Here is a 62,650-nt window from a genome sequence, read left to right as displayed (position 1 = left end):
GAAATGTATATGTAATATTACAAATAGGTGAGGAAAAAAATGATTTATTTCAGAATTTTGTGTTGCTAAAGCAAAGCTTAAATTTATGTATCAATTAAAACTAATGTGAAATCTTTATAAGTCAAAGCTATATTTGTTTGGTACATTTTATCTTTCATACTGTAACTATAAACACTCATTTAATTTCGTTCTGTACCTGATGCGTTACGTAACCCAATGCTGAGTTTATACATTATTCCATCTGTCAACCTGAAATCCGGAAAGGTCTCATAGCCTGTCACGTTGTTGTAATTTGTCATGTCAATGCGAAGTTCTGAATGACTTTGGTCAGCTAGTTCTTGTATGTACTTCAGGCCTATGGTAAGTAAACCAGAAACATAAATTACTATAAATACAACCTCTGCGGAACTATCGCGAAAATTTCGACAGTTCCAAAGTGTCAACATGAAATTTAAAACTAAAACGAAAGAAAAAAAAAGTTAAAAAGAAACAAAACAATCATATTTTGACACACACAAAAACCCTTACAGATATGCAAGATACATGGCGATCTTATTATATAAATAAATTGACCTGTTTATCAATGATACCAAATGAGTATTAACAAAGGAAAAATGAAATAAGAAACATGCTTACAATCTGTATTAAAATATGAGCCGTATTATTTTGCATTGTCATGAAATCTGGACGTATTGTTTTCTATTTTATCTTCTTTTATATCAATATCTTCTACAAACATATAATAAAGACATAAAACCAAGACAGTGTATCGCTTCGTACCTTAATTAAATGTCAAAATTACCAAATCGTCACAACTGATTAAAAATAAAACTGAAACATTAGGAAACAAGGATATCTTGACACGCAAGATGATTTCAAGATTACTTTGAAAACGTGAAGCCTCTATACGTATTTTAGTAGATGAATTACTTAACAAAACAAAAATGCTGGCCAATGATATTGTAAAATGCGTAAACGATCAAATAATAATTGTATTACACTTATTCATATCATAAATGTACAAGCTATTGGAAAAAAATACATTGTTTGTTTATAATAACATACATCGTTTACTTTAGCAAATAATTTCACTTATCTTAACTGTATATACTAAAGTGAACCATAAATCAAACCTAGCCACAGTTCTTCTTCCTGCGCTTTTTCCAAACCCCATTTTCTTTTAACTCTGTAAAAGTTTCGAAAAAAATTCATAGCCCCTCTAACCCGCCTAATAAAATATCTACAAAAAAGGTTCAACGACATTAAAAACAACGTATTTTAAAATTGAAAAAAATGATTCAAGTGAATTCAAATTTAAATAAAAATTAAAAGTAAAAAAAAGTCACATTAAAAAGTTTTTTTATTTTTATACCCCTATATATGAGAAAAAAACCCCGGGGTCTTTCATAGAACTAAAATTAAAACCCCTTAGTAATATTTTTATGTTTCCAAAATTTTCACGTATTTAAAACATTGACTTGTCTTGCATCGAGAGATTTGGGAAAAATTTTTTTTCTTTTTAAAAACTATTTGGTTAAAAAGAAAGTTTAAATTATTTTCTTATATGCAAAGAAGGGGCATGTGATGTATTAATATCTTTGTTATTTTTTCAAAATTTGGAAAAGATAGGACTAAACTTAAAAACTTTAAGAACTTAAAAATTAAAGCAATTTATGTTGTTTTTAGTTTTGCGCCTATTCGTGAAATATGCTTGTTGCGTTTTTTAACTTTTCTGTTGAAAAAAAATTGAAGTCTACAGCGATGTACCATCTTTAAACAAATACATTTATTTATCTATATACATGTTATTCTAGTTAGCATGATCGGAAAGTCGGAATTTTCGGTTCAATTATTTATTTACAAGGGATGTTTTAAAATTCGAAAAAAAGATTAGGAATTTCAACCTGAAAACACTTTTTTATAGACCTGAGCATCAAAGTTTACGCAAAACAGAAAAACAAAAGAAAAATAACTATAAACCCTCGATATTTGCTGGTTACAAAGTTTAATTAATTCGAACACATTACATACCGTTCCAGCCCGCCACCCCGCAGTTTCCATGTCACCCTCAATTCACAATCATGATTCTTGTTAGAACTGCCATAGTTTTATCTCATAAAAACCACTTTCTGCTTCCGGGTATTCATCAAGAATTTCTTTACAGTCGCTCACTAAGCAATAATGATATAAAAATAAACAAATCTTATTTCTAATGAATTAATCGGGTTATCAATAATAAATTAAGCAACGAACATTGAATAAGTGACAAATCCCTTGCGTTCATTCGGCTGCTAAGCAGCCGAGTCTTTTATGATTTTGACAAAGTCGCATGATTTACTGCGGAATGAAACGATTAATTTTGCGAGTATTAAATATTATTGCAATAAACACATTCATATGCATACGCTAAACATTTTGGTTCCTATTTTCTGTTTTTCAATTTATTGCAAAACATTGGTTATTTACATTTTTGTCCATTCGACTAATAATATTTGTTTGATCTCATAACATCTTTAACAATATTAGTTAATAAAGAAATAACTTTACCATAATTTGCCGATTAATTTTGGGGCCTAAGATATTTAAGATAATTGAACGGATGTAAAAATACTACTATCGCAGTTAGCTTCCTTTATGATAAATCATTTCACATTCATCACAATTTTCTTCAGGTAAAATTTGACTTTTTCCCTTTTCCCTTTTAACCCAAATTTTCCCCTTCGAAAAACCAAATTTTCCCGCTTCCCGAAAAAACCTAAATTTGGGTATTCCTTTTACATATTTATAAATTTTTTTGGGGACGTTTTTCTTTTTTAAATTTTGTTTTTTGTTTTTTAAAACCATTTTTTTGTAAATTTGGTGTGCCCCAACGAAATCATAACAAAAACCTTTTTATTAGAGCTTGAGTGTTTTTTTTTGGTTTTTTTAAAAATTTCTGTTTTTTTATTTTTTATCGAAAAATGTATCCCTTTTTTGCTTAACCACCCCAAAAAAAGGAAAAAAAAAAAATTTTAAATTAAAAAATAGGGAAAACAAGAAAAGCTTTTTTGGGATGCAAAGCATAAAAGGGGGCGCCCAAAGCAAAAATTTCAAAAAATTTGAGATAAAACTAGAAAGAAACTATGATGACAAGATATTTTTTTATAAACTTTTAAAAGGTTTAAATTTTGGGTTTTTCCCAAAGAAGGGAAGGGAAACGAAAGGGACATTGTTCTTTTATGAATTTTGGGTTTTGGCATGCAAAAAAATTAGAAAAATTCCCTTGTTATTTTTTTAAATGATGGGTGATTTTTTAAATAGGAAGGGGATATACATGTTTTAAAATAAATTTATAATCCAATGTGAAAACGCATGAAAAACCACCAAAACTTGCGGAATTTTTCTCTTATTATGTTATCGCTTTAGCGAAGCCCCCCTTTTTAAGGGTATTTTTGTTAAACACTTATTTAAAAAATAAAACTGGTTATATGGCCATGTTGATCATGTTGAGCATAATTGTTTATTATACAATAATTGGGTAATATTCTCATTTTAATATAAAAAAATACAGATTTTATGGATATTTTGTTTTCCTCTCCTTTTTTCGTGTTTTATGTGCTATTTTAATACTTGAGTTTTTCCACGTTTACTACTTCTTTTTTATTAAAATTGTAAAATAAATTTTAAGAAATTTAATAAAGTCATATTGACCGGGACGAATTATAAGTCAAAACTTAACTGGAAATCAGTTAAATTATGCTTAACCTTCAATATATAATATTGCTTATTCTTAAAAACCATTGTACATGTACATTTTTGTACTTTTCTTTATCATTTTGTTTTTAAATTATCAATCAATTGAATAAATTCATAAAATTCTAATTTTGTAACTTTTGGAATAATTCCTGGGCATCTTTTAACTAAACACGCAATAACAACATAAATAAAATGTTTTCAAAGTTTGATAGTGTCATATTTATACCATAAAAAATGTACCTTTTTCTCAATTATTGTACATATTTATTGTTTTTATCTCATATAGATAAAATGAAACATGCTATTGTTGTTGTTGTTGGTTTTTTTTCGAATTGTATGTTTATGTATAATAATAATCAATAAATTTGAGAGTTGATCTATGTTTATTAATTATTGTAATCAAACTAAGTGACAAACATTCATTTTGGAAAAAAGCTTTATTTATCTGTAAAATATCTGTTCTGTCTGTAACGATATCAATCATCTACTCCAAAACCGGGAGAGACCGGACAATAAATGTGTGGTACTATTCGCCGGTCACTAGTAAATCCCGGTCAAAATAGACCGGAGGAGACCGGGAATTACCGATAGCAGTACATCCCTTCTATAAAATAGATTTTCGGAATGTTTAGGCCATCAACTCATCATTCTATTTTAACATACCATAATAAAACCCACTGTGTACTACAAAATGATAAATACAAAAAAAAAGCTAAGAGACGGAAAAGGTTATTTCATGCATTGCGAAATTCTCCAGTTCGCTGTTCATTGTACATATTCGAGACATTTTTTTTAATCAAGCACCCTCATACCGATCGGAACGATCGGCTTTTATTATGACCGACTATAAGGCTCGAGAAGTTTGCTGTCGCCCCTTTCACAAAATCTGATTTCATTCCATAAGGGCGCCGCGCTTCGGCGCGGAGGCCAAAAAATAATGTTAAACGTTTCGATATTTATCTTCATATTTACAGTCAATTATACACTTTTATATATGAACAGTATAGAAAATGCCTCGAGAGCATTGAAACAAAAAAGCAAATACAATAGCACAAAATCGGTTATATTTCGTCTTTTTGGTATAGATAATGAAATTTATTGTACATTAATAAATGAAATATCAAGAAATATTCATTGAAAAATGCGTATTTTCATTTTCCGTATTTCTACTGTTAAAATTCTTTCTGTATATAAAACAACAACAAAAACAACAACAAAAACACAAACAAATCAAAGCACAGAAGGCGCTGAATTTGTTTGTGTCACAGAATGCCAGAAAGATGTAGGTTGTAAGACTATAAACCAATTTGTTTGTAAAGTGTCACCAAATTCTGTTTTCAGTGTTATAATTATAGTGGCTATAAGACTAATTGTAACACTGATATTCAATTCAATGTTTATTTGACTTAATCAATTAAAAAAACAACAAAAAAAAACAACAAAAAAAAAAACAAAAAAGACATGATTAGCCTGACCTGGGATTTGAACTCATCACTTCTCGCTTCTAAAGCGAGCGTGTAAACCCCTAGACCACGGAGAGTTATAAGATAACAGCCTGAAGAATACCATATTATTCTTAATTAGAGTTTGTAAGCCTTATGAATTTCGATGTATTTTGTTCACGGTAAACCTGTTGCTTAACACTGAAGTAAATAATCATGGAGCTGAATATAAGCATGTATATCTATAAGAATAACACAATATTAGAAATCTTCGACCAATCGGGAACTATTTTTTCGTTACGAAAATTAATGCGCCTGTCATTTGACAATCTTTACGCAGTGATCTCCCCTTAATTTTTCGGCGTTAATGTACATATGAAGGGAAGTAACCGCTTCAAAAAAGCGGACTTCTTTCGGCATTTGCAATTAACAGCATCAGGGTCTAAAATTTCGCTACGATTATTTGTTTGGTCTGACGACCCAAACAAATAAAAACACAGCACATTCTCGAGCAAATCGTTAAAAACACCAATTGATTCCGTTGCGGATTCGATTTTCTTCAAGTTTGGAGATCTTCTTTGCACAATCTGGGGACCAAAGCCCTAACCCAATCAATATGTCCGGAGAATACCGAGTGGAATGATCAATTTGGACTGGCGATTTGTTCTGACTGTACGAGGTATGATTAAAAAGTTCTCGGCCCGATATACTTCTAGCCACTACACTGATATTTACATACGATTAGTCGATACCGATATCTTATTGAAGATTACTGACCGAGTGACACGCGGTTTTACACAGATTAAGTAAACATAAAACACACTTTTGTCAGTAGAGGGATGTGTCATTTAAATCAGATGGAGAAAGTTGAAATCAGAGCCGTCATTAAGTACCTCTGTAAGAAAGGGATGTCCCCCAAGGAAATCCATGAAAACTTCATGGATACACTTGGGAAGGAGTCCCCTTCCTATAGCACTGAGAACAAAATGGGCTGCTGAATTTAAGAGGGGCAGGGAGAGTATTAAAGATGATGAGCGGCCTGTGCGGCCAAAAGAGGCCATCAACGGCTGTGCACGATCTGGTCATGCGAAACAGAAGGCGAGACAGACCTGCGAAGCATTGCTAGGGAAGTGGGTTAACGCTATGGTTCAGTTCATGCAAATCTGACTGATGTCTATGACTTGTCAAAGGTTTCTGCTAGATGGGTCCCTTAGAAAGTTGACCATGCTTGACATTTGAAGATATCTTTTGTCTCGCTACGAGGATGAACCTAATTTTATCTACCGGATCGTAACTCAGAATGATACATGGGTCCATCACTTTGATCCAGAATAAAAAACAGAGCATGCAGTGGAAGCACCCTGGCTCACCCCTCCGAAGAAATTGAAGAGGGTGCCATCAGCAGGGAAGATGGTGGCTTCAATTTTTTGGAATATTCAGAAAATAATCATGATTGACTTGCTTGTGGTATTTTTAGTTTCAACTTTTCGGCATTTTCTATATGGGTGGTTCCAATATTCCTACTTGAATAATGTTGAATTACCCTTAGGATATGTTGCCTGCTTTTTTAAATTTGTCTAATGACGTCTTATCTGTGATACGCAGGCTTCATAACCTCTGATCCCCTTTCAAAATTCCATTTTATTTAGTTCTGCCCATTGTTTTCTCGTTTAGGGCACACGCTTTTTATTACTTGGGGACCATACGCCGCTTTTCATGGAATGGCACGGAAGTGTCACATTGAAGGTTCCATGATAACCGCCGTATGAACACATCTGCGGATGTTTCTAAATTCAAATTTTACTATTTCACGTTTAAATGTTGAATTCTGCTTAAGCCGGTGCTAAGGGGCGTGGACGGTAATTTGCATTTTCCAGTACCGTCCATGAACTGGCTCAATCAAACCGAGCCTGCAACATTTTCAATTTTGCCGTGTTGGGCTTTCTTTAGGGATTCTGTATTTATCTATTTTTTGAGCAAGGTCGTACCATAAACGGTACATACTATGCAGACGAATTGAGACGTCTGCGTCAAGAAATCGCGCTTAAAAGGAGGGACAAACTGACCCAAGACGTTCTGCTCCTGCAGGACAATGCGCCAGCTCACACATCCCAAGTTGCGATGGCTGCTGCAACAGACTGCGGCTTTGAAATTCTTCCGAATCCCTCATATTCTCCGAACTTGGTCCCATCTGACCTCTACCTGTTTCCGAAACTGTAAACCAAGCTTCATGGTAGACGTTTTGGAAGCAATGAAGGTGTCATGGAGGCGGTCAATTAGTTCTTTGATGACCAAAATAGAGAGTTCTATTTTGAAGGGTTAATCAATTTGGGGCACAGGTAGGCAAAGTGCATGTAGAGGGCGATTATATTGAAAAGTTAGACCATTAGTTGCGTTATCTGACTACCGGAAGTACATCGGGCCAAGAACTTTTTGATCAATCCTCGTATGTAAAATGCAGTTATACAGTTGAAAACATTTGACTTATTCCGTTGCAGATTCGTTGTTTTACTAGTTTGGATGGTCATCTTTACCGATATAAGGCCCAAAGCTGTAACCTAGGCAATATGTCCGAGAGATTTCCGCATGTCTTGTTTTCGGACCGGCGATTTTCTTTTTTCTGTATAACCGTAGATCGGCTAAAATTACAAAAGACACATCGTGGATAGAGAAAAAAGAAAACGCTTCTGATACTGAGATTTACGTTATTTTGATCGATCACAGTGCAGGATATAATATTCAGGAATTAAAGGCTGTACAGTTAGCCATTGTAAAATGAACGCTACGTACTTAAAAAGTAATTATTTAGTAGATTGTATTAGTTTAGAGGATATTGTTCACAGCAATATAAGGCTCAAAGCTCTAATGCAAGGAAACTGATAGCAAGAGGCACGCGCAAAATGGTCGCTGGACCGGCGATTAGTTCTTTAATTAATAAAGTCTATGAAATTTCGTAAAAACAAATCCAAAATTTCCTTTAACCAACCGTTAATAGACCATTTGTCTGATTCAGTTGCAGATTCGATTTCCATAAGTTTTGAGCGTCTATCTTACATAATATAAGTCCCAAAGCCTTTACCCATGCAAAATATCCGGGCTTGGTCGTTTTTGAAACCGGCTATTTGTTCTTTCTACATAAAAAGAGTAACTATATATTTGTGCAAAATTGAACAACAACAAAAACAACAACAACAACCAAGAGTTAACTTGCATGGCATGGTCGTTTTTTTTTTGCTTTGTTTTTTTGACCGGCGATTTGTTCTTTTTTTATAAAAAGTGTATAATTTTTCGGTAATAATACCATAGTATCGAGCTATCAGTTAAACCACCATTTGTCTGATTCCGTTGCGGATTCAAAATTGTATTAGATTTGATTGGATTGGGTGGTTTTCTTTGCACACTACGATTAAACCCCAATTTGTATAATTCCGTTGCAGATTCGATTTTGTACTTGTTTGGAGGATCTTCCTTACACAATATGAGTACATCGCCCTAACCCAAATATTATACCCGGAAGATTTCTGCACTCATGGTCGTTTTTCGCAACGGCTGTTTGTTCTTTCTATATAAAATGTGTATATATTTTCGTAAAAACCCCTAGATATTCTCGAGCGAACTGTTAATACACCATTTGTCTGATTACGTTGCGATTTCGTTTTTGTATTTATTTTGAAGGTTTTCTTTGCACCCTATGAGGACCAAACCCCTATCCAAAACAATATATCCGTGGGAGTCTTTCTTCGTACAAGATATTTTTTTTTTATAATATCTCTATATTTTCTCTAAAAACACCATATTCTTGAGCCAGACGTTAAACCACCATTTGTCTGATTCCGTGGCAGATCCGATTTTGTACAAGTTTGGAGGGTCTTCAGTGCACCAAAGGAAGAACGAAGCCCTATCCAAAACGATATCGGGAAATTTTTGCGTGGCATGGTCGGTTTTCATGCTATCTTTCTGTATATAAAGTGTAGACAATAATTATTTTTGAAGGAAACATAATTTTTCGAGCCAATATTAAAAATAAAGCATTTGAATATAAACTTTATAAAGTATATAAATGTTAAAAAAATCATATTTTTGAATCAACCGTTAAAACACCATTTCAGATTTGATTTTGTACTAGTTTGGAGGGTCTTCCTTGCACAATATGAGGACAAAACCTCTATAACTAACAAAAGAATTCCGCATTGTTTGGTTGTTGTTGTTTTTGTACCGGCCAATTGTTCTTTCTTTATATAAACTGAAAATTTGTTTAACAAATAAAATAAAAAAAATAATCATCAATTTCTGATTAAAAAAAACAACAACAACATTTGACCGGTTCCTACCGATTCCATTTTGTACTAGTTTCGAAGGTCTTCCTTACACAATATGAAGACCAAATACTTAACACAAACAATTTTTCCGGGAGATTTCTGGGTGGCATGGTCGTTTTTATGTATATAAAGTGTATATTTTTTGTTAAAAAAAATCCATATTCTTGAGCCAACTGTTAAAACACCATTTGTCTGATTCCGTTGCGGATTCGATTTTGTACATGTTTGGAGAGTTTTCTGTGAATATGTGGACCAAAGACCTAACTCAAACAACCATGTCCGGGCGATTTCCGCGTTGCGTGTTTTTAATTTTCTTTTTCCTTTTTTTAAATACAATTGACAAACGAAGCTGTACAAAAACAACAGATAAACAGAAGAAAATCAATTCAATCAAACTTCACCTACCTACACGTTTGTGTGGTCCGATGGCATGCTTTATTGTTGGTGCAGTCTCAACATACCAAATCCTAAACTCCTGGCATCCAATACATTCATGAATGTCCGGTTTGAATAAGCTAACGAGACAGCTGTGTTGCGTGAAACAAATCTTGCTGCATTCCATCGGATGATGAACGGTAGCAGAGAAAAGAATCATGTTTGACTTGCAGCTAAGTGGTAAACCTGGACGTATAAAGTCGTATTTCTTCCAGTGAACTATAGTCGACGATATTATCTGAAGTACAAACAATAAAGTCGAGATTAATATCACAATCTTTGATTTAAATTTCATTTTATCCAATTATTTTGTGGACAAAATATAACTGTTATAACAGAAGAATCATAGTGTGTCTAGACACATATGTTCAGCGACATTTCAGCAACTGAACTAATGATGAGTAAATTATCTCTTTTTATGGTTTAATTAATTTCAAAGACAAAAAATGTAAATAATATATTAAATTATGTCTTTGAGGGTTTTATTTCAAAGACAAATATTGTATAATTTATAATACACTTAACGGGCTTTCGTTTTAAGTGTGTACATTGATTTAATACAGTGGAAGCTTTTTCATGCCTGGTTTCTGAGAGAAGATTTGTTCTCCATTCTAAATTCCCAGGGAGTTTCCATTTTAGCTAATGTACTAGTATATACATTGGTCCCAGCTAGTCAGAAAGTTATGTTTATACTCAAATTAATGACAAAAAATATTAAAATGGTCTTATGTACTCAAATCACGCTAAATGACATTTTTTAAAGTCACAGCATGATTTTTTGTATAAATTTTATATATTTTGCGTTTTAAGCGTAAATATATCTGTATATGTTGGACAAAATGAAGACTCCGACAGTATCACCAAGTAGTTTTAAGACAAGTTATGTAACTTGAACAAACTCTGTGAGCTACAATAACAGATATTGTGGATATAATGTATCATTAAAACAAGTCTAAGTCATTCATTTGACATGCCCTTTAACGTTTCTAGAGTTCACTGTGACATCTATTGTGAAATCTTAACGCTCTAACCTGACCCGCGTTGGTCAAGTTAGGAAACCGCCATTTTATTCTTAATAAGAAGGAAAGTTTTGTTCCTGTGACTGCTTGGTGCATTTATTTTGAGGACATTTACAGAATAATGAATAAATAAATCAAAACGAAGAAATAAATTTTTTGCCTGTGTCTCCCTTTAAGCGTTCTACAAACATGGCGAATATAGACGTTACAGAAAATGTTTGTGTTACAGACTTCAAAACACGTCGATAGAAAACAAAAGTTTTTGACTGCGAACTGTGTTTAGTTTGGATTGTCATATTGAATATCATATTCATAACGATTTAATACTATATTTATTACAACATATGCTCGTCAGAGGCTCGCATAATAAAATTGCATTCAACTCGTTCAATTAATTCGGTACGGAACCTACACTTACTCGGTATCTTCAATATATGGCACATGTTTGTCACTTTAATTTGATTATCTTAGTAAAAAATCCACATAATGTAATGTTGTATTTTAAAAAATCTTCCCGCTACCCATGTCATGTTTGAAATATTCAAGATTTTAATTACAACATAATGTAGTTGACGAAATATAAAAATATGCCAACGAATTTTAACTATTTGACGTATGTTTTCATTTGATAATTCTCGACAGAATAAATTATTTTTGCGCATGTGCAAGACTGTCTGCGTTGCTTGGTATGCACGCGCCAGATGGCGTATAATTTGTTAAGCTGCCCTAAGCGATTTCAAGCTTCCCTTGCTATTTCTAACAAACGTTTAAAAGCTTAAAGAGTTTAGTAGATTTGAGAGAAAAATAAATAAAATTAAAAATGTTAGCTTCAAATTTGTAGTATGGAACATAAACGTTATGTTAAAAAAATGAATAGCACATAAATATGAAAATACTTCTTTATAAAAACGACTCGTATGTTCATACGTATTGTATTCGACAAAAGAATAACGGTTATACAGTAAGTTGCAGGCTCTTGGCTCGTTTCTATTCCCCCGGGTAAGACCAAAACTTGCTGGGTGCTGGGGTGCTTTTTTAATTTGCTAAAAGAAAGTCAAAGCCTCTTCTCCTACGCTCTACATTTCTATTTAAACTGTAATACCAAGATTTTATACAAAAGTTTCATCTTTTAATCAGCCCACTCAACGTCGTTTAACGTTTACGAAATGTTTTTATGATAAGTATTATATATTTGTGTGAAGATTGCGACATTATTATTTAAAAAACGCGTTCACAAAAAAAAAACATATAAATCCTTGTTAGAAATATTAGAATATCATGTCTTTTTTGTCATTATCATTTTTTATTTATTTCCTTTCATAGCGTATGCAAGAATTTTTTATAACGCGCTCTTAGTTTTAATAAATGCATTTTAATGATAGAAATACGTTAAAAAGTTTGTAGACAAACTTAAATATTTTGAAAAATAAGATAAATGTGTATTAACACACAGATCTGTTTATATGCAACTTGAACAGACACTATTAAGGCCATATGTCGACTTTTAACCATAACTGTTAAGACCCCGGGTGCCCCTTCGAGCATAATTTCAGGCAAAAGGTGCAACCGACCCTCCGTCAAATAGCAGAATAGCTTCTAAGTTAACCACAGCGGCATCAAGCCTGGTTTTGACTTAAGCATAAAAACAGCGAGCTGGTATCAAAAATACAACCAATTTACTATTTTTGTTCGTGTGTGGCACGGCAGTTGAAAAGTGGAGCGCATCATGATATTTCATGCCGTATAATAAACCTCAAATATTACAGTTATAAACACTAAACAATTCATTGTCCCTGTATTTCCACGTGATGTTTCACAGACCGTACATCTTTCTCTTAGTCAACAGATAGTTCTTTAATCTCAAGAAAATTTCTAATTAACTTGTTTACATCAAATATAGCCGTGAGTGTTTTATAAACTATTTTACCTTCTTTCAGAGTTTGTGATTATAATGGCATAGTTATAAAGCCAAAGGATTGATTAGGCTTCAAGCTTAATAATCAAACTCAACCAATGACAAGACCATTATGAAAACCCTCAATTATTGACAATTTTATAAATAACAAAAAAAGCATAGGATTTTTCAATGGGTAGCGTTAGCTTCAAAATGGCCGTATGTCTGAATCTTATAAACGTTTTTTAATAATGATCCATAGTGTCATGGTGAAAAAGTATCAGCTTTGAATTGGAAGTAGAAATGCGCCCAATATTACACAGTTAATTTAAAATGCATATAAAAGATTCATTTTGAAATATGAACCTCCGAACCCTAGGCCAGACTAAGAAAGACATTACTCGTAGTTTTTCATTGGCAGAAACCTTTATCGCCCTGTAACTTTGTCATCAAATGAGATGCCATGGTCATGACTACAAATTCTACTTAATGGTTGTTTTATTTACTGTACAGGAAACCCCTAGCCCTTGCAATTTCTAAATAATTAACATAAAAAACAAGAAAATTATTGATTGTACAGATTAAAAAATAACATTTTTTCTAGATAAGGAATGTTATGGAGACTGATTTGTGCCATGTTGTACTTTGCATCTGGGGTCACCGGACGAAAACATGAACATACAACAAACGAAGCACTTTCTGTAAACAACCCTGATAATCTCGCTCACATCCGGGAGCTACCATTTCGATCATATTCACGTTGTGAACCTTAAAATGCCTTCAAAACTACAGCCTGGATTTTCTTCCAGATTTCCATTGCAAAAGGAGCGACACTTTCATGGTTAGTAAGAATACATCTACCCTTCGCATTCTCATTTTCAAGAACTGACCAATTTTTCTTTTGATACATAACCTCCGTATCCAACGGAGCTAGCGTCGGTTGCCATACCCAAACTAGATATAAAACATTTTTTCATCTGCTTACCCTATTCAAATACGTGCATTATCTAGCCAAAAATGCAGTTCATTTGAAGCTTTATTGCTTACCTTAACAAAAGCATTCCAACTTGCGCGTGCTATAATACACGTGTATAAATACCTGGTTCTCCGACAGACTATCTTTCCTACAACGCTTTGAAGAGAAATTATTTGCCCTACAACGGCAGCTAAACACTTAACAAGTAAAAAATCTAAATTATCTCTTGATAATGGAAAAGGCTACTTTTAATTACAATTCTAAACGAGCATTTCTATCTTCTGCAATAAACTTACAATTTATGTTATAACCAATTATATGATCTAACTAAGATACTAATCTAGATGGAGACCAACAAAACATGTTATCAGCAAGCAAAAACCCGAATTCGAGCAAAGAACTTAGCATAAAACTACTAGATATTTTGCCTTATCGTATTCAGAGTTACCACCTACTCCATCATCTAAAAACATGATTACTTTATGACCCAAATATCTCCAAGATAAAATGATAACCCGAAGTGTTTTTGTAAATATATGCCCGGCGGTGGATATTCCGAATGGCAATGAGTTATATACATAATAATTTTAGATCCCATTTACAATATATCAAAAACCTAAATATTTAGTATGTTCTGGAAAAATATGTGATGGTCAGCACTCTTAAAATCGAAAGAGTTAACAAATGTATTGAGGTCAAGCGTATTTTTTGCAGTGTTTATGTCCTTAAATTTTATCTTAAATTTATGTAAGCAAGGATTAATATGTCTGCAATCTAACACTTACGTAGTTTTACCTACTTTATTGTAAGCAACAGTTAATGGGTTTATTACATAGGGCCTCTCTGTCACCTCAGAAATCACACTATTTTCTAAAGGAGATTTTCCCTTGTCGATTTGTTGTTTTTCAGATACACTTTTTGCGACACATAACTAAACGGTAATTTGTAGCCATTTTTAACAACGTCCAAAATAAATATATTTCTAGACACATTTTCCCCTAACCAAAATTCAGCTTTAACCTTCCAACTGGGGAAATAGGCTTATCTTTACCTTTTGACCCCGAGAGAAGAATTAGGATTGTAAGAATCTCAATAAACAAAGAAGACGATATTCAAACAAGAGAAGCTTTAGGATTGTAAGAATTTTGGTAATCAAAGTAGACGGTATTCGAACAAGGGTAGCTCTTTAGGATTATAAGAACCTCAAAAAACAAAGAAGCCGATAATCAAACAAGAGTAGCTTTAGGATTGTAAGGATCTCGATAAACAAAGAAGACGATTGCAATGTTACAGTGCGTAATTAACATAGATTAGTCTGACCCGTCAGTCAATAAATTAAGAGATTAGTCTGACCTGTCAGTCAATAAATTTAGTAGCTTCATACCTGATGATATTTCATGATAACTAAATTTAATAAACACTATCCTTTTTGTGAAAGGTCAAAATTAACAAGTTTCATTGGCTAACAAAAAAATAACATCTCATTTTTTCACGTTTGGTGAGATTTGCAAAAGATAATTACTTCGATCAGGGAAATTGTTGAAGAAGGGTGGTCTTCAGCCGTCTTTAACATAATTTGAACTCATCTATATTTACAGTCAGGTAAATCCCAGGTTGTCCCTGTCCTGTCCCTTGTCCTTTTTAATTGGTTATGTAAAATTATGGTTAAATTCATTTTAATATACCATTCTGAATCAGCTGTTTTTCAGCTGACTTTGACTTTTTATATTTTGAATTAAAGAATTCTTGCCATAGCTTCATAAGTAAACATTTATCTAAGTATCAAATTGATTACAATTTATTTGCTTTTGTTTGCTTATGTTTGCTTTTATTTTTCTTTTATTTTGCTTTTATTATTTTTCTTTTTTATGATTTTTGTGTATTTGTGGGACACCCTTTTTGTAACAACAATTGAAATGAAGCGAACCTACAAACAATAGAATATATATCTTGTGACACCCTCAGAATTATTTGTTATTGAAAACAACCAACTGTCACAGTAAGAATATCGATAAACAAAGAAGCCGTTATTAAAACAAGAGAAGCTTTAGGATTGTAACAATCTTGGTAAACATATAAGCCGATATTCGAACAAGAGTAGCTTTAGGATAATAAGAATTGCAAAAGACAAGGTAGCTGGTATTCGAACAAGAGTAGCTTTAGGATAATAAGAATCGCAATAAACAAAGTAGCCGGTATTCGAACAAGAGTAGCGTTAGGATAATAAGAATCGCAATAAACAAAGTAGCCGGTATTCGAACAAGAGTAGCTTTAGGATAATAAGAATCTCGATAAACAATGAAGACGATATCCGAACAAATCACGTTAATGTGCATTCTGTACGTGCAATCTTCTGCATGGTACCGCACACATTTTACATTTGACATCGTGAGAATCATACAAGCTCATAGATGTCACGCGTTTATCATACAGTAACACATACAAATAACTTTGTATAATGGATTTACATTCAAGACAGTTAACGCTTGGATCTGGAATAATTCCATCTGTTGGCCTCGGAACTTACACATTCTTCGAAAAACATGTATGTAAAACTATGTAATTAGTTAATATATTGGTTTCTGTTTTTCTATATTGTTAGAAATTAGAACAATGTAAAAAAAGAAACTGCGTCTAAGATATCCCATAGTCTTCACAGCAAATGTGAAGAATATGTTTGTGTCGCGTGACTTGTGGTCCCAATTGCCACAACTCTGAAAATTGCGGTTGTGTTTAAAGTGTATAGGTCTACAATCGGCACATTTTTCATATGCATTTTAAGTATTCAGAAAAACAATAGAAAAGTATCATTTAGATATCCTTATTGCTTAAAAAGTAAATTATTATATAGTTTTAAGAATGAACATCTATCTGATAAATAATACTATATTTTCGAGAGCATTGTATTATATATGTAATATCGGATAATGTATCTCACACTTGCCAACAACTTCCGTTAATTTTTGATGTGTTGTTATGCCTAATACAAAATACTATCAACGTAATAATTCATTGTATTACAGACCTTCCATTATTAAAAATGTTATCCGGGTACCAAATACGCACCTACAAGGCACGGGTCAATATGAAAATGTTGCATCGTAGTTAAGAGATTTTTTTAAATTTCAAATGTGATCGGTATTAAGCGTATGTCAATCAAAGGACTTCGCGCTGACCTGTGAATGTTGATATAGCTTACCTGCCAAGTTACCGCACTGTCTTTAGAGTTTAGGGGGTAAAAAGGTAAAGAGTTGAACCGCTATATACAGAAATTCAAGTCACTTAAAGGCTCATCTAACACCTGGGTAGATATAGCAGACACATCATTTTGAAAGCTAACATAATTAATAAATTACTATGCATCAGAAAATTTTTAATTTTATTTCTCAAAACCTTTGTAATTTTGGTATACTTTTGTAGTATTCAAGGGGTTACTTATTGGCCAATTACCGGGACCATCATTTTCATATGTTGCTTTTTGGAAATAAGTACAATCATAGTGAATAAGTATTTGGTATGGAAGTCAAAATACTACTTTGTTCACATTTTGCTACTTTTATGACAAATTATTTCACATTTATTTATACATTGTACAATGTATTGTATTTTGTCAGGTAACAAGCATCTAATATTTCTCTAAAACCATTATTCAAACATTACAAAATTCATGTTTGCCATATCTAAAGAAGCATTTTTTTTTGTTTCTGAAGCATAATATGCCTTAACTCTTTATTAGAAGTATCCCTTTCGTCATTATTTCTTCAATTTAAAACCACATGATATTTTAACAGTCAATTTTGCACTTTCTCTCTTTCCTTTCCCTCATAATATTTCATACATATAAAAGTTTTCTTGCATATTTTATCAGTTAAAATAAAATCCAACTTTAAGAATTTACCTTTTCTGTTCTACCTTAAGTGTCCTTTAGTATGTTACTGAGTGAATGGAGTACATACCATATGTATTTAATAACGTTGGAAATTTGCAATATTCAAAGATACACAAAATTTAAAGCTATAGAAAATAATGTTTGAAATGTCTTTGCATCATTTTATCAAATATGTCTCAAAATGCAGTTATATTATCACTTTTATAAAATAAGTATTTTCAATGTAAAATAGGAAAACAAAAAGGCCTGATGGCCCTGACTCGCTCACCTGATATATAGTGCCAGAAAAGGTCACAATTTAAATGTTTCAGTGTTGATTTAAAGTCAGTAATAAGGTCACATTGGGTTTGTTATTTTTTACCCCAGCTGATTTTTAGAAAATATTTGTAGAATGCCCAATGATGAATATCTATCTAAGCTTTTAGAATTGTAGTTTCATTAGACTTAAATGTATTTTCCTATACATGTATTCCATTTTTGAACCCACAGCCATGGTTTATATTACTTTTGTAGAGTCCCTTTCAAAAGAAACATAAGACATGACCTTGGAGTCAAAAGTCAACTCTTATAAAGGTCATTTAGTTTTAGTACAGTTACATAGTAAAATATATTTTAAGTTTCTTTTGTAAAATTACAATGCCCAAGACTTTGATATTTAGCATGTAGTATTGCTTAGCGGACAAAATTTTACCTCTTAAAAATTCACAACTTAATGTGACCTTTTCCAGTAATATATCTCAAGTAAGTGTTACATTGCCATAATGGGCCTCTTTTTAAAACTTATAAGCAGCTTGAACGTAGTGGAGCGGTCATGAAAAATTTTGCAAACAGATTTCTATAACAATTTCTCTAAGCGGAGTAATAAATATGTCACGTCAAAAATTGTAGCCTGCATGCTGAACAAAACTGATCTGAAGACATTTTAGAAACTTCGATATAAAATAATTTCAAATAAAGCAAACTATAGGAAAATGGATTAACAAACAAACAAACAAATCATCAGTAGACACTGTACAATATAGTCGAAATGGTTAATATATTAACCAAAAGTTCCCTTCATTATTCATTAATTAAGAATTAACTCTATGGATATTAATCTAATTATCCACTAAAATTTGTATCCCTTTATGAATGTCTGGTATATGTTATCATATGTGAGCATAGAGCGAATTCTGTTTTTAAAATTAGTAGTATTATTTTTTTCATATTTCGACAATGACAAACAATTGTTATATGAGAACAGTAAGTGCATTTCAGAATGATGACATCTGTAACATGCAGTAGCTTGGGCTGTAATATCCGTCCTATAAGGTTACCTAACGAAATCCACCGAGTTCCTGAGTAGCCCATTGGCGGTACTGAGAGGCAGATATTCCGATCTGAACAGTAAACACGATCTTTCTTCTATAAATAAAATATATTCTATCATATTTTAAATTGTTAAACTATAGACAACTGACATTCTAATAATATCATCGGTCATTTTTTTCTAATAAATACTATAGGCAAACTGCTTGACTCATTAAGAAATATTCAAATTACAATGTACTCATACCAAATTATGTTAAACTTGAGACCGATGCGAAAGTATTTAAATGAAAATTTCAGTTCCGATTGTAATGAATCTATTAACAAAAAATATCAATAAAAAAGATCCTCGGACGAGGTTTGTTTGTTTGGGTTTTACGTCACACCGACACAGTATAGGTCATTTGGCGAGGTTCCAGCTTTACTGGTGGAGGAAGACCTCAGGTGCATTAATTCAGGCACGAACGGGCACCCGAGTAGAACCATCGACGTTCCGTAAGCTAGCTGGATAGCTTCCTCACATGAAAGAATCCAAAGTCCCTGTCGGGATTCGAACCAACAGCGGTGAGGGGCAAGTGGTTTGAAGTCAACGACCTTAATCGGACGAGGTAAAAATGCTTTAACGTGCATGGTGTCTTTCGGTATGCACATGCTTTTCCCGGGATCATGGACGTTATCACACGAATAAGACGCTTTGATATTATATTATTCCTCCAGTCCCTGTTACAATCCCCCACCCCCCACAAAAAATGATCTATAGTCAATGTCTACATTTAGTATTCGTAACATCAATAATATGACACTATTACGCAATTTTCATTATACCTCTATAGTATTAGTTATACATGGGTAGCAACTATTTCGCCCCTCCAGTGCTTTGACTGTACCCAAGTTTACATTCAGTGTCATAACTCTGTAGGATAACGGTAATTAAATGGTAATTAGTCCTAAGAATTCAACTAAACATTGCTAGTTAATGGGCGGATATTAATTATGATAAGTAAACTGTCACCGGACACGTGAGTAAGATATGTCTAATTTAGGTAATTGATGCTCATGTGATCAATAAGCGGGGATTGTACCGATAGGCGACAAACATAATTGTTAACTGTCCGGAAATGAATATTTGCAGTTATGAATTATAGGTTAATAAAAATTAAGGCGTAAGTAAGATCTCGATATAAAATAAGCCAACTATTACTTTCTTAGTGTTGTTTTTGATTTAGGTACACGCACTCACTCAGGTTGAATAAGCTTTTCAACCATTTTTGGCGAAGTTGCAGTTTTCGGACAACGTGCATGAAGTGGATCTTTTACTGAATCCACACAACTTATAAATTTCTTACACCAAGGTGTGACAGATTAAAAAGAAAGTTCATTGTTCCCATAATCACGACATATTCCATTAAATGTCATTCGTTTGTATACCAAGAAAACAGCGGTTCTTGATTTAGGCCAGATTTTGGTCAGTGAAAGGAGAATTTTTCCCAACCATTTTAGCTTTAGTATACAAAAGTAGATAGCGTTTATCGAGCTTTTGTCAAAACTAGACTAAAATGATTTACACAAGTACTTTATACACAACCATCTATGCGATACATGTACATAGATCGTGCAACATGGTCAAAAGCGAGATATTGTCCTATGAACACGCCTGGTAGTTACCCCAACTCCAGTGCATGCGCATTGATTGACTTAATATGACGACAGGGAAAGAGATAACGACAGAAATGTCATATTCAGATGCTCGTTCTTTCTGGGGTTGCATTATGTTTTTATTTTTTGCCTATGATACAAAATAGGAAGAACATCAAAACACTCGGCAATCTGATTAATACTTGGCTATGTCAGAAAGCCTGTGTTTCGATGCTCTTTCTATAACTTCAGGGCTGGGAATCAAAACTGCGTCGTATCCTACAAAATGTAAACAAACGCCGCCACCTTGGATAGAAAAAGGTGTTTATAACTCTTTTTGTTGGAAATGACTGAAAACCAGATATATGTATTAACATGCTCCACAATTTTCCACTTGTGACAGTTATCACAATAACTCCTTAACAAGTTATTATAAGAACTCCATCCCTCGTGTAACACTTCCTCCCCCGTGAAATAAACATTTCTTTTTAATGAAATTTTAAGTAAATGATACAAAATTATATGTTGAAGTTTATGGTGAACTCTGAAACGAGTCTATGATTAATTTGCGAAATGGGCGAAATGCGTGCTCCAAAATAAATAATGTATCTTTTTAATCAAGGTTGAACCTATTGGTTTCTGGCAAAATTCAACGTACTACGAGAGTGGGTCAATATGTAATGCAATAAAAAGTATATTTTTCTAATTTAGCTCTTAGTTCTTATTTTTGTGTAAACAATACTATCCTAAAGGCACCCGCTTTCAAATGATACCAAAATGGCGGAAATTAATATTTTTTGAAAATAATACATAAGTCATCAGTTAAAATGACCTGTCCTGTTTTGTTTTGGGTCCTCCAAGGCTCCTGACCGATGGTCCTTGTTGCTGGGTCTTGTGGGGGTTGCGTTCATTGAACGCCGGCTTCCTTGTCGATCTTGTTTACCATATTTCAATTATTAGTGAAAACAAATTATTATGGGCATTATGAATATAATTTGATGTTGTATTAACAAGACACATGTATTGTTTACGCTATTTAGCTTTTTTCTGTTTTGTTATGTTCATTATATGATAATGTGTGTTGTCAATTGATAAAGAATTTTATGTCAGTTTTCTTTCTTTTTAGATATTTCTTCCTTTCCGTTACATGCATAGTTCAATCCGTTCAGTCGTAAGTTTATTTACCATATGGTCTATTTAAAGGTAAAAATGCCCAGTCAGTAAAGTCAAAGCAAACAACGTACTTTATCTATTTCATTGGTAAACAGTTTTGACTGCACATTTCCCATTATTAATCTGTTAAAACCAATCTCTCCAAAGTCGACATGTTTTATCTTAAAATCTCTGTTGGATATTAGGAATGAATGACGACTTAACCGCCGTATGAACACATCTGCGAATGCTTCTAAATTAAAGTTATACCATTTCATGTTTAAATGTTGAACTCTGCTTAAGCCGGTGCTAGAGAGCGTGGATGGTAATTTGCACTTGACAGTACCGTCCATGAACAGACTCAATCAAACCGAGCCTGCAACATTTTCATTTTTGCCGTGTTGGGCTTTCTGTAGGGGTTCTTATTTTCTCTATTTTGACAGTAGCGGGTTTAATGCTTTTTCTGAGAACTCCTCTTAAAAAACTGTTATCAATAAATATCTTAAAGATATATCGGCTCCAGTATACGGCTCCTCCACTTGGACTGCTGTTTAAGAAATAATATTGGTTGCATCGCTGTTCATCGCTATTTAACACCACTAGGAGTTTTGATGCGTAGGAATATACCATGAATGGTTTTTAATTTTTTCGATAAATACCGCTCAGATCATAATTATTTCGCTTAAAACAAGGCAAAATAAGCGAGATCACTAACCCTAATTTTTCAATCGGATATTTCTTCAACTGCTTATTTTCGTATAATGCTTTTCTATTTCGTAACCGACAGTCGCTAAAATGTATAAGGTATAAAAGTTATTAAACGAAAAACTGTTTCAATCGATTATTCAAAATAATTGTTTTTTATCAAGTTCTCAACAAATTAAACTTACTTGTAGTGTCACAAACTCACAATGTGTTTATATTGATCAGCGCTCGAATAATCATTGATCAAACCTCATCGATGTAAGTTTAAAATGACGTCATTCTAGCACATTTATGGATACTTAGGATGGCGTCATTAGCTGTTTACGACTTGGAGACGGATTATTCTTGATTACGTTTCCTTAATTGATATTGGTAAAAAAATGTGGCATTAGTGATTTTGAGATGTTGTAACTTGTTTTAGCATCATAATGAAAAGAAAACATAAAAGTAACGGAAAATATCAATAAAAATGCGTTAATATTGTTGCTCTAAATTATCTTATCGGAGGGAGAAAAAATAAAAGCTCTAAATACATGTATTTCATATCCAGTGCCTTTTAAACACCGATATTTTTTTCTTTGTGTATAGTGACAAAATCACCAGGAGTGTTAGAATAAAAACATCGTCGATTACCCTCGGTATATATTCCATACAAACTACATAATGAGGTATGTACGAAATATATACCGTGCATTATGCAGTATGTATGCAGTATGTATGGAATATATACCGTGGGTAACCGAATAATCATGTTTTGAAATTAAGTGACGCCCAAGATGGAATTTTGACTAGAGGCTAAAATTGTTATAGAATTTGTTTGTCATTCAGTCAAGGGTAGCCTTACTTGTCGCAGTAATATATCACCTTTAAAACATGCAAGTTATTTGAAATGATAATAATAGATAACTAAAAAGCTATCGGGGGGCTTTATCTATTAAAGCACGACGGATAAAACTCACTTAAGGGGCTATATTCGACGAAATTACATGTATGTACAGGCTAACAATGCGATTGTGAACATAGGTTTAAGTTTTATTCTTCTTTCATGTTTCATTATTCCACATTCATTGAAAGTCAAGTTAATTAATGTATACCCAAATAAATGCAAATTAAATTCATTAACCAATATTCAAAGAGAAAAATAATATCAACAACATGAAGTAATATCATGTAAAGTGCCACTTACACAATGTTTATGTAAAAGTCAGTCAAATCTAAGATTTTATTTAAGTAACAATTGTAAACAAAGACGATCAGGTATATTTCGATTTATTTTCTTTTTAAGGGAAGCTCAGATGAAACGGAAGCCGCTGTAGGTCTTGCCATCGATGCTGGATATCGCCATTTCGATTGTGCATGGGCTTATGGAACGCAAGCAGTAGTTGGAAGAATGTTGGAAAAGAAAATAAACGAAGGTGTCATTGAGCGGAAAGATGTTTTCATTACTACCAAGGTTTGATTAATTTTAAATTGCATGGGAATCCATAAATGATATAGGTACAGAACAAGGAAACACAAAACTGACCAATTTTCGAGTAAATAGAAAAAGGGATCCCTTTAGAAAGCCCAAATGGCAAAATTAAAAAAAATATATTCAGGCTCGGTTTGATTGAGCCTGTTCACTGTCAACTGCAAACTACCGTCCACGCCCCCTAGCACCGACTTAAACTGAATTCAAGTGTTCATACGGCCGTTACAAAGAGTCCAGTTTCCGACCTAGAGTTAAGATTACTCAGTCTTCTATCTTACCGAATGATTGTTTCAAACTTACCTAGGCATATAGCGAAGACAATTATCTTTCGGTTGTCCTTTTCTTATCGCGCACTGACGTTATTTTCCGGTTTACAACCATGCTGACGAAGGTTTAGAAAATATGTGATATAAAAAGCATTTAACGTTCATAAAAATTTCAAATTAATTCAGTTTTTTTTAATTTCAAACTAATCCAGTTATTTGTTTGAAATATTAAAAGTAAATAAATTAAAATGAGTTTCATAAATTAATATTCAACGGAAAGTTAACAACAACACGTACTTGTATATACTACAAAGTCTAAATGGTATACCGTAGTGTTTTTTGGAAATTCTGTATAAAAATGTTTTTAGTCCCCTACCGGTTTACCGGAGGAGACTTTAGGTTTACCCTCCGTCCGTCTGTCTGTCTGTCTGTCTGTCTGTCCGTCCACAAAACTGGATCCCGCGATAACTTGAAAAAGTACTGAAAATATTTTTATGAAACTTGATATATGGATAGATGGCAGTACTGATTGGAGATTATGCACGTCTTTTTCTTTTCTTCCTAAGTTGAAAATTCTGGTTGCTATGGCAACAAATAGACTGAAAATATGGCAAATTTTACACATAAACTGGATTCAGTGATAACAAAAAAAGTACTGGAAATATTTTTATGAAACTTGAAATATGGGTAGATGGCAGTCTGGAGATTATGCATGTCTTTTTCTTTTCTTCCTATGTTGAAAATTCTGGTTGCTATGGCAACAAATAGACTGAAAATATGGCAATTTTTACACATAAACTGGATCCAGTGTTAACGCAAAAAGTAATAGAACTATTTTTATGAAACTTGTAATATAGGTAGATGGCAGTCTGGAGATTATGCACGTCTTTTTCTTTTCTTTCTATGTTGAAAATTCTGGTTGCTATGGCAACATATAGACTGAAAATATGGCAAATTTTACACATTAACTGAATCCAGTGATAACTCAAAAAATACTGGAAATATTTTTATGAAACTTGACATATGGGTAGATGGCAGTCTGGAGATTATGCCTGCTTATCTTTTCTTCCTATTTTGAAAAAATATTGGTTGCCTTGGCAACAAATAGGCTTAAAACATGGCAAATATAACAATATTTGTGATTAGTCAAAAAGAGCTGAATTTTTTTTATGACATTGCATCTTTAATTCAAGAGTTAATTCCTCTTTAAGAATTTTGCTTTTAAAATGTTATATTTTGGTATTAGGGACGTTTCAAATATTAACTTTAGCGTGTCATTCAGTCCGTCTGTCTGTCTGTTCATAAAAACTGTTTCCTGTGATCACTTTTAAAGAACTTTTCCAACAAATTTACTTAAAATAGAGAAAAATGGAAACATTAGTGAATGGCCAATGGCCCTTCAGAATGTTGATGGGGTTTAACCGGTAGGGGACTTATGGATTGCTTGCAATACTATGATAATTGCTTGTATTTTCTATTTTTTATACTGAGTAATGTGTTGAAGAAGTTTTGTCAATATTTCTTTTACAGTTATGGAATACGCATCACAACCCGAAGCTCGTGATGGGGGAATTGATGGAGTCGTTGAAGCAACTACGAACAAACTATGTTGACATGTTCCTTATGCATTGTCCAACGGGAGAAAAAGTTCGTGAATCTATTAGTTAATTCTTTGATATTTTGCAAAACGGCGGACATGTATCTTAAATGTATATGTTAAAGGAAATTTAAAAAAGAAGAATATTTTATGCTGAACACGAATCTGAAATATACATGTGAAATATAAAAGAAAGTTTTGTTTACAGAGGAGTTTTTGAAAACTAACTGTTAATTAATTTTAAATATCTGTAAATACATATGTATATGTAAATATAAGCAATTCCATTTTGGGGACATTTTTTAAACTTGTTTCAGATACAAGTATAATACATTTTTCACGCAAAGAATTGCATGAGCAAAGTATTTGTTTAAATTTAATGTTGTTTCATTTCCTTTCAAAATAAGGACCAGGGTTTCAGCGGAGAAGTTCTCTTTTCAATAGACACGAAGGAATTTGAAAACTACCCACTAGAAGATGTTTGGAAAGTAAATACATCATTCAATCTTACCAATTTTTCTTTGAACATTTTGTAACGTATCATCCTCAAGTATAATCTTTATACGAACATACTTATTCGAAACCGCTAGTGCATATGTTATTGCAAATATTTAAACAAATTTTGATTCATTTGGTCAATAAAAAAATAAACAACCTAGGATACGCAACATTTCTCATATGAAGGTACGTTATTTCAACAAGTGTAAAAGTGCCTATTCTTTTCGTCTTTTCGTCACATTAACTTGATAGAAAAAGAGAAAAAAAGACAAAAAAGACATAAGACGTTCAGAACGCAGTTGATTACCAATTTGATATGAATTGAAAAAAAATAGTTTATATAAACAAACAATTCTTATTATAGGAGATGGAAAGATGTCATCAGTTAGGATTAACAAAAAATATTGGATTATCAAACTTCACCATTGATCAAACGAATAGAATTTTTGACTGCTGCACCATACAGCCGTCCAACATTCAGGTCAGAAAAAGAATTACATATATATTATCTTTATCTTTTTAATGATTTGCTAGTTCAAAAATGGTACTCTTGAATATCCTTAAAGGTTTCCATGTTACCTATTATTTCCATGTCTAACTTTCTAGAATTTTAAAGCAAAATTTTTTAATGATACAAAATGATTTAGAATTTATATCCTTCAATAAGTTTGTATGACATTGTCTTCAATTTTCAGATTGAGGTCTCACCTTATTTCCTCAACGAGCGTTTGGTTAAGTTTTGTTTAGGCAGGGGAATGACTGTCACATCTTTCAGTCCACTAGGTTGCCCTTCACATCCAGTGTAAGATAATATGTTAATACTGACTAACAAATAACAAATTTGTTTTAAATCATACAATATGTGTATGCAATATGTCAACTTACTATAAGAAATACCGAATCATCTTCATTCCATTAGCTACAATCTGTATAATCTGAAACAACATTCTGCAAGAGTTCATAAAGATATACAGGTAATGAAATATGACCTTGACTTCTCCCTAACTTAACCGGTAGAATGTGCTTATCTTTGGATTATTTCAAGCGAAATCGGGGATTCGACTGTCTTCAATTGACCGCAAGTTATGCACTCTTTCTTTTGTTATACACGTAATTCAACATCCATGGTAGCTTTCGTAAATTAATTCTGCCACCAGGTATGATGTTCATAATAAGATATTTTTTCGTTGCCTCTCTTAATTTTTCAGGAGATTAGCGGGAGAAAAAGGTCCTCTTGAAGATCCTGTCCTCATGGAAATGGCCAAAGGAAAAGAGAAATCTGTAGCACAGGTAAACTTAAAATATAAATGCATTTTATTGACAGAAAGCTAAAGCATTCACATATGTGTCAGCCAAAAATATTATATTTGAATACTTTACATTGAATACACCTGAATAAATACAAATATTTGATAAATAAAATGATATTGCAAAGTTACACTTTTTGTTTGGTTTTAAAATTCGTACTATCATACAATCTGTATATAAAATTCGTTTTAATTTTATGTGACTATCTAATTTTTCGTTGTCAAATTAAATAGCATTGGTCTTCAAAAGCACATTTCCCACAATGTTCTCAAATTCGGATAGACCAATAGATATACATTGTCTGGATATTCTTATAAAATATGACTTGAAAAAATGTTGAAAAATTCTATGTGATTTGATTTGAACATTCATTTGATGGAGAATGATATTTTGTTCAAGAACAATAGACTTGTATTATCGGATCATGTATTTCACACTAATCAACAAAATCCATATACAATTCTTTAGTTATTGTTGTCATATGTGTCACAAATCATTCCACATTTTTATCAAGTGAACGATATACAAAGAACATTTATAAGAAGTGATCAAATATTAATCCATATAAGGACGTAAAATTCGATTCTTTACAGGTTTCAATGATTTTTAGAAAAAAATGTATTCATCTCCAACAGATATATAAATTTTCAGTCTCAGGATCCAAGCTGAAATGAAGGCATTTTCAAAGTCAATTTAGGTATACACATGTACTATGAAGGCACTGGAATACTGCAGTACCCAGATGTTTGCAATGAACTTTTTTTCGACACTATATGTATTTTGTTAGCTTTTCAAACAAAAAGAAGTCATAAGGGGCAAGGTCAGTTGAATGCGGAGGACGAAGAAGAAAAAAAACTTATTTCTGCTTTACAGAGTTTTCATATATGACGCTTTGTCACGCAGCAATCTGACATTGGCCAAACTTGTAACTGTTCTTTGTTTTCGACAGTATTTGTTTAGTGTTCGAAAAACTTTTGAAAAAAGTCTAGTAATATATTTCCCTTCAGGACCAGCAACCTGAATGGCGGGACAAAAGGTTGTAAAGAAAATGGCGGCATACATTATCTTTTTATACTGATGGTCCCTTTTTGCAAAGCATGGTCTTTTGTCAGACATTGTAGCCCAAATATTGTTTTGGTATTTTCCTTTTTGCTCATAAGAATGAATCATGTTTCGTCGTCTGTGATGATATCTCTAAAAGACCCTTGAATGGTAATTTAGTAATTGTTTAAGCAACAACTTAGCGAATAGGGAAACAATCTAGCAAAGATCTTTCTTACTTTCAAATAACGTTTGAGAATGGCATGAGCTACTCCTTATGAGATGCCAACGACACAAGCTTTTTGCCTTGTGCTATATCTTCCGTCGATATAAACAATTTCTTTCAGCTAAGCAACCATCTTGACAGACATTGCTGTTTTTAGCCAACGGGCATGGGATGCATCTTTAGTTGAAATTAACATACATTTGAATTTGAAAAAGACATTTCATTTTGTCTCTATATAGAACAGATTTCATCAAAAATGCTTTTACACCCTGTGTCAAGGAGACAACGATTTAAATATAAAACCGTATTTCAATGGCATACTCTTATATAACAGTATAAGAGTCGACAATGCATAACGAGCTATAAAAAACAGATTAAATGAACGAAGTTTTAATGAATGTGTTATCAATGTAAAGCTAACATGTCTACACGGTGATCTTCATTTCTTCGTGTGTTTTGCATTATTCGACAATATAACGTTCTTTTGAACTCATCCCGTAGATATTTCTGGGTGCCACACGAATTTTTAATTATGTGTGCGAAGTAGAATATATTAAATTTGAACAAAGAAAATTGCAAACAATTGTCTTTACTTTCCCACTTACAAATGTCACTTTAAAATAATAAGATGTAACCGACAAGGATTTGAGCAGACCAGAATGAACATTTCTGTTGATAAAATATTACCTTGAAATGATGCTTTATGTTTGAATAACATTCCTTTACTCAGAGTGGCTCATTTTTATTTAAAACAATATACAGTTATAATGAATGGTGTGTTAATTTAAACTTTCGTTTTCTTTTTTTCACAGATTATTCTTCGGTTTCTAATACAGTACGGAACTGTCGTGATTCCCAAAAGTGTCACCCCATCTAGAATCAAAGAAAATATAAATGTAAGAACATTTTTAATTTTTGTGTAAAATCTCGCTATACACATGCACTTTACAGAATGGGCTGAAAACAATATTTCGAACATGGTCTACGTTTTGTTTATAATGTTTTTCATACATTTATAACTAATGAACAAAAGTGTAATCAGTATGCATTTTGATACATTGATAAAAAACAGAATACCGAGTTTCCAGTTGGCATTTTTGTATTTCTTTTCATACCCTGTGTCTGTTAAGTTGCAAACAAACATTTTGAAATAAGAACACTTCTTGAGTGCATTTAAGTAAGTTAATGTACTATCTTGGTAGTCCCAAATATAAAGATTTGAGTATTGGGTTGTGGTTGATTGCAACCTAGAAAAGAAATGGCATTCAGTGTCTGTTCCCTTCCTCCATCGACTTGGACACGCTGAATTAGCGGGAGATATATATTAACAACAGTAAATATATGAGCTTAGATTTTATGTGCATGGTTGCTGTTGACTTGTGCATATAATATTTGATGAACGTTGTCTTTGTGTTTCGCTTTGTCTAAGTTGTCTTAGGGATTCGGTGGAGAATGCAATATGACAAACTTTAATAGAATGTGTACATATATTGATTGATATATAGATAGATAAAGTAAAATCAAGTGTATAGAATGACCATATAAATTACCAACTGTCGCTTTGATTAAGCATTTAAACAATATTCAAGGTGTTTGACTTCGAGTTGTCAGAAGAAGAAATGCAGAGGATAAAATCTTTAAATAAAAATAAAAGAGTATACAAAGTGATAAGGTATGTAGCAATGTATACCTTTACATTTAAGCAACTGCCCAATTATAGTAATGCAAACATTTTCATAATCAAAGTACAAGTGCCATATTTGTCGTAAAAAAGAAAAAAGACAGAATGAGTAGGGGAAACGCGCATTAAAGGTTGGAATTGAATACTTCGTATAATGCAGCATAGTTGACGCAACAATCTATTATTTCTACAAGCTTTTCGTATATATATTTAAGAAAAGATCGGCTTTTCCAGCTTTAATGTTTTACACGCTTATATAAGTATTTAAAAAAGTGGAGTAAGTAGAGATACTAAAATATCATTCATAAGCAGAACGTTTCTTGTTGTTCACATATTTAAATGTTTTATTTTATCCACGGTTTCAGGTTGAAACATCACCCGGAATATCCGTTCGACGCACCTTTGTAAATTTTCTTTACGGCATTGGGCAAATTTACAGCTGAGGATAAATATTACCAAGATTTGCCGGTCAAGATTATGATTAAGATATTTATCGTTATGCCCTGCCATGAAAAGAGGGGTTGTTTTATTGTTATATTCAAAGCTTTTATATGTAATATTGTTATATTAGCAGCTTTTGTGTGTATATGTGCGATAAATAAACTGCGTGTCCAATGATAAACATCAGCATACATTATGATTTCAAAAAAGTTGAATCAAATGACCAGCTTAAGTTGATGATAATCTTATAGTTCAAAACCAACAATTCAAAGGTCAATGTCTTTGCAGGGGTAGAGCTTTGTGTTTTTGTTGCGGCTGATATGAACTTCTTCATACATGAATCGATTTCATCATAAATTCATCAAAGTTAAAAGATATAAACATTTAATGTTTCTAACTTATTCGTAAATGGTGTTATTATTCGTGTCCGGTTTTACACTTCAGCATGTATGATGAATTTTGCAATAAAATTAGTTCACACGAGAACCATAATTAAATGATGAATTGCGTGCAAATATCTATCCAAAATGTAGGAATGTTGTTTTTGTTTTCTTAATATTCTGAAGTGGTCATTAGTAGACGATAAGTTGAGTCCAAAACCAATGGCATTATGTTAAAAGTGAAAGTAATCTGAATGGAATATTGATTTTATCATATGAGAAAAAATAATATTCTTTATTATCTGTCGCATATGTAAATAAAAAGTAAATAAAATGTTTAAAAGTTCCTTATATCATGTCTTCACCTGATGTGAAATAAGAACATTGTGTTCAAGTTGCCAACTTGTAATAAAAATATCCAATCATTTAGATATTACTATAATAAATACAAATAGTAAAAACAATTCATATTATAAAATCTTCATATAAAACTAGGGAAAACATAAATAATATATTTTAAATAATATGATAAAAATATTTTCGACCAAACAAGGTGTGAATGGATATTCAAAAGAGGAAACGGTCACTTGGTAGAAGCAATGCAGTGCCTGTTTAACCTTTACCCCGCTTAACTCCTTAAACTAACACCTTGACGTAACAATTTGACGTAAATCTATGTACAGGTGATAATGGATGTACAATGATGAAAATATATTTTAACTAATATATTAGGTTGTACAATAGCGTAAATCTATCTACAGCTGAGAAACTGTGTACAATGGCGTAAATTTATCTACAGCTGAGAGAGGGTGTACAATGACATAAATCTGTTACCAGTAAAATCAAAGACATACTTCTTCTATATTTTTTTTACGAATTATCATAGTAAGCTTACGCGAATATGTAAAAAGCTAGTTACTGGCGACAAGAAAATCAAAAGCAAAGGAAAGTGTGATATTCAGACTTGATTAACTTTACAAATGCTGCTGAAAATTAAACAAGAGTATTATCAATTACTTTAAGTTAAATATTAGACCAAATATTGTTTTCTATAAATGCTGCTGTTATAAAAGAAATTATCATTTCTAACTGCTGCATGACCATAGTGTATTCTGGTGTCAGGAAAATAATTATTATTGCTCATTTTTGTATCTTATGCTTTCTTTAGATGGATAAAATGCATCTTAGCTAAAAAAAAATAAAGTGGACTACAATACCTCAATTGGTATTCTGTATGCTGAAGTTTTATGTTGTGCTTTTATCGATTATGAAAAAGCTTTTGATACTGTGATTCGGGGTGCATTATGGGTTAAACTTTTAAAAACGGGTATAAGTTGAAAAATGATTAATATTATTAGGTCAATATATACGAATGTTAAATCATGTGTTAGATTGTCCCGAAACATGAAACTATCAGAATTGTTTGACGTCACTGTGGGCTTAAAGCAAGGGGAACCACTCTCCCCGTTACTTTTTATTTTGTTCATAAATGATATACATGAAAGTCTTGATTTTAACCTGTTAACTGAAAAAGATTTAGATATGTTGAGTATGTATATGTTACTTTTTGCTGATGATATAGCTCTTTTTACCACTAGTCCTGATAGTCTTCAAACACAACTAAACATGGTTCAAAATTATTCTACAAAATGAGGTCTTACGATTAATGTTAAAAAAACAAAAATATGTATTTTTGAGAAAAGAAAACAACCGTGTAATTATGTTTGGACAATAAATGATGAAATTGTAGAAGTTGTTGATAATTTTACTTATCTTGGTGTAAATTTTACTTATACAGGTAATTTGAAAAATTCTGTTAAAAATTTATCAAATCAAGCTCTCAAGGCTTATAATTCACTATTACAATTGTTTTATAGAGTGAACTTAGATATTAAAACTAAACTAGCTCTTTTTGATTCTATGGTTGTACCAATAATTTTGTATTGCTCTGATGTATGGGGAATTTATGATTTTAAGGAGGTAGATAAACTTCACATCAAATTTTGTAAAATAGTTTTAGGTGTGAAACAACAAACTCCAAATCCTGCGGTTTTTAGCGAGCTAGGAAGGTACCCTCACTCTGTTATTAGTAAAGAGAGATCATTACAATACAGGCTAAAAATAATGAATAATCAAAATTCACCAATGTATAAATTATATATTGAACAATGTAACACAAATAACAATAATTCATGGGCATCTAAGATTAAAACATTAGTAGATGACTTAGGATGTAGTTATATTTATTTAACTTCCTGGGTCAATTACAACTTTGCACCTATTTTAAAGCAGAGGTTACGAGATCAATATGTACAAAAATGGCATGAATGTATAGAAGACATGTCCAAATTGGAATATTATAGAATGTATAAACAATGTTTTGTTTTTGAAAAATATTTGGAATGTATTAATATAGATAAAATTAGAAAATGCATGACAGGCTTTAGATTAAGTTCTCATAGTTTAGAAATTGAGGTTGGTAGATATCAAGGTATGCATAGAAATGAACGAATCTGTAAAGCTTGTAATACTAATATAGTTGAATCGGAATATCACTTTTTGTTAACGTGCCATATTCTGAAATAAGAACAAAATATTTAGGTAATTGTTCATGGCCTAGTAGGCAAAAATTTTCAAACAGTATGTCCTGTAAGAGTAAGAATAAGTTATATAAAACTGCCAAATATTTGTATGAAGCATTTCAAATAAGGAAAAGATTTGTCGATGTAGAAGCTGCTTCTTAATTAGCATTATATAAATACACTTCACTATACTGTATATTTGTGACAATTTGTGTAGGTTATATGTATATTTATTATGTACTAGCACTGTATTATGTACTGTTTTATATGTTTATGTTGTCTTGGCCATATTCTTCACTTTGCAAATGTTAAATTGGCCAAAGGCATGTTATTATGCCGATTTGCTGAATAAACTGAACTGAAATTTATTCTTTATTATTTTATAGTTTGTTTGCATGTGACAATGTATCTGTTTTTGTATAAAATGATAAAGCAATAATAAAATATGATTAAACTGAAAAGTCTGGGCAACATCTTACTGCAAAGTATGAGCAAGGTTAAGTAAAAGAATTAAACAGCAACATTTTTGAAATAAAAAAAACTAGAAACAGGGCATAATCTGTTATTATTTTCCGAAAAAATGATTCACAATTTTAACTTTTGAATGCATGTTCACTATTAGCAGACATTTCAATTTTTTATTTTCTAGTATAACATGTTTGCAATTATATATATTTTTTGTATTATTCCTAGTCCTACAATGAATTTATCTAATTCTGGAATGGAGACTTAACCGCTATATGAAAACATCTGCGGATGTTTCTAAATTCAAAATTTCACCATTTCCGTGTTAAATGTTGAATTCTGCTTAAGCCGGTGCTAGGGGGCGTGGACGGTAACTTGCACTTTCCAGTACCGTCCATGAACAGGCTCAATCAAACCGAGCCTGCAACATTTTCAATTATGTTGTGTTGGACTTTCTCCAGGGATTCTGTTTTTCTCTATCTTTTAATAAATGATATAAGATTTTAAATACTTAGTTATGATTTTGAATTAGCAAAGACCCACAATAATATCAGTCGAACATTAGAAAGTAAAATCCTGATGCACAACATTTTATCAAGTAATTACAGTAAACATGTTTTAAAAGTTTGACGACTCTCATTAATTACTGAGGGATTAGTTATTACCTTAGAACCTTATTATAAGGAAAGACTTTTACTGTGCATGCAATAAACAACAGACCTAAATGTATTATTGAAATAAGAACAAAATGTATTTTTTTCTCTGCAACAGAAACTTCTTCCTTACAGAAAATTGCAAAGAATCTATAATTAGAATCACCTCTCATCATCATTATCATCATGAAGACTTCACGTCTTAAACTTCATCACGTTTTGCTGTTATAACAAACAGACGGTATGAGCTATCTTGTCCTGTATATATTACTTGTCTGAACCTACTGTACATTCTTTGTTATCAAACAGTAACATGACAGAAGTCATCTGAAAAAAAAAGCAAAACAAAATTTAATGTCTTATATATTAAATATCATGCACAAGTTATCAGTATTAAAACAAGCAATTTATATCATTTAACCACAATTTTGTCTGCACAGATGATAACTGTGTTACACCATGCATTATATGAATAATAGACTAAGTCTTTTAAAGGTCAATTACGCCTTAGAAAACCTTTCATTTTTATTTTTTCAAATTTTCCTTTTACTTATCTTGTTGCAGTTCTAAAAAGTTACTCATTGACCATGTTGATAAACTATCTGTGGGTCCTTTTCCCTTTGGCAATTGGTATAATCATACATGTAGTAATTTAGTTTTTTTATGGAAGTCAAAATAATATTTTGCTCACATTTTGCTACCTTTACAACACATAAATGTGTGTTCACTGCTTCTCTTTTCAGTTGATAAACATCTAAAATGTTCTAAATACATTATTAAAACATTATTGAACAACATATTTGACCTTTCTAAAGAATAACAAAATTATTAATTTCTTAGGCATTATTTGCCTTTAAGATTTTCAATGTTTTTGACCAAAGGTTCTTTTTCCAGCAGTACACTGATTGTATATATTACTAAGAACCGAAAATAATGTAAAATGTTGTACACATTAATTTACACACAACTTGACAGCAAATTATACATTTTTCAATATAATAGAATACAAAAATTTTATGCTTTCATAATGATAGAAAAATTCTTTAAAGGAAAAGTTTTTCTCTCTGTAACCCAAGAGAAATCATAAATATTGTAAACTTCAGAGTCATACTCTTATTACTACCTTTAGCATTAATGGCCTCTTGTTGCTGAATTCTGAGGTTGTTATATGTACTTTTACGGTCAAAATGAGGAAATATTTTTCAAGGAATTCTTTTTATATATATGCGAACACAAAACAAATAAAATAAAGATTAACGATATGACACTCAGGTAAATTCAGTATTTGACCTTAATGGTCAGTCATCTAAGGTCAAGGTCATATTTGAATTACTTAAAGGGACTCCACTAAGGTTTTTGACATGACGGGATTGGAAATAATTTTTCAAGAATAATATTCTATTTGATGTCGACTTAGGCAAAAAAAAAACTTATATGCAAAATTTTAGATCATGCGCTCGCTTCGTTTTCCCAGAATGATTTATCTAATAGTGAAAATGTCCCAAAATTGAAAAGCGTTACAACCTTTTTGATTCATATCGGGAAGAATAGAATAAGAATAACACAAAAATACGATTTTCAATGTATTTCTGAGTATATTTCTTTATTATCTTTCTGATTTAAGTTCCCCAGGTAATCTATATAAGAAATTCTCCCATATATACGCTCAAATAGACAATGTTGACCTTGAATGAGCGAGTGCGACCTTGACCCTGGAGGTAGGGGTATGTGATTGTTGCGCATGACACATCGTCTTATAATAACAAACATTTGTGCGAAGTTATTTCAAATTGCTTTGATAAATGATAAAGTTATGGACCGAACACGAAAGTGTGACGGACAGACAAAGGGGTGGACAGACGGACGGAGCCTATTTCTATTATTATTTGGCTTAGTCAAATCAGCTACATGTATAAACGAAACAGGTAAACGCACAAAACAGAAGCCAATTAAATGATGACTTTAACCATTCAGACAATATCACTGATTATCAATCAAGTTTATAATATACAATTAATATTTGTGAAATTAATCAGTAAAATACCATGTTATCATTTTAATTTTTCTTATAAAGATCTGTAAGATCAACAATTTTTCGACAATTATTACAAATCCCCTAATCATCATGTAAACAAAGTGTTATATGATGCACAGTCTATTTACTAGCTTTCATTTTTGCATGCACTAGCATAGAGCAAAATGTAGAACCACGGATTACGAGAGAAAATTTTTGGAAAAGGAATTACATTCTAAAGAAATCTAGTTGTAGAATCTTTCTTTAAATACAGGCGAATATGACTGAGTGCCAATGATTGAGCACAAGATCATTACAAAATAAATAAAATCTAGTTGTTTGCATGTGTGTTTGACCCTAGTGGTCTCATTATTTGCACATTTAAAGCATAATACTAGCTTTCTTTGTACATAAAGAGAAACAGAATCCTTGAAGAAAGTCCAAAACAGCAATATTGAAAATGCTGCAGGCTCAGTTTGTTTGAGCCTGCTCATTTACAGTACTGGAAAGTGCATGCTACTGTCAACGCCCCATAGCACACCAGGTTAAGCAGTCTTCAACTTTTAATCATGTAATGGTAAAATCTTGAAATAAGAAACATTAGAAGGTGTATTCATATGGCAGAGATCATAGAACCTTCAATGTGACACATTTATGTCATTCCATGAAAAGTGGCGTATGGTTCCCAAGGAATACAATGTGTGTGTCCTAAAGAAAAGGGAACTAAACAAAAATGATACTGTTCAACAAGATCCTGTTTATTTTTTTTCTCCGATTTTCAAAAACTTTGGTTTAGATATTTTTTAGACTATGAAAACTGAGTTTGGCACAATATTTGAACCCAGTCAGTGTCAGTGTGAGAACTGAAGCCTAAAAGTATCAGACACCTCCTCTTTGACAAACATACTACATGTATGGCCCCAGTTTTACATACAGATTTAACCACTAAAACATGTTGTTCCTGTGTTTCCTCAACCTTAACAAAAATGTTTTAATCTGGATCTTGTTGAACAGGATAGCCATGAATTTTGTCTTCTTCGGCCTACACAGTTACAATTTTACATGATAACTAGTCTCATTTAATATATACCCAACATTTTTTCTTCTTTTTTCTAATTATTAGACATGAAATTAAAATGTTTGAATTCTGCTTAAGCCGGTACGTGCTAGGGGGCGAGGACAGTAACTTGCATTTTCCAGGACCGTTCAGACTCGATCAAACTGAGCCAGCAACATTTTCAATTATGTCGTTTTGGGCGTTCTTTAGGGATTCTGTTTTTCTTTATGATATGTATTGTAAACATAGACAATAATTTTTGGATCTATAATGGTTTTTTATCAATCTGTCATTAAAATGTCATGCGCCAAATACCTTGGTCAATAGCATTCAAAGAATTGCTAGAACCATAGAAAATACATTGTACAATGTATAACAATTTGAGAAAAGAATATCTATGTGTAAATAAGAACAATTATCACACTTACTAACATCATCAATCTAGTTTATTAATTATTACTCTGAAAGTAAGGATAAAAAATATACACATGAGATTAATTTAAGAATTATACAGTACAGTTAGTTTTGTTAAACTTCTATCTGTTATCTATAAAATATAAAAGATATACCAAATAAATGAAAAAAAATAACCAAACTAACACAACCATAAATGTGTTTCACTCCAAACGAATTTTAAAATAGTAAATTATAGGGAGAGCGAATCGTCACATAAGTTGGGCAACTGGCTGTGCCACAATCAAAACCTAACACACAAGTCTGTAATCACATACCTGAAATTAATGCATTTAATATTTAATATATACGTATGTTTCTCACAGCAAACAATCAAAAATACATGTCCACCTTCTAGTTAACTGGCACATAGCCCTTTGGTTTTCTTTTTCATTGTTTTGGTCGCGAAAATCAACGACAAAAAGAGTAGATTAACGTCAAAAAATTAAATCACAAGCTAAAGTGTTTTTTTTTTCTTAAACAATACACAATATGAAAATAACATCGAAACGGGGAGTCATCCACCTACTTTTGTCACTGTCTAAGTCTTCTGTATACCCTTTAAATTGAAGAGCTGATTCACCGGCTAGCTCCAAAACCTACACATTCGCAGCCGACAGGTACTCTCTCAAAATAAAAGGGTCAGCGCCACTAAATTCAATTTTGATAATTAACTGAAACACAATACTAGCCACAGAAAATTGAAATATAGTAAATATATATTTAAAACCTCAAATATCCACTTCAATTTCAAAACTGTCTCTTATTTGTAAATTTGACCCTGGCCAATTCGAAAGTAAACGACAGAAACTGTGAACTGACTCCTTGGGCGAATCGTCAGTGTGGCGATTATCGTTACCAACAATAAACAAATATTCAATTATTTATCACACGCTTGGCTCAGTCTCATACAGTGTTTCTTACTTAATCGTGGTAGCTGTCAAATTTGCTAAAGGATTCTTACAATTACTTCAAATTCCTGATATCTATATCAAATAACAAAAGTCTAAAACAGCCTTTCAGTCGAGTAGCTGTTTACGTTAAAAAACATGGCTGACATGTCACGTGATTCAGCCTCGCATTCATATAGTTTCTGTACACAGCACAAATTAAAGCCAATTGTTACTGTAAATTTCGATAACATGATACATTTCGAAATGTATATTAACCCTCCTGTAATGAATGTGGGTACGGATTTTCTAACTTGTTACCGAACACACGGAACTATATTTACTACGTGCATGTATGTTCATTCAGCAGAAATTCGGATTGTAATAAGGGTGGGCCATAGTAATTACTTTGGGGCGACAATCGACCAAAAATGGAGATATTTTTCAGGTACGGAAAATGTTCCAATTTATTTAAACTTTAGTTTCAGAAAACATGATATATAATATATATATGTGACAGGTCCGAGTACGAAAGCACTAATTGGTACAAATCGTTTAGTATATTAATACTGCAAGAGATATAGGTATTGCGTGTTGAAATATGCAATTGAACATTGACAGACTTATGACGGGACGTCATTTTACAAAGAGGGGGAGTATGTGACAGGTCTGAGTTTTATCAGGGTTATTCTGTGTTTGGTAAATATATTAGTTTTTAGCCTCGTTCTGAATGGTTCTATTTTTAATTCTTGATTTTCATTGGTCGTGGCATCGTTTCCGCCTAAGCTGAGTTTAGTTCAAGTTTTTGGAGGGGTCTAGATGTGTTTGACATCTTTTGGATGTTTTATTTTTGTTTCTGTTGAAAAGGTTAAGTGTATTGTCAAATGGATTAATTGTATAGAGGTATGTTTTGACCTACTGTTGTTTACATCCATTTTCAGTAATGAGTGTTAATTAAATCGTGAGTTTTTGGTAACTTATTTAATACATAGAATTTATGTACATGAAACTATCAAAATGGCGGTACGGGACTACTTTCTTTAACAAATCTAAATATCACTTGATATCTTCAATATCTTATCACATGTTTTAATATAACCTCTAAATTTACAGTTTTACTGATAGTCACAGTGTGAGGAGGCGGTTGAAAGAGTTTATGCAGGTGTTATTTATAATTGTGGACAGTGCCATACACTGGTGAGTTAAATTATTGTTATTGTACATGTATGATGTGACTATATTGTTTTTAACAGGTGATAACTTTATTTGTAAATTGTAATATTCAACCTTCTATGTTAAGGTTTAGTTAATAAGAGTGTAAGCCACTAGATTCCACTTACTTTATATGAAAGGCATCCTTTAATGTTTATGTATTATTTATTTGAGAAGATGAATTATTTCTTTCAGAGATTGTATTGTATTGCAAGTTATAAAGTAAGGATTTGTAATGTATTTTACAGGTCACCTTGTTGTTAATCACCTTGTAACTTACGTTTGGAGTATTGGAGAGGAGTAGATCTAGTTTATAAGGTGGAATGGACATTGATGTAAAATATATGTGACATATCCGGTGTTTTATATATATAATAATATTAAGTAGAACTGCTACATATGGTGTTTCTTTTTATGTTTTGGATCCTTTTAAACAACCAGAACTTAACCAAGACAACATATATATATTGATAATATATCATTTGTGTAAATATATGAAGATTTTTTTTATTTTTAATTCTGGGTCATTAGCTTTCGTGTTCTAGTAATTTGCCCTGTTAACCTTTGCAAATACTCAGGTGAACAAGTGCAGGCATTAACTCAACAGAAGATTTCATTGAAAAATACATGACATAGCTATGAGTCTTGGAACATAATTTTCTATCAGAAAGGTCAAAATCTATGCCAGAGTTAAAGACTTTCTAAAGTGACCTCCAAATATCATCCAAAAGACACAAATTTATGTTAAAATGAAAACAAATTTACCTTCATAAGATTACAAGCAAAACTTAAACATAGATTTTTCGTAGTTCAAAAAGGACTAAAACTCAATAAAAATCAATGCTAGTTACGAATTTTGAATAGTGGACGATTGGATCTTGAATAATACCATCTGTTGGACCCGGCGCTTATACATTCTTTGAGAAACATTATTTATTAGTTAATATATATATAGCTATATAGCTTTTCTCATTGAATGTTATTAAACTACATGGAAAATGAATAGTTACTTTATGGAACATGGGATAAATGTTTGTTTATTGCTGAATTATAATAATTTATGAATAAGGCGGCTATCGCATTCCAGTATTACCATGCTATACCGTTATGAAATTGTAGGCTTGTGATATACTTTAAAACATAACAAAAGTATAGCAACTGCCTACGCAACTTAGGTGGTGAGGATGTCACCTGTTGAATTTCTATTTTAAATAAAACAGTCCGGCCTTATTTCTTCGCAAAATGGACAATTTAGATACATGTACTAAATATCAAATAATTATATTAATTTTAAAACATTAAATCCTATAACCTTTTCTTATACTTTGTGTTCTTCTTTGTGTCTTTTGTGGGTTTTTATTATCATCATTACCGTTTGTTTCATTGTGATACATATTATGCCTGTATTACACGATGATGAATTTATTTAGACAGTGTTGCAATTAGTTGGTTTTGCTGTCAACAACAACGACAACGAGATCAATAATCACTTTTATAACAAACAACATAACACATACATGAATATGACTTATTCACATCAAATAAAGTGTGGGTTAAAACAAATACTAAAGACGAGCTTATACTAATTGTAAGTTTCAAAACATGTGGACAGTTCTAATGTTACCAGCAGCTTGTGCATTAGTTTCTTTATTAACAAAAAACCAATTGAAATAGTAAGGTATTTATATAGAAATCAAACAAAAATTGTAACAGATAGAGCATTTCAATGTATAAATTTAACATTTTATAACATTATTAGAGTTCTCCTAACAATTAATTGTATTATTACATGTCAAATAACCATATAGATATGCATGCTAATGCAAACGTTCGTACAAAAACAGATGTCAGGAGGCGTGAGAAAATACTAATAAGTCCATCCATCTGTTCATTAACAATACTACGCTTGAAATATTGTTACAACTGCTTACATGAGCATAGTAAAGGCGGCTCAATATACGCCCGAATGAAAAATTGTTTTAGTAATTAAGAAATAATGTATCCCAAACTGTGAATTTATTGCTCAATAACATCACTGTTTGGAGTTCGGATGCGCATCATTATATCACTCGGGCTACGCCCTCGTGATATAATGATGCGCACACACGACAAACAGTGATTTTATCAAGCAATAAAGTCACCGATTTGGATATAATATTTTGATTCTAACACGACATCAACAAATAATGCTGCCGTACCTGATATTAAGCTAAATTGCGCCTGATTTGTTTCCGTACTTATTGTCAGCGCGTCACATTTTAGTGGTTACGTCACGTGTATATTGATAACGTCACATGTCTAGAACGTCAAACAGTGATTTTTATAGCATAATAACACACACTTTCGGTTCTTCTATGTAAAATAGGGAAAAATGCGGGTCGTGTTAGAATAAAAAATAATACACCGGCCCGCAAACGCAAAGGTTGAGGCATCACATTTTTTAATATTTCCGCCGAAAGTAAGGAGAACGGGTGAAGATGATCAATGAAAATCCTTCATTTATTTTTTCCTGTGTATTTCACAGAGAGTTAAATGAAAATTAGACAGCTTTTGACTGAAAATGTGTTAGACGTTAGTAGTGAAATTAAAAATCGAGTAACGCTTCTTTTAGTATTTTAAAGATAGTTTCTGATAACTAAGAAACTATCATATTTCATGGAAAAATGATTTTTATAGCATAATAACACACACTTTCGGTTCTTCTATGTAAAATAGGGAAAAATGCGGGTCGTGTTAGAATAAAAAATAATACACCGGCCCGCAAACGCAAAGGTTGAGGCATCACATTTTTTAATATTTCCGCCGAATGTAAAGAGAACGGGTGAAGATGATCAATGAAAATCCTTCATTTATTTTTTCCTGTGTATTTCACAGAGAGTTAAATGAAAATTAGACAGCTTTTGACTGAAAATGTGTTAGACGTTAGTAGTGAAATTAAAAATCGAGTAACGCTTCTTTTAGTATTTTAAAGATAGTTTCTGATAACTAAGAAACTATCATATTTCATGGAAAAATGCATACGTTTTTAGAATAAACTGGTGTATTAAGATACTTAAAGTAATGAATTACATGTAAGTGTTTAAGCGGGCTTGATCATCCACTTCGTGCATGTTATTATAAAAGTGTTTTCTTTCTTTGGCATCTGTAAACGCTTTTATCAGAATTGGCGTGTCTGTAAAGTATTTTCAACCCGTTTCTGTACCCGTAGGTTTGTGATACTATTAATATACATGTATTATTATAACAGCATTATCAATATTACACACGTCTTTCAAATAATTTGCATAAATATGTTAATAAGCTACTGTGTCACATGAAGTTTGGGCTTTAAGCAGCATGCCTCCAGAATCTTAATGTCATGTAAATTTTGAAAGTGTATTAAAATTATTGTATTGTCAAGTGAAAAAGAAAGTAATTTACATATTGCATTCAATCCACGTGAATTACCAAAATGAAGCTCAAAATATGCGAAAATTGCCATTATTCCGTTAGTCACGCAGTAAAAATATGGTGATGAATATTTTAGTCATTCATTGCATATAACATGTTAACCACTTCTTGATTAATGAAAGTTTTTGTTTTTTTCTAAATTTTGTTTGTACATTCTTTTGAAATTGATTTTTTCTTGAAAGTTTTGACTTATCTGAAGACATGTGGTTTTAGGTGTCCAAATGACAAATTTCAAATTTGATTAAATGATGAAATTTGTGTTTTTGAAGAATGTTAAATACGATTATATGAATTAGATTATGATAAACCGGTACTGACACGATTTAGATGTGTAATGTGCATTCTGCATGGTAAAGCACACTCAAGATTATCTAGGTGGCCTATTTATCATATAGGATTATACATTATGTAGTATCATACATTAATTACTCGTTTACTTTTTAAAAAAATGGACTTACATAACATACAGTTAACCCTTGGATCTGGAAAAATTCCATCTGTTGGGCTCGGTACTTTTACATACTTTGGAAAACATGTACGTAAATTTTTCAAGTCATTACATTGTGTATAAAATTATATACTTGAACTGTTGATAAAAAAAAACGTTGAAAATGATATTTACTCTATCCGCTTGGTAAGCGTGTTAAAATAGTATGCGACCCAAATACCATTTAAATTTCAAAATTAAATAGCAAACGTATTCAAAGTTTCAGTTTTTACTTTTCTCAATAAATCAAAAGTATTTCATCACGAACGAGTGTATGAAGTTAAATCAAGTTTTGTTCAAAACACACGATAAAACAATGCAAAACATCTGAGTTTTAAATCAATGATTTGATAACTGTGTGAGAGCTGACATATTTGAGAGCTAGGGAAAGTCATATCAAATCGCTATCGCTATAAATACAAATCGCTCGAGTATAAACATATTTTTAAAAGAAGTGCATGTGAAAAATAATACAAAAAATAGTACAATTTCAATATTTTAAATTAATTAGGAGTGTGAACTTATTCTATACATTTTATCATACCGTGAAAAAGCATCACGCAATTTCATGATTTTCTGGAACTACGCCAGTTAATGTGTTGATTTACATAGCAGTATTGTTTGACAATGTTAACCTGAATGACACTCAAATTTTACCATTTCATGATAAATGTTGAAAACTGCTTAAGCCCCTGCCAGCGGACTTGAACGGTAACTTGCACATGCCAATACCATCAATAAACACAATCAAGCCGAGCCTGCAACATTTTCAATTTTCTTTATTTCTCTGAATTTCATTACTGTGCGGAACCATTTTCGAAAGTTTTCGTGTTTTTTTTCTGATTTAAACGGGAGAGGGAACGAGGAGGAGGGATATGCCAATAACTATTTCAATTAACAAAATTACTATTTAAATAAACATTACTTTACGTGTATGTATGTATCTGTATGTATTTTTGTTCGGTTATCTTACTGGTGATTCTCCTGACTACTTACACTGCGAACGTACTTTTAATGTATTCATATAGTTTGTATGTATAAAGCTTAATGATTTGTAACATGAATGTTGGTATTTGTGCTGTAGACTTGAATTCAAATTAATTATGTCATATAAGGTCACAATATACTTAAAGCGCTGATGCACAGGAGTATTCAATCAAGACATACCGCCTGCGCGTCTATACAAGTTAACTTTATGCACCAGTTAACTGCAATTATGTAGATTTGCAAAAGAGATATAGAGTATGTATCCTATTTCATTTTTCATCAGCTGTTGTACAAACGTGTTAACTCTGTCCCATTTCTGTTAACCTGCATAATTATTAATAGTGATATATTTATTTCCTCACACGATAACGTTAAAAATTAGAAACACACAGTTTCCGACAAAAGGATGGGTGCACGTATGTTCTTTCTTGTATGTTTGTTTCTTCATCATGAAATTACTTTTAATATTCTCAAAGTCAAAATTGAGTTGATTTAAAAAGCTATTCAATGTATTGAAACATTCAAATAGTTTGTTCCAATGGACTACTTTGTATTTTGGTGTAATCGTTAGTGCTAGCTGTCAATCAACTTTCAGATGAATAATTCTAACTGTTCGTGAATCCAAAAACGCAGCCGTAATGCATGGTATTTGTAGTGATCCACTTTTATTTTAGGGTAGTCCCGATGACATAGAAGCTGCCGTAGATGTTGCTCTGGAAGCCGGATATCGCCATTTTGAAAGCGCATGGGCTTACGGGACACAGGAGGCAATTGGTAGAGCGTTGGAAAAGAAAATAACCGAAGGTGTCTTAGACCGAAAAGATGTTTTTATTACCACAAAGGTTTCTTTTGTTTGGTCTTCAAATTCAGCTTTTTGGTAAAACATTAAGTTGTATGGAAAAATGCCAATATGTATGTAGAAAAAAACAAAAGGGCGGGCTACAAAAGGTCTTATATAATTCGGGCCATGAAGATTATCATGTTTATTTGTTTATTGATTCTGCATTAAGTTTACAGCTCAACCAACGCTTGATCTTCTATAACTCAATTGATAGTTAAACTCATTATAAAGTTGCTCGATATTTGTCAGAAATGACATGTTTAAAGAGGGCTTTCCTATTTTCAGTTATGGAATACGCATCACAATCCGAAACTCGTGTTGGGGGAATTGAAAGATTCGTTAAAACAATTACGAACAAGCTATGTAGACATGTTTCTTATGCATTGTCCAACTGGACAAAAAGTTCAGTAATTATATCATTTTTGTTTAACAATACATACACTTTTCACATGAAGAAAGTTTTACAACTGAACGTCTATTTGAAATATATACATGTATGTAAAGGACAATATCCGTATTGTATAAAAGATTTGTCTTCAGTAATTTGTAATTATGTAATGTATTTGTGACACCGTCTTCTTAAACACCGTGTCATGTTGAATACTGTTTTCATTATATGTATGATATACACAGTGTATTACATGAAAGATAAGAGAGGCTATTTCCAGAGACATTATAAACTATATTTGCAAAATCAGATAAAACACAATTATGTAAAATTGATAGCTTTTATAATATACATTTAGTTTTATTTGACTGATAGTGTCTTCAAATTAGTATTTGCTTTAACCTAATAAAACTAATCAAAGTGTTCACTTGTTTTTCTAATTAGGACCAAGATTTAAGCGGAGATGTAATCTTTGCAACAGACAAGAGTGACTATGCATACTACCCATTAGAGGACGTCTGGAAAGTAAAGACCTTCAACTTTTCGGCTTGTTCGTTCATGGTGCCAATTCATATTAAAAATTAGGATACAATAGATTTTACAATTTTTTCAAGATATATAGGAGACGTTTCTCGTTTAACATTTATCTTATTTCATGCTCTCAATATTTTATTATTTTTTAACCAAACTTCCTGAATGTGAACGGGGAGAGAGGGCTTTACTAGAATCGTGCAAGGTTGTCGCCGTTTTGTTGCTTTATGGTTTATTTTACTCTTGAAAGTCAATTGTCAAGCATTTCGGTGTCTGCTTTTAAAATTAATTACTCTTTGAAGGACTTTCATAACAGATGTCTCAAATGTCCAACTCAGTTAGATGATGTACAATGGAGATCACCTATGGTTGTTGTTCTGGCCAAGGTTTTCGAAAATCTTTTGTTTCCGGGCCATAAAATCACACGTCGAAGGCGCCAGTACAACCCTAAAATAGAAAGAACCACATATGCATATTATACACAACATACCTTATGAATATATGTTGACGTATGTAAAAAATACAGCAGCGATACATGTGCCATGTAAAGTTTTATCGTGTTTTAAGTGTCTTTTTGTTGTTGTTTATTTTTGTTATTAATTTTTGTAACATAAGTTTTGTTTTTGTGTTAAGGATTTATCGCCATATAAACACTAGTTTTTATATGAATGAAAATACTTAAGGTATAAAACAAACTATTCTAATTATAGGCGATGGAAAGATGTCATCAATTAGGATTAGCAAAAAATATCGGATTGTCTAATTTCACCATCGAGCAAACGAAAAGAATATTTGAACGCTGTACCATAAAGCCGTCAAACATGCAGGTCAGTAATTTAAGTGAAAAAATTGAAATGTTCATTTTAAACAGCCTAGATATCAACGTCAAGTACTACAAGATAAAGTAAAATTACTTCACCTTGGGATGTTTAGATGTACTCGTATTCAGTGTGAATGTTCTTTTTTATTTGTGGTAATCCAAGCTTTAACAAGTTCAGACGAAATTTACTATATCTAGTACCAATTGTTTTTGTTAACAAAATATCGGTTTACAGAATATTATAACAGTTTACATTTTTGTATTTACAGATTGAAGTTTCACCATATTTCCTCAATGAGCGTTTGGTAAAGTTCTGTTTAGGAAGGCGAATGACTGTGACATCCTTTGCTTCATTGGGATGTCCTTCAAACCCAGTGTAAGATTACATTTTCAGACAAACCATTTAAGTTTACCTGAGCAGGTAGTTCTCAATGGTGGGTTGTTAAAATCAGTCAGTGTCAATTGTCAAGTTTTGATGTTGTTAATCATCTTTTCATTACACATTGTTAACATGCTCTTCTCAATAATAGGAATGATTATGAGTAAATGTTATCTGGAATATATAAAAAGGTCACTTTGTCATGTCAAATGCTTTGATTACACTACAGAGACAACGTTAATTGATTTTTAAGTTTAACTATATGTAGAAATATCTTGAGTTGGGTTTGAATCTAGATCACCAGTTTAAAAAAAGGATAAACTATCTTTACAGTAAAACCCAAATTTTCATTGGATCTTTATTTTGTTAGAATGCATCTTTTGATTATTTTTGAGTTAGTTTAAATATTGTAAATTGTTTGATCAAAAACTAGTAACCTGATCAAGTCAAAAAATTATCTTGTAAATACAGATTTGTCGACTGATTGATATTACAAAAATGATCTTGCTAATAAAATTATTTCCAGGAGATTAGCGGGAAAGCAAGGCCCACTTGAAGACCCGGTCCTTATTGAAATAGCTAAACTTAAAGGAAAATCAGTAGCACAGGTAAACTTCAAATATTTACATTTCATACTTTATATTGGCATAAACCATTTAAGGATGTTCTATTTTCAAGTGTTTTTTTGTTTGTTCTTGTTAATATACAAAATATGTATTAAGTAATACCCTTGTAGGGCTTAAGATTTTGACTTCTTTGTCATTTCTAAAATTCGTTTAGATAATTTAAATTATAAGATTTAGCTGAAAAAGATTTCAACAGGTCTTTAAACTTTTCTGTTGATCAGATATTAAATAAAAATATTGATAAAAGTATGTGAATACAGGCTCATATTTTTAGATAATGGCTAGATAAATATGTACAGTTATGTGAAATAGTTTGTTAAAATGAATTAAATTTCCATTTCCACACAGGTCATTCTTCGATTTCTCATACAGTATGGATGTTCCGTGATTCCCAAAAGTATCACCCCAGCTAGAATCTGGGAAAATATGAATGCAAGTACATATTTCTTTTTAAAAGCTCGCCATATTTAAATGAACTGACCAATATATTACGTTAAACAGTGTGTGTATTTATTTCTAATGACAATCGAAATTCAACACTTTTTTAAAAACATTATAATGGTTTTACACATTGACATTTTGTTGATTCAAAACAGGGAAATAAAGATTCTAAGTTGTTTGAGGAACGTCCAGTTCTTAATTTATTTATATGGATGTCTGCCTCGATTATAAACATTCCTATCGAGCAATGTAAGAAAAACTTCCAAACCCATTTTTCACAACTTACCCACTGAATTGTTTGGAAAAAGCGAGAGATCTATCGACTTTGCAGTCAATGTGGAATTTACACGCGTTTTTGCAATCATCCTCTACATGTCATGTTTGATGAAAATGGCTTTTGTTTTGCTTTTCTTAAGGAGGGTTATGGAGCCGAAATTTTAACAGTCGGTCACTTGCAGAGAAGTTGGTAAACTGGTTAGTTACCAAGGAAGTCGGTTAGTTTGTCCGACCGCAAATTGACAATAGAACATGTATGAATATATCACACATCTTGTAGTCATAAAATAATAGAAAATTAGGGAAACAAAGAAAAGTGACGTCGGTAATACTAGTCTGTTATGGGTATGAACAGCTAATGAGACTTTTATTATCTTAAACATCTAAGTGATAAAATCATTATTCCCTACAACGCTTAGTATCATACATGTATATATACTTGTCCATTTTTAATCCGGACCAAACCATTGATAAACCATTTTAAAAATGACAAGATTATTTTTTAAGGTATTCGACTTCGAGTTGTCAGAACAAGAAATGCAGACGATAAAATCTTTAAATAAAAATGAAAGACTGTACTATAGTAATTTGTAAGTACCTTAACACTTATAACAACTGTGTAGTTTTAGTAATGCAAACATTATAATAATTGTTATAATAAATGAGCCATGTCATGACAAAACCAACATAGTGCGTTTGCGACCAGCATAGTTCCAGACCAGCCTGCGCATCCGCGCAGTCTGGTCTGGATCCATGCTGGTTGCAAACGCACTATGTTGGTTTTGTCGTGACATGGCTCAAATATAGTAGAGCTTTAAGATAAGAAAAAATAAGTCAAAGTATGCAGCATTGTGCTACTCAGGGATGTTAAGCAGTTATAAATGAATTAGTTTTTTAAGATAATCAGTATAGTTTTGTGTTTGACAGATATATGTTGGCATAATTCTTACGTTGTAGAGTAAGAAGAAACACAAAATATCATCAGCTGAAGAATCCTTTTAGGAAATTGTCACCAGATTTCTCTGTATTCAGGTACGTAAATGTTCTTTTCTTGTCGTTTCAGGTTGAAAGATCACCCGGAATATCCATTCGACGTACCTTTGTAGGTTTTATTAATGATATGGGCAATCTTACTTTTGGGGAAACTGACAATGTATATTTTATTATAAAGATTATTATATAAATGTACGGGCTTTGTCAAAATGTAAGGATTTTATTTTTTGCCTGCTCCATAAAATGGTAACGGGATGTCCGCGCGTGAGAGTGTTTTGTGTTCGGGAAAATATATACTTTGTTTCTGGCCTCTTCATAATGTCAGAATTAATTATATACAAGTAGTCCTTAACCAGTGTTTATAGGCAGTTTAATACCGTTTTTTTCTTAATTAAAACTAATATTCATGAATACCAGAGACTGTTTATCATATCAATTTTGTAATAAATGTTTGTTTACCATGACACTCGTATGTTTGTAACGTTTAATGAAAAAAGTCATACAAAAATTATACAAAAGTCATAACACAAAAGTTAAAAGTCAACATTACATTTGATTTGATGACAAAACCAATAAATAATTGTTGAAAAGTTTTATTCTTAATGCTTAAGTGTGAGACATAATTATATAAGCAAAACAAGTGACAGTTAAGCAAATTCAAAATTGCAAAAGTCCAAATCAACGCCCCTTTTCTGTGTTCTCTTCTGATCCTGTCGCAAATTTTATCAAAAGTGCACACGTAATTGTCGTCAAATTTGCAAAACCTGTCCACTTAATGCTGTCGTAAATTTTGTCAAAGTGTACACGTACTTATAAATGTGGTCAATTTTGCCAAAACTGTGCACTTAATCCTGTCGCATATTTTGCCAAAAGTGTACACATAATTATGTCGTCAAATTTGCCAAAACCTGTACACTTAATCCTGTCGCATATTTTCCCAAAAAAGTACACGTAATTATATCTTCAATTTTGCCAAACCTGTACACTAAATCCTGTCGAATATTTTGCCAAAAGTGTACAGGTAATTATGTCTTGCTAAGACCTAATTATTTTATTTGTCAATTTTGAAAACGTGAAAACTTAATTTAATTCTCGCCTTCATTTTGCTAGATATGTAGTCCTATATTTGTCGTTTATATTGCCAAAAAGCGTTCACAATTTTCACAATCGCGAAATGTTATTTTTTAATTTCTGCCGCCAATTTAGCCAAACACAATTATTCAAATTTTTTGTATATTTTGCCAAATAAATAGATTTCAATCTTTCGTCAATTTTAAAATAAAAGAGATGTTAAATATGTGAAAACTCAAGACAATGTATCAGAGGATACAATAATACATGAAAATACAAATATAGACAATATAAAATAAAAGCTTGTTATGCTATACATACTATAGGAAAATTAACCAAAAGTTAAATATTTCTTTCTACCTTTTCTAAACAATAAGATCATCGATGGCCACATACGTCGCACAGTAAAAAGTGTCTATAAGAACTTAAATACATTAAAGTCATAGATCATATCAAAACAACGGAAAACAACAACTTTACATTTAAACAGTTTGCTCATGATTGACGAATTAATTTGCAAAAGAGCACGCCAAATTCGTACATGTCATTACACAAATTTGCTGGCAGTCTGCAAAATGTTGGTTCTTTTCGTATTTGCAAATCCCCTTGAATGTGAAAATAGAAATGTACTCGTAGAAGTCAAAATGTTTACCTTGCACTTAAAATATATATACTGATGTATAGCCGATTGTTTAGTTAAAAAGTAAAATTATTTAGTAGTTCTTATCGACTAATGTTAACTTGTTAACTTGTATAGCTTCATTTCTTAACTTTACATATTTATGGCAAAATGACAAATATGAAAGTCGACGCAGACTTTGTTTGCGATGCAACGCTAAAACCTGATACTGCAACATTGATGCCTTTTATCCAGCAGACATTAAAAGTTCATAGTCTTTACCACCAGGATGAGCGAGGTCAGTCTGCACATCCGTGGAGTATGACCAGGATATGAACTGTTGACTAACCAACAAATTTTCATCTATTTTCAAAAAAAATAAAATATATATATAAATAAAAAAAATATATAAAAATATAAAGTACAGTGAACGGAAGCTGGACCAGTCCAGTTAAAACATTTTTGTAGATAATTCGAACATCGAAAACTTATTTCTAAACTCGTGCCCTGTGATACCGAACAAACATAAATAAAAACAATTTTGAAAAAATATAACCTGTATTTCAAAATAGATCTATCAAAATATTTTTTATGAATGACTTTTAGATTTCGTCTATAAAACCATATCAAGATGACTTAACAATTGAGTTTTAAAACGATAAGTATAGGTTAGAGTGCATATTGGGTGTTCTTCGTAAATAAGAAAGCTAAAAAGGAGCGGAGCTTGCGAAGCGACTGTAGCTTTCTTATTTACGAAGAACATCCAATATGCACTCTAACCGGCTTAGTGCTCCGCCCATTTTTTTCCGCCCAACACACTGCGTGACGTCACACGATAGCCTAAATGTGTATAAACATATTTGGAAGAGGTAGCGGTACACATTTTCGGGTCACGTGTTTTGCATAGCTTATTCCCGCATTCTGTCTAGGTAAATCAGACAATATCACGGTGCATATCCATATCGGCACCCTCTTTGCGAAATATTCTCAAACGGTACCCTCTTTGAACATACACAGGTCATTCTCTGCTAAAAACAAATCAGCGATGGATAACAATGCAGTAAAAATTCATTGTAATAAGAAAAGGAGGTATGACCACGGAACACTAGAATGTTTTATTTATGTGCTGATTTGTCATGTGCCCGATTTTCAAGTGCTGCAACTTCACAATAAGCTACAAAAAGTCGACATGTCTTGCCTCGCCCGTCCCCTCGATATATTTTTCGGGCTGAAATGAACCTGTAGCTTGATTATATATGCAGCATACATATTTATCATGTTCATATACATATCATCTTCGGACAAATGGCAGTATATTTTCAAAAATAAATGTAAAATTAATAAAAACACCCTACTTTCGGTTTTGCAGCGGCACGGGCTGTAATATTTACATAAAAAGTAAGAAATATTACATACATACTTTGTTGGAATAAGTGAACTTTTTATTTGGAAATTATAAAATGATACTGGTTCCGTAAGTAATAAAAAATTTTTACTGTTATTTTGCCTGTTTTCATTTCAATGAATCTATTTTTTTAATTCTATGCCGTAGTGACGATATACATGTGCGTGTACGGAAAAACATGATGCATAAGTATTGATTAGTAGGAGTAAACTTCAAGATCTCTGCACATGCGTATATTTCACTTTAGCGCTCTTCGAAACTTAGCTCCGCCCACTTGCGTTTTATAATATAAAACGTCCAGTTTATATAAAATCTGTTCTATTAAGATTTGAAACCTAAAAATTTGAAAAATCCTCGTCGGTGATTGGCTTAAAAAAATTGGCGAGCACTAACACTTGAAAGTGTTCTCCACATTTCCTATGAGTATTTCAGCCATGGATATGAAAAACACTATAGAAATACATGATTTGGATATTTGTATAAAATATTGCTTGAAAGGAAAAAATCTTGAAGTTGTAATCGATTTAGTATGAACATTTTTATGATGAATAATAGCATTTTGGTTTAGAACAATTTATTACCTGCTACATAAATATATGTAATTTAAGTTCGGGTCATGTATCTCACATTTGCCAGAAATAATCATGTATAATTCTTTCCTGGTTTGTTGGTATGTGTAATACCAAATTCTATCAACATAATTTATCGTATTACAGACCTTCCATTATAGAAGAAATTATATTGATCTTATCGACTAATATTAAATTGAGTTGTATAGCTTCATTTCTTAACTTTACATATTGATGGCAAAATGACAAATATGAAAGTCGACGCAGACTTTGTTTGCGATGTAACCCCAAAACCTGATACTGCGACACTGATGCTTTTAATCCAGCTGACCTTAAAAGTTCATTGTCTTTACAATCAGGATGAGCGAGGTCAGTCTACACATCCGTGGAGTCTGCATGACCAGGATATAAACTGTTGACTGACAAACAAATTTTCATCTATTTTCAAAAAAATAAATGAATATAATAAATAGATAAAAAATAAAAATTAAAAAATATAACAACAAAAAAATGTGTACAGTTCCAAAACGGAAGCTGGACCAGTCCAATTAAAAAAATTGCAGGTTAAAACATTTTTGTAGATAATTCGAACATCGAAAACTTATTTCTAAACTCGTGTCCTGTGATAACGAACAAACATAAATAAAAACAATTTTGAAAAAATATAACCTGTATTCAAAAACATCCTTTTTTTCATGAATGACTTTTAGATTTCGTCTATAAAACCATATCAAGATGACTTAACAATTGAGTTTTAAAACGATAACACTTGAAAGTGAAAGTGTTCTCCACATTTCCCATGAGTATTTCAGCCATGTATATAAAAACACTATAGAAATACATGATTTGGATATTTGTATAAAATATCGCTTGAAAGGAAAAAATCTTTAAGTTGTAATCGATTTAGTATGAACATTTTTATGATGAATAATAGCATTTTGGTTTAGAGCAATTTATTACCTGCTACATAAATATATGTAATTTAATTTCGGGTCATGTATCTCACATTTGCCAGAAATAATCATGTATAATTCTTTCCTGGTTTGTTGGTATGTGTAATACCAAACTCTATCAACATAATAATTTATCGTATTACAGACCTTCCATTATAGAAGAAATTATGAAGATCTTATCGACTAATATTAAATTGACTTGTATTGCTTCATTTCTTAACTTTGCATATTGATGGCAAAATGACAAATATGAAGGTCGACGCAGATTATGTTTGCGATGTAACCCCAAAACCTGATACTGCGACACTGATGCTTTTAATCCAGCTGACCTTAAAAGTTCATAGCCTTTACCACCAGGATGAGCGAGGTCAGTCTACACATCCGTGGAGTATAACCAGGATATAAAATGTTGACTAACCAACAAATTTTCATCTATTTTCAAAAAAAAATAAATGAATAAAATAAATAGATTAAAAAATAAAAATTAAAAAATATAACAAAAATAAAAAATGTGTACAGTTCCAAAACGGAAGCTGGACCAGTCCAGTAAAAACATTTTTGTAGATAATTCGAACATCGAAAACTTATTTCTTAACTCGTGTCCTGTGATAACGAACAAACATAAATAAAAACAATTTAAAAAAGATATAACGTGTATTCAAAAACATCTTTTTTTTTCATGAATGGCTATAAAACCATATCAAGATGTATTAATAATTGAGTTTTAAAACGATAGCACTTGAAAGTGAAAGTGTTCTCCACATTTCCCATGAGTATTTCAGACATGTATATACCACTATAGAAATGCATCATTTGGATATTTGTATGAAAAACTGCTTGAAAGGAAAAAAGTTCTAACTGATTTAGTATGAACATTTTTATGATGAATAATAGCATTTTGGTTTAGAATAATTTATAACCTGCTACATAAATATATGTAATTTAATTGCGGGTCATGTACCTCACATTTGCCAGAGATAATCATGTTTAATTCTTTCCTGGTTTGTTGGTATGTGTAATACTTAATTCTATGAACGTAATTATTTATTGTATTACAGACAAATTAACTTTAAAGGCGAAGCAAAATAAATTTGTTTAAGTACTTTAAATCTTTGATAATCTTTTTGAAAGAAACCATTTACCAAACTTGTCAGGAACTTGATTATTTTATATCATTACCCTTTTTATACTAAGAAATCCCAAGAACAAGGGCATATATTAACCATAGGCTTATGATTTTGCTGAGGTAAATTGAGGTTAATTTGTCTGTATATATCAGCAAACATGAACTTGCAAACAGACGGACGGACAGACGATGACAAGGTGCATTACATTATACCCCAAAATCTTTTTTCAATGTAAAAACGTGAATAAACACCAAACCTTTTTGCCTTTCATTGCCACAAATATAGATTTTTCATCGAATTTCTCCATGAATAGGGAATTTGTGTGTAGCACGGCCAGCGTCTGGGCTAACTGGTAGGACATTTTCAAATCCGTCCTGCGTTTGACGCATCCAGGGGCCTGTAACAGTTCTTCGAATGATTGGTAGTCATTAGCAACGTATGTTTGGTTCCCAAAAAACCGCCTCATTACCACAAACTTAATAATCATAAATCGCTTGCCTTGCGCTGAAATATTTTGCAAGCATCTTAGTGTGCTATTAAGTTGATAATATTATAACAACATCATTATATTCTTAAGTATGCTCAGTTTAATATTAGGTAGAAAGCGTAATGATCATATTTGGACTCGTAGGATTATGTCTCTGAAGCCGGTGATTGGGAGGGAGATGTTGTACATTATATCTCATGAATATACTCATTCAAACCGAATTTGTCATTTTAACTATTTATCTTTGTTGTCATGGATTTCGAGGAATCTCTTTACCAGAATTAAAAAAAATATATAAGCGAAAATGAAACATCAACTATTAAAATATTCTCCAGGATATCATGAACAAATAATATCCTGTATGCCACGGTTCAGAACTGTTCACTATTTAGGGGAGATGATGTGTAAGCGGCCGGGTAGCTCAGTCGGTAAAGCCGCGGAACGGTATTCCGAGGGTCCCGGGTTCGAGTCCCGGTCAGGCTGCACATTTTTCTCACCCTGTGACATTTGGCACCCAACGTGGGGACCGTGACTGATATAGCTTAGAGTTCAATTTACATTGCTCTGTAACTGACGAATTTCAATATAGCAGGGGAGTATGTCACGGTTCAGAACTGTTCACTATTTGAAGAGAATATGTGTAAGCGGCCGGGTAGCTCAGTCGGTAGAGCCGCGGAACGGCTGCACATTTTGCTCATCCTGTGACATTGTATGTATAATAAAGGTTGTAACCACACTTACGCGAAATTTTATATATGTATATAATTATGCTTCTAGAACAATTTTCAAACATCGTAGAATATATAAAATATGTACTGCAAATATTTGTCCCTATTATATGTAATCATTAAAATATATGCTTTCATTTCTTATTGAAAAATTTGACTTAGACGTTATAGGAAATAAATATCTAATTTATTAACATGAATTGTACATTCGGTAATATCTTTATAAATCATGCTTTTTGGAACCTAAAATATTGATTAATCTTCATTTGAGCATTATTCTATGATACAAAACCATAAAAAATTGTGTTACAGGATATTTAATGCATACGTTCGTGCGTATTTTTATGCAAGAATAATTTTAAAAAAAATAACAACTCTAAATAATTACAGTTTCCATGCCCTTGGGTCATTTCTCAAAACGCTGCAAAAGACAGCGTCACTGTTACTTACATGGATAAACATAAAAAAGTTCCTAATCACTATGGTAAAATGTTAAATTATTCAATCTGGACAAAAACATCCATCATTTTGTTGTTAATTTCAAAATATATTCTGGCTGAATAGCGACCAGTGCAGACCATGATCAGACCGCATGAATGTACGGGTTGATGTTATACTGCATTTGGCATTGTCACCAGCAGACTTGTGATAAACAAGGTTTATTCTTGATATCTATACAGTAGATTGCACAGGGTTCGTAATACGACGGAAACAATAATTTTCCATATATTTTTATTATAGATTCATGCTCTTGCACTTACATCTCACAATGGTTCGTTGTGTATGCTCGTCAGCTCTTAGTGCAAAACTCTGAAAAAACAACAATAACACCCAAACAACAATCAAAATACTAGCCCGATTATCAAGTATCAGACAAGAATACAGTCAGCCTTTTATAAATGCAAAGTTTTTCCTAGTGCAAATAAAATGTAAATCAACAACAATACAAACAATTGCAATGATTACCAAACACAATGAACATTTGAAGGAATTTGAGCATTGCTTTAAAATGTTCCATTTTTGGCAGTTTATTTCTTTATAAGTTACCAAAATAAATGTTAAAACAGTTCGTGATCTAGTAAAAATAATGAATTTGACACGACTGACGATAAAAAAAGTATTTTAAAACACACCGGTAGTTGAATGAATTTTCATTCTATCGTAAACTTATGATGAAATTGATGTAAAAACGTGTCGGATAATACCAACCTTTCTACCAATGATAGCTGTCAATGTGTACAAGACAGGGTTCAAAGTCGAGTTGATAGGTAGAACAAACACAGCACTCTAGGCGTTCACAACACCAGATATAACACGCCCAGACAATGCCATCAACCCTGAAATTGTTTATAGTAATGAAATTAAACCAAGAGTTAAACAAGTAAAGGGTAACGTAGTAAAGAAAATAAAGGGTATATAGGTTATACTGAATTTATTGTACGAGTTGAATGAAATTACTAATATATTATTCGACACTAAAAATAGTAAAATCCCTTTAGTTGTGATTGGACAGATTCATCATGTAAAAGGTTAATGGCCCTGTTTCCATGACATAAATAAAATAAAAAGTACGTGTACTTACCAACACATCCAATCGAAAACCATCATAAAAAGTCAGAACCAACAACAAAAAGCAAGTTTCTAGCTAAAACCAAATCCTGTTTTCTTGACGCGTGTCCTTTTCCAAAACCTTTTCCGTGTTTCTGAATGTCCATGAAAATTGACCACTGTCCAACAGCAATCAGAAGAAACGTAATGAAATTGAAAACGACAAATATAGGTACAGAATAGATCCAGCCGGGTGGTCGATCCCTGGTTAAAGGCAAGGCAATACATACTCCAGATTTGTTGTCAAAAGAACCTTTAAAGTATGAAGAATACATCAGAGGAAACAAAGCCATTAGTAGACAAAGAACCCATGCAGTAAGCGAGCATATTATCGCCTTTTCTGTATCAAATCTAACTTGTCCAAAGGGGTATTTAATGACAAGAATTCTATTTAGGGACAAAGAAACATAACGCCGAGTTCTGATGAAAGCGTTGTATTAAAACGCCGGCAAATGTGCACCAAAAGCTTCCTCGCCAATAGTCGTCCATGAGAACGCCAAGGTGAGCGCGCTAAGGTCGCAAAATTCGCCGCAGCATCACTGACATCGCATAGAACGCCGACCGAAGGCTCGCTCAAAACAAACGCCGTTACCCGCCGTTCTGATAAGAGCGCAGTAGGGCCGCAGTAAAGACTCCGTAGCAACTCAGTAGAATAGCCTACAACGCAACAGGAACGCAGTGAAAGCGCAGATGGAGTCCCGAATGAACGCGATGGTTATCAACGCCGCTTGTACGGAGATTGTGCGGCGTCTCAACCGCGCTTTTACGGAGCTTTACGATTTTAGCGCAGTGTGGGGGCCGTGTGAGCGCCGTAAAATCGCAGTGGAAGTCCCAAAAAGGGGAAAATAGAAGCGCAGCCCCGGGACCCCGGGACAATCCCCAATTTTAAAATTTCTTTAAAAACTCTTTGGGGAAAGGCCATGATCGCTGTGAGGACCCCCGTGAAGTCTCAATTGGTCATAAAAAAATATAAACATTTTTATTCCCGTCAAAAAAAATGAAAGACGGGGGCCCTTTTAAACGGGAATAGGAACCTCTTGAAAAGGGAAACCCCTTGTATAACAGATAAATGTTAATTTATCCTTTTTACAAAGCCCTTAGTCGCAGGTTGACTGTAAAGTAAAAGAAAAAATTAAAAAACAATTTTTTTCAATTAAAACCAAATTTAAATTTATATCAATTTAACACTACTAAAATAAATTTAAAAACTTTTTAAATCTGTTTTAAATTTTTGAATTTAAATTATAAAATTATTTGGGGTTTTTTTAAATTGTAATGAAAGAGTATATCTTAATTTAAGTGGAAATGCTATCAGAGAAAAAGCTCCGTTGTAGTAAAAAAAGAAGCACATACTATGTCTGAAATATAGTAAAATTCGTGAAATTGTTATGTTGCACTTTAACTTTAAAGTATTTCTCTGAAACTTAAGATAGTTTAATGCCTAACCATACAGCTGTTATCATAAGCCTTCTTATGGTTAATATTTTACCCCAATCTGATTAAAATCAGCTCTAAATAACGCTAAAGAAATTCTTTAGTCAGATTGATTTTTTCCACAGAGGAAGGGAAGCAACTCCCAAGCCCACACTGCAATATAACGTAAGGGTTACCTTCTCTTCATATTAATAATCTTGTTCTGAAGAAATTTCTGGTAATATTGCTTTGTAGTGAACACCCTAGCTAGGGTTTTCTTAAACCCAAAACGGGTTTACCATTTTAAAATTCCCCTTAACCTAATTGGCCCCAAAAATTTTAACCTAAAAAACATTTAGTTTGGGTTTTAAAAAAATTTTTACATACTAATTTATAAACTATGATTCGGGAATTTCCCTTTTAAGAGAAAATCCCCAGAGTTTAGTACAATTAAACCTATTTAAAAAACACGCCTTAGAATCCCTTTTGAAAACACCCGATTGCACAATTCTCAAAAAATAAAAAAATCAAAATTTTTAGGAAAAAAATTTAAAATTTAAAAATAACATTTAAAAGACATTTTTTCAGGAAAACAGCAAATTGTAATACTTTTAAAAAAATTGAAACAGGAATTTTACACCTTTTTTTAAAAAAAAAAACCCAGCTTGTTGTCACGGAACAGACTTTTTTAAAAAAACGTTTTCAGCTTTGCTTTTTACAAATAAACTTTCCGTATTTCATCAAACTTTAGACTATACAAAATTTTCAATACCAGTTTTACAGATTGGACAACTTTTTTTTTGTTTAAAGTTAAACCTTTATATCTGCCAGCTTCAAGTCTAATGGGGACAGGACTACCCCACACGGAAACTTTGCAAATGCTGATCTACGCTTATTCGTCAGGATAGCAGTTACATATATTTCTGACTCAAAACTAAATTTTAATGGTGTTATGAATCCTAAACTTATTTCCACTTTTACCTGTAATATTATTAATTTCATTGTATTAAGTAACTCAATCCATTCATCCAAATACTCGTTCAGATATGAACTGGTTAGCTTTTCAACCAATTATATCTTATATTAAAAACATTATTGTGAACTAAATATTTGATTACCACAGATATATCTTACAAAAATCTTTTACTCTAAAATACCAGTTCTTACAAGTTTTACTTGCCTGCTTAAAACCGTGAATATTCACCATGTTTTCTCAAATTGTTCAAAATTGATATGTTAGACCAGGATTTGACAAAACTGCCTTCGTTTAAAGAATTGCTGCTACTCAACGCCTTTTTTTCTTATTGCGAAATATAACATTACACTGCTAATTCATAATCATATTACATCAAATTTGAATAAAAAAAAAACAAACTCGTATATCTGTATTAGTCATACAATTATAAATGCTTAAAGTTTAAGTTTAATCTTATGAAAATCATTTTGAGGTTCGCATACACAAAAAACGTGCTCGGTGCTTGGTTCTTAATGTAACTGCAGATGGTTCGTTTTTTAACTTGTATCTCACAATCAACACGGTTTTGAGAAAACGACAATTAGTTTGACACGCTGTATGCGCTCGTTGCGTTACCAAAATGGAACTGGAGAAATAGAAATAAAAGGTGGTGCTGTTGGTAGTTTTCACCTCGGATCACAGCAGAAAGCTACATTGAATTAACTAGAGTACAGTTCAGCCACCGCATCGTT

General features: G+C 32.1%; 3 protein-coding genes and 1 long non-coding RNA gene across 6 annotated transcripts; 3 read left to right on the top strand and 1 right to left on the bottom strand.

The window, feature by feature from the left end:
* Positions 1-2,091: 2,091 nt before the first annotated feature.
* Positions 2,092-10,264, bottom strand: LOC132715339 (uncharacterized). Its single transcript, XM_060698328.1, has 2 exons — positions 9,902-10,264; positions 2,092-2,171 (listed from the first exon to the last, which is right to left on the bottom strand). Exons 1-2 carry the CDS (start codon positions 10,224-10,226, stop codon positions 2,092-2,094), a joined length of 405 nt encoding a protein of 134 aa, XP_060554311.1. The 5' UTR covers positions 10,227-10,264.
* Positions 10,265-16,178: 5,914 nt separating this feature from the next.
* LOC132715341 (1,5-anhydro-D-fructose reductase-like) lies at positions 16,179-33,988 on the top strand. Of its 3 annotated transcripts, XM_060698329.1 has the most exons (10): positions 16,187-16,365; positions 23,795-23,962; positions 25,777-25,893; positions 26,251-26,331; positions 26,706-26,822; positions 27,037-27,143; positions 27,550-27,631; positions 29,729-29,812; positions 30,506-30,588; positions 30,963-33,988. In XM_060698329.1, the coding sequence occupies exons 1-10, from the start codon at positions 16,279-16,281 to the stop codon at positions 31,003-31,005; spliced, it is 969 nt and encodes a 322-aa protein (XP_060554312.1). In that variant the 5' UTR covers positions 16,187-16,278; the 3' UTR covers positions 31,006-33,988. The 3 variants fall into 3 exon arrangements, with proteins under 3 accessions (XP_060554314.1, XP_060554312.1, XP_060554313.1); XM_060698331.1 differs by lacking the exon at positions 23,795-23,962 and having other exon boundaries at positions 16,179-16,365; XM_060698330.1 differs by lacking the exon at positions 26,251-26,331.
* A 6,103-nt stretch (positions 33,989-40,091) lies between these two features.
* On the top strand, positions 40,092-41,090 carry LOC132715340 (uncharacterized). Its single transcript, XR_009623672.1, has 3 exons — positions 40,092-40,435; positions 40,646-40,729; positions 40,993-41,090. It is a non-coding gene; the product is annotated as an uncharacterized LOC132715340 (long non-coding RNA).
* Positions 41,091-44,555: 3,465 nt separating this feature from the next.
* LOC132715338 (1,5-anhydro-D-fructose reductase-like) lies at positions 44,556-49,724 on the top strand. The gene is made up of 8 exons (XM_060698327.1): positions 44,556-44,729; positions 46,343-46,510; positions 46,795-46,911; positions 47,342-47,422; positions 48,139-48,255; positions 48,518-48,624; positions 49,154-49,235; positions 49,602-49,724. Exons 1-8 carry the CDS (start codon positions 44,643-44,645, stop codon positions 49,722-49,724), a joined length of 882 nt encoding a protein of 293 aa, XP_060554310.1. The 5' UTR covers positions 44,556-44,642.
* Positions 49,725-62,650: the final 12,926 nt, after the last annotated feature.

This window comes from Ruditapes philippinarum, unplaced genomic scaffold, assembly GCF_026571515.1.
Source record: "Ruditapes philippinarum isolate M1 unplaced genomic scaffold, ASM2657151v2 ctg4544_1_1_1_1, whole genome shotgun sequence".
NCBI classification, from domain to species: domain Eukaryota; kingdom Metazoa; phylum Mollusca; class Bivalvia; order Venerida; family Veneridae; genus Ruditapes; species Ruditapes philippinarum.
This window is presented reverse-complemented; position numbering and strand designations above follow the sequence as displayed.

Bases quoted from the DNA above. Each gene is read 5' to 3' on its own strand.
- LOC132715339 (XM_060698328.1), bottom strand. From the start codon at position 10,226: ATGAAATTTAAATCAAAGATTGTGATATTAATCTCGACTTTATTGTTT. The intron at 2,172-9,901 runs GTAGGTGAAGTT...ATTATTGCTTAG, and splicing joins CGGACCACACAAACGTGTAG to TGAGCGACTGTAAAGAAATT.
- LOC132715338 (XM_060698327.1), top strand. From the start codon at position 44,643: ATGGACTTACATAACATACAGTTAACCCTTGGATCTGGAAAAATTCCA. The intron at 44,730-46,342 runs GTACGTAAATTT...CTTTTATTTTAG, and splicing joins TTACATACTTTGGAAAACAT to GGTAGTCCCGATGACATAGA. The intron at 47,423-48,138 runs GTAAAGACCTTC...TTCTAATTATAG, and splicing joins CATTAGAGGACGTCTGGAAA to GCGATGGAAAGATGTCATCA.
- LOC132715341 (XM_060698329.1), top strand. From the start codon at position 16,279: ATGGATTTACATTCAAGACAGTTAACGCTTGGATCTGGAATAATTCCA. The intron at 26,823-27,036 runs GTCAGAAAAAGA...TTCAATTTTCAG, and splicing joins TACAGCCGTCCAACATTCAG to ATTGAGGTCTCACCTTATTT. The intron at 27,632-29,728 runs GTAAACTTAAAA...TTTTTTTCACAG, and splicing joins AAGAGAAATCTGTAGCACAG to ATTATTCTTCGGTTTCTAAT.